The 68,053-nt window shown below is 37.3% G+C and overlaps 1 long non-coding RNA gene and 2 other non-coding genes across 6 annotated transcripts; 2 read left to right on the top strand and 1 right to left on the bottom strand.

Annotated features, from left to right (window-relative positions):
- Positions 1–26,090: 26,090 nt before the first annotated feature.
- On the top strand, positions 26,091–33,369 carry LOC145630686 (uncharacterized). Of its 4 annotated transcripts, none has more exons than XR_014112180.1 (5): positions 26,091–26,403; positions 26,506–26,601; positions 31,843–32,311; positions 32,416–32,634; positions 32,880–33,369. It is a non-coding gene; the product is annotated as an uncharacterized LOC145630686 (long non-coding RNA). The 4 variants fall into 4 exon arrangements; XR_014112182.1 differs by lacking the exon at positions 32,880–33,369 and having other exon boundaries at positions 31,843–32,154; positions 32,257–32,311; positions 32,416–32,778; XR_014112179.1 differs by lacking the exon at positions 32,880–33,369 and having other exon boundaries at positions 32,416–32,778.
- A 15,056-nt stretch (positions 33,370–48,425) lies between these two features.
- Positions 48,426–48,532, bottom strand: LOC145633500 (small nucleolar RNA R71). The gene has a single exon (XR_014112823.1). It is a non-coding gene; the product is annotated as a small nucleolar RNA R71 (small nucleolar RNA).
- A 7,510-nt stretch (positions 48,533–56,042) lies between these two features.
- LOC145633568 (small nucleolar RNA R71) lies at positions 56,043–56,148 on the top strand. The gene has a single exon (XR_014112880.1). It is a non-coding gene; the product is annotated as a small nucleolar RNA R71 (small nucleolar RNA).
- Positions 56,149–68,053: the final 11,905 nt, after the last annotated feature.

The following is a 68,053-nucleotide window of genomic DNA, read 5'->3' on the forward strand; positions in this document are numbered from 1 at the left end:
CAGATTCTTTTTCACTTGGCACCTCAATCATCTTAGCAGAGCTTTCTCTCCATTTGTTGAAGAAAGTGGTGAAACCTTCATTCTCCTTCTGCTTGAGGATTTCAAGTTCTCTATAGTGAATCTCAACTTGAATGTTTCACTTGTATCTATCAATGAAAGCGTTTACTATAGACTCCCAAGTAGAGGTTCTTTCTTTCTCAAGAGAAAAGAACCATTGTTGGCAAACGGTTTCGAGAGATAGTGAGAACAAAGAGGGAAGCACCTTCTTGTCAATACCCTTAATACTCATTATTGTTTCGAAGGTTCTTAAATGAAAGTAAGGGTTATCAGTCACTTTGAATTTCGGGATGTCGTTGGCATTGAACTTCTGCGGAAGAAGATCCTGGTCCACCGAGACCCCTTGTGAGCTAATTCCTTGAAACTTATAGTCACTAAATAGTTTGCTCAGACTCTCTTGCATGAGGTCCATCTGTTGTTGTTTCACAGGATCATCGATCTTGAGGGTTAAAACCTTTAAAGCATCTGTCACACTAATTAATTGGTTCCTAAGCTTATGAACTTCCTCTTGAGTTGCCATCATTGTCTTAGCTTTCCTTTTACGAGCGATTGGTTTGTCAAAAAGTTGGACTTGAATAAAAAGGTTGTCTTTGATCAAACACACTTCCTTTCTTGACCACGCACTGTAAATTAAACCATTTTTGTTTTAATGACTTGACTCAAATTGACTTTGACTTTACGGTTTTGAAAAAAGAAAAAAGTAAAAATAGGGTGCATATTTTTGGCAAAAAATAAGGTAGGTATAATTTTTTGGTTTAATTGGGGATTAATATCCGACTTACCCCCCTAAAAAAATGACGGAAAAAATATGCTCATACAAAACTCCCTTTGACATGGTCAAAGTGTGTATTAGTGTTTGCTTTATGTGGTGAGTGTAAGTGACGTGCTTTGACTCTTATGTAAGACCATGGGACTTAGTGCTTAGACTCAATTAATGACTTGATGAGGTATTATTACCAGTAAAATTGACTAGAAAACTGTTCAATTAGACATAAGGTGATGACTCGAGCAACAAACCAAACTGTCGCCAAAACGACAGGACCTCTTTGTAGTGTAGTGCCAGACGACAGGAATGTCGCCAGGCGCTACGCTCCACAGAGTGGCGCTGCAGTTTTGATCTTGGCGCCATTGTTGGAACGTCGATCTGGAACTGTTTTCGGTATTATTACTCTATAGGGTATGCCTAAAGTCGTACTAAGTCAACTCTGATTAATTTATTAGACTTTAATTACTCTAATTAATTAATTAATTAGGCAAAGTTCTTTTAGTCATAAATCAGTTTATTTAATCTTAACACAATTAAACAAACGGTTATGAAAAACACATAGAGGATGCACAACCAATAATGCACAATTAGTCAAGTAGGCACAACATGATGCAATGAGTTTGCAACCTAACCATGGCTCTAGTTCCCTAAAGTTCGGGATATGGGTTAGTCAATAGAGGATCCATGGTTAATTGTCTGGATGCACCACGCGGAAGCCTAACCGTGAAGGGTTGGCGCGAGTGCATGGGACACCGCGAGTTTAGAAAAACTCGCTTTCCATGGTTTGGTGAATTCAACATTCTCGGATGTACCCTTTGTTTCTCAGATCGTTCAATCAGGTACATGGAGCATGAGTTCCTAGGGGGTTATGTCCATATGTAGAACACATATGGGTTTCAGAAAAGTGAGAAAACTCAATCAGGAAGTAGGATTGAGTAAACAATGCTAAAAACTGGCCGAAATTAGAACGCATATTTCTGGCTTGGTATTAGAAGAACTTGGCGCCAGCAAACAGAGGGCAGCGCAACAATTTGGCTTTAGCGCCTTGCGACAGAAGCTGTCACCTGGCGCTAACGTCAAATTGTTGGCACTAGACTTTGTTCCCTGACGCTAGTTCCTACATGCCTCAGCAGCTTTCTGTGCTCGATAAAAATTTTCCAGTTTCGGGCAGCATTATTTTCACCCTAGTGGTGAAAGATATTCCTCAAATTTCCTACGTGTAAAAATCCTATGTTTTTAATTCATTACGGATGGTCTTTCCAATGAGATCTTTTTTATGCCTATGACAATAATGTTAATCAAAATTACGCACATGAAATACTTAGAACTTTTTGAGTATCATCCACTCATTCTAAATCGTTGCCAAAATAAATTTTAGGAATTAAAATAGAAATCCTCCCTAGTGGAGTCGCCAAAAACTGTAGGGAATATTTCAAACGTTATCCCAAACTTAAACCCCACTGTGATCATACACTAAAGTACGGTGGCGTCCAAAGGGAAGGAAGATAGAGCACAAGAGTCGCCAAAAAGTTTTAGGAACTTGTAAACCGTTCGAGAGTTGAAGGTTACACCCCTTAACGATCTAGGAGATCGTTAACTCTAATAAGTCTGGAACCATGACTTGTAGTTCAGGGATGAAGGTACAAATCCAACCTAAAAGATATTGAACCTGCCCTAATAATAGGCCTCTACTTTATTCTGATCGTATTCATGTGCACCTCCTGACTAACATGCAATCAATAGGATTACCCTAAACCTGTTTATCTATGTTGGTTGAATATTAATGCACAAATAAAACTATTATTGGCGATCACTTAAATTATAATCAAATTAACCCTAAACAAGATTATAAAGTATCTTATATAAGCGTGATTACAAGTACCAATTCCCTTTAAACATGCATAAAAGGTGTGATCAAGCAATAACGATAAATATATCAAGCAACATAATAATAATCATAAATAATAATTAAAATAATCATGTTAAAGCATAATATTAATAGCAAGATCCTAGGCATGATACTAACAAGATTAATAACAAACCCTAACATGTCACTAAACAATAAAGATCAAATATATAGCCCTAACATGATACTAACATGAATATTAGGAAAGAAAATAAAAGACATCATACTTGTAATCATACTTGATATTAGGAGTTATTAGTTGTTACCCTAAACATGATACTGGGAGGATCAAAACACCCTAACATGACACTAAGAATCATAATAACAACCTAAGCATGATTTCTACATCATAATAACAATAAAAACAATTACAGCACTTACTTGGATGCCTCGTATCTCTTTCTAATAACAAAATACACGCGTTAGTAACTTCAAGGAAAATAATAAACAACAATTAAATTAAATAATTAAAAGAGAGATTGGGACCAAACCCTCAGAAATTAAAACCTTTCACGTCTAGGGAGAAGGAAACTTCGAACTTGGCTAAGCGTTTCTTGGTCTTGTGAATGCGGAATTTTGTATGAGAGAAGGTTGGTTTAGAAAAGAGAGAGAGCGAGAATCAGCTTTAGCTTAGAGAGAGAAGAGAATTAGAGAGTTGTTGATATTTGATAAGAATTGGTGATTGTTGGTGATTGAAAACGGAGGTTTTAGGAGGCTATTTATAGAGAAAATCAGCCAAACGGATAGAAAAACAAATCAGAGTTTCGATGAGGAAAAAAGAAGTTAGCGCCAGGCGCTGAACATTAACGTCAGGCATGTCTGTCATCAGGCGCTAATTAATTTTTTCACGCGTTTTCTTAATTCAGATAAAATTTCGCCGTACAAAAAGGCAAAATCGTATTTTCCTTAAAAGTACTCTTTTATTCTGATTAAAACTCCAAAAAGTCAACAAAAGTCAATTTATCAATGCTAATTGAATTAGGAATGAAAAGAACCTTCTAGAAGAATCTTGAAGACTAAAACCAATCCTAATTGCATTAGGAATGATAAATCAATATTAGGCCCTCCTCTATATCATTGGGCCGCATATAAGGCTTAAACCGGGCCCAGTTTAGTAATTTTGCCATAACATCCTCATTATTCATCGGAATTGGGATTATAATATATCGTTGGAAAGCTCTTTTCAAACCCCATCCAACTACACCATTATTGGACCCATACTATGAACAAAACAAAACTGGATTGGCTATTTTCTTAAAATAGTCTTTCAAAAACAGAGAGAAAGAAAAAAGAAATTAAAACTATCCGCAACACTAAACCTTCCACACTTTCACTTCACTCGATTATGATTCAACGTGAAAGGTGCTCATCACTGGGTTTGGTTTTGGGGAGACACAAATGGGTGTCTACAAGTGGTGTGGGGTAGCATATAATATCGTAGTTTTTAGTTGCCCACACTGATGCTAAACTTGTTTTTTCCAATGTGCTATATTTTGTTTTATATTGGATGAATTTTTTTCTTATGTAATATATTGCACGCTCGACTTTTTCTACCTCTTGTGCTAACATGGCCATTGTAGCTGTGTCTATGACTGTGATGTATAGCCTAAGAGGTAGTTTGGGTACTGGTTGTGCTAAAACTGGTGGACTTTTGATATAATCTTTGATTTTCTCAAAGGCCTCTTGGCATTAATCGTCCCATTCATGTTTTTCCTCCTTTTTTCAATTTTTTTAATTGCCTCACAAGTCATTGTCAACTTGTTGATAAATCAACTAATAAACTGTAGTTTGCCAAGAAACCCCTTAATTTCTTTTTCTCTTTGAGGGGGAGGCATATCAACAATTCTCTTTATTTTAGAGTGATCGATCTCAATACCATGTGTGCTTTCTACGTATACAAGTAAATTGCCAGAAGTTACTCCGAAGGCGCATTTTTGTGGATTCAATCGCATTCTATATTCTTTTATACGAGTGAAGAAATTGCGTAGAGCTTTTATGCGTCCTGTTCTATGTTTGGACTTCACGATCATATCATCCACAAACACTTCTATTTCTTTATGCATCATATCATGCAAGAGAGGCGTAGCTGTTCTTTGGTACGTAGCTCCTGCATTTTTTAGACCAAATGGCATGACTATATAGCAATATGTACCTCAAGGGGTGATAAAGCATGTCTTTTCTTTGTCTTCTTTTGCCATTAGAATTTGGTTGTAACCTGCGTATCCATCCAAAGAGGATAACATCGCATGTTCAGCCGTGTTATCTACCAATATGTCAATATGAGGTAGAGGAACATCGTCTTTAGGGCTAGCCTTGTTCATGCCCCTAAAGTGAACACACATGCAAACTCGTCCATTCTATTTAGGGATTGGGATGATATTTTCTACCCATTCTGAGTAATTACATACACGAATGAAGCATGTGTCTAATTGCTTTTGTACTTCTTTTATATTCAAAGCGACATTAGGTTTCATTCGTCGAAGTTTTTGTTTTACATGTTTAGAAGTAGGGTTCAAGGGAATAGTATGTTCCGCAATTTCCCTACCTATTCTAGGCATGTCTTTGTATGACCAAGAGAGCACGTCTTTGAATTATTTGAGCATCTATATAAGGATCGATCGCTCTTTCGGATCTGAAGTTAAGCCAATTTTGACTTCCCTTTTGTTTTCATTAGTTCCTATATTGATTGTTTTAGTTTCTTTAATCACAGGATTCTTTTGTTCTCGTTCATTCATAAATTCAACCAATTTGTTAATATTTCCGTCTTCATTAGATTGATTATTATAGCATTCAAAAGATTCAAGAGAAGACATATACTCGGAAATAGAGCTTATATTATTGAAATCAAACAAATGTACATCAAGAGAAGAATCCTTTTTGGGATGTTTGTCCTTAAACTAGAAAATAAAGACTCGCCAATGGCCACAAGGCCTAAACTTTAAGCTTCCTTAAAATCTAAAGTAAACTCATCGTCAGATTCTTCAAACAACTTCCCTTCGCCAGTGATGATTGCCAGCTTATCACCTTTATGGTTAATCCATTTGAAAGATTTTTTCCATCCATGCTCAAAGGTTTCATTAGAAGAGGTTATTAACGAGGTTGGGTCAAAAGCTTCATCTTGGCTAGTGTTCTGATTAGTATTTGTAGCAACATGGTTTTGCTCTAGTCCAAATAGCAAGTTGGATGCTTTCCTATCATAGCACCCTGGAGTTGGGTGTTTTGATTAAACAATTTCAAAATCGTCATTCAAAAAGTAGCAATCATGGAATTTTTCAAATCCAAGCTTCTTGATACCTTCTAGAACTAATGGTTCTTGAAAGTCACAGCATGGGTAATCCTCTCCCTCCCTAATGAATTGTCCATTAAGGGTTTGATTGTGGGATAGGAGTAAAGTGATTATCCCTTTCTTATTGTTGTCTCTACGTGCATTGATCTTAGCATTGTAAGACTATAGTTCTTCTTTGGTTGGTTTATATCCCAATCCAAAAGAGAAGCATTTCTTTGGGATATAAAGTAAAAGAGATTTCTTTTTTTCTATTCCCAAGGGCATCCCAGGAAAGTAACTACTCTTAAATGATATATTGTTTACTATTGGAGTGGAGTATGGATCAAGCTTCCCTTGAAGGCTTTCCTCCATTTCTAGTGTGCAAATTGCCTCCACGGAAAATTCCCACATGTCCTCTTCATCATTATAATGATTTATTTCTAGAAGTGATTGATCATTTATCGCTATTTTGAGAGGAGAAGCATGTATAGTCATAGGAGGACCTTGATAGTTCAACCTAATCATTTGATGAGGTGAGGATGGTATCGCTCCAAGCTCATGTATCTAAGGATGTCCAAGAAGAAGGTTGAATGTGGGTTTAATGTCCATGACAAGAAATTCCACCATCTTTTGTAATGGGCCTGTGGTAATTGGTAGCTTAACAGCTCCACACATTGATCTCCTTGAATTGTCAATGCTTTGTGTTGTTGATTGAAAATCTTTGTCTGGATTAAGGCCTAAGTATTTTACAATTTGTAATGGGCACACTTGTATAGCTAACACATTGTCCACCAAAGTAATAGGGATGTTGTATCCTTTGCACCCCATAGTTAAGTATAATGCATTTTTGTGGGTGGTGTCTTTTGAAGGAAAATCATCATTAGTAAAAATGATTGATTTGTTGGATTTCTTGCTACTAAGCAAGCTAAAGAGATCCTGAAGAGTTTTGTCTTTACTCACAGATAAAGCCATTAGAGTATTCATAACAGAATTCCTATGTTTTTTAGAAGTACTTAGGAATTCCCAAATGCTAACATTTGCCTTAGATTGGTGAAGTTCTTTCACCAATGGATCTTCCACCTCAAGCGGAGGTGGTATTGAATTTTAAACTTGATTTTGAGCTTGATTTTGAGTGGTAAAAGATTAATTGGGTTGTGTTTGATAAACTCGCCCAGAACGAGTTAGATGATCTATCTCGTTTGGGTTAGTTGTAGGACTCGTGAACCAACTTTCTTCTAGAGGCTTTAAGTGCGCCTCCATTTCAAGATGCTCCATGATTTGTTCTTGATGCCATTGTTCATCCAAGGAGAGATTTCATAAGCCTTTTAATTTCCCCAACAAATGATCCCAATCAAGCTCTCCATTTGTCTCATTGTTTATACAACGTGGAGGTGGGACGGCGGCGTACTTAGAGACTTATAAGTCTTGGAAGTCGTCGTCTCATAACCTACACACTTCATTAGTTGCCCCTATGAGTTTTGTGGTTAGAGGCTTCCCTATGGGAGTGATATAATCTAAAGGATTCAACGTATCACTTCCCATATGATCCTCATCAATGTGAAATGTCCCTAATGGGGATACATTGTTGTTGGGTTTATGCGTGGGAACTCTCCCATCGTCTACTAAATCCTCAATCTTTTGCTATAGGACAAAGCAACGTTCAGTATCATGCCCAACACCTCTATGATAAGCACAATAAGCATTGCCATCCCATTGAGAGTTTCTTTTTTCTAGAGGGGTGGGTAGCGTTGACCCTGTTGGTGCAAGTAATCCTTTTTCATATAATTTTTCTAGCAACTCTTTGTAGTTCACAGAAAATTGAGTAAACCTTCTTTCTCTTGTCCATCTTCTTCGAGGGTCATTACTATGGTATTGATTTGTGCTATTATATTCCGTGGAAGTCGCAAATACATCAATAGAGAATGAAGTGTTACCATTCCTCTTTTTATAGTTGTTCTTAGGTTGATGATGATGCGGCTTGTTTGCTTTTTCTTTAGAAAGATTATCTTCAATTCTAGTAGCCATGCATACTATAGACCATTGGAAAAGTGTCTAAAACAAGGTAGCGTAGATTTTTGTTGTACTTTTCATGACAATTGTCAATGAAATTTTGTAGTAACTCGAGTTCAGGTGGCCTTTGGGCAAGGTGAGTCGCCTTTTCTCGCCATCTACCATAGAAAGCAAGGAAAACTTCATCGTCGTCTTGCTTAAGCATCTCAAGTTAACATAAAGTTGATTTGAACTCTACGTTACTTTGATATTAGGTGATGAAAGACGAAACTATTTCTTCCCATGTTGTCTTGAACTTCGCATGTAACCCATAGTACCACTCTCTCGTGGCTGGATCTAGAGATAAAGGAAAAGTCAAATCATTCACGAGGGTAAAACTAGGTCGTTATCTAATCTTCCCTCGGTCAAACTAAATTTATAAACACTTAACAAACCTATATACGAGTATAGAGGAAAGTCAAGGGTCGATCCCAAAGGAACGGTAATGTTCAAGCACTTTAAATTATGCGCCTAAGCTAGGTCGAAGATGAAGCTAAGAGAGAATAATAACAACTAACAAAACAAGTAACCAAGGAAATAAAACACTAGGAACGGGGATCAACAAGTAATCATGTCAATTGCAACAACTTGAGTAGAGCATGCCAATCAAAGGTTGTGAAGACTGATGATAAGAGAAATCAATTGGAATCAAAGAGCTATCTTCTAATTTTTCACCTAGGGTTCACTATGAATAACAAACTAAGAGAATCACAATTAAAACCAATCGATAATTGCAATTCCTAAATCAATTTTTCGTGTCATTAGCAATTAAAATGCAATCTAATATAATTCTCAAGGCCTAATCGAATTATACACATGCAAACCTTCACTAATCACTTTAATCTCAACAATCAATCAACAAACTTCCCAAATTAATCAAAATTAATTAATCATACAAGTTTCACCCAATTCCTAGCCAATAACTACTCAAATATAATCATCTATCAACAATCAACTAAAGGAATCAAGAATCAACCATATATCAAGAACAATTACACTAATCAAGCATTAACCATCAAAATTAAACCAAACAAATATGAAATTAAATAAAGCAATGAGGTGAGATAGAGTTAAGAATGATTATTGATAATAAAGAAGATCTTGTACACAACTGTCACACTTGTATCTTCAATCTCTCAATCACCATTGAAATCCTTCACTTTCTCTCTCTAAAATCTACTCCTAATTTAGAGAGAGAACCTCCTAATCAAACCTAATTCTAGAGAGAGACATTCTAATCTAAAAGTATTTCATGTATGAAGAATAAAGAAGGACGTACAATATATATACAACAAGAGGAAAGAAAAGAAATCATAAGTAAAGCCCAGAAACCCGCGCCCGCGGAGGAGAAGACCCCCAAGGCCCAGCCCGCGGCTGGAAACTGCGCTCGCGCCCTCGGGGTGCCCGCGGCCTGCCCTCGGGAAGTTCCTGCCAAAAATTGTTGCAAAAAGGTCGCAGCAGCCCCGCGCCGGCAGCCAGCCTGCGACTGAGCTGCTGGTGCGTGGCTGCTCGTGCAGCGCGCAAGGGAGCTCGGGTTGCTGCACTTTTTAGGCACTCGGCTCGCTTCTTTGACGCTCGGGATTGCCACCTCGGAAATCGAGCTTGCGGAGCTTGCTTCGATAGGATTGACTTGCGTGCTTGGCTTCCCTAACTTGGCTCCATTAAATTCCTTGAATGCACTTGAGCTCCCTCCTTGATTTATTAAATCCACGGGAACACGACAGACCTACAAAACAAGACAAAGAAATGGAGAAGCGAGAGAAATAGCCGAGAAATGAATAAAATAATAAGAAAATCATTAAAAGCACACATTTCTCTAAACTAACACACAAACACGCAAATCGAGCATTATTCCCTAAAAACACGACATAAACGACTAAAAACGAGCATAAAAATATTAAGAAAACATGGCCTAAAGGTGTCATAAATGGCACGGATCAAATTACCCCAAGATAAAATTTTGCTCGTCCTCGAGCAAAACAAAATCCAACCCAAGGGAAAAATAATGACATTATTCACGCAAAGAAAGAAACAAGAAAATTAGAGAGGATGGGAATGTACACTAACTCACTTTCGTAGGAATCACGGTCAATTTTAGCAACTAAAGACAAGCCATTTAAACCCCTAGATCGCCCTAGAGGACGAGTGATGCTTTCGTAAAGGTTTCCTATAAGATTAACCCATAACTCTCATAATAATACAAACAAGGCAAATCATGCGAAGGAAATCAAAAGAAAAGAAGAGCAAACATATGTTCCTGAAGGGGCTTTTCCAAATGCACAAGCACAAAGGAATGCAAATCTTTCTAAACAAGTAAGGGAGTGCACGTTTCAAGATACTCGAGGTTAATTGAAACATAAATATACTAAGCATAGGAACTAGAGAAACCCAATCCACTTTCATCCCAAACGGTCTTACCGCGTTCTCCCTACTAGCCTCATATTTTCCCCTAGTCATGAGCATCTCAAAAGTTCCACAAAGGAACTGGAAAAAGAGATAATTTTTGGCTACTCGACGTCTCGACAATGCATCCCCTTTCCTTAGGCTTTAACTCATGATGCCCTCCCTCGTTATGTGACTCAACCTCTAGGTCAAAAGGACTTTCCCAAAGGTTGTAATGCAAGGACAAAAGGTTGAGGGTAGGCTTAAAATTTAAAATTTGGCGGTATTCCAAATTAGTGAAGCAAAGGGTGATCAAACCTTCTCCTCATAACCAAGAAATCGCCAAACAAAAACAAACTAACTCCCCCAAGCTTATTCAAAGTTATAACCACAATCATATGTACAAAAAGCGTAAACGCTTCTCCCCCAAGCTTAAAGGAAGCATTGTCCTCAATGCTTGAAAAGAAGAAAAGAATCACATCAAAATATTTTTTATTTTTCTTTTTTTCATTTCTTTTTTTTTTAAATGTTCATTTCTTTCAAAGCAATTTTCCATGCCTCTTTAACTTAGGACGGCTTTTACAATTTTGCATGTAACATGTCCTTGCCTCTATTTTACTTTGGACGGCTTTTCCCTTATTCACTTGCCATTATTCACACAAATGTCACAACATAAACTTGCTTTCAAGAGAACCAAATAACAAAACTCCTCCACCACAAACTACAACAATAATGATCAATTGCTTCACAAAAACCAAGAATGGAAACGAAAATGAAACAAAAGGCTTAAGATTTAAAGATGTGGCTTGAAAAGAAGGGAAAAGACTCAAATGGTTAGCAAGAAGGCAAATGTAAACCCATTGAACTAAAAAGAAAGAAAATTAACCTAGAAAAGAAAAATTACCCCCCTCCCTCGAAAAGATGCCTTTGTCTTTCCTAGATGGCTCAGTCTCGATTGTGAGAATTATGAGTCAAGATTCTAGATAAGGTCCGCAATAGTCAAGGATCCATGCCGCTCAAGCAAATATATGTTGAAGGCTTGAAAAATAATGAACCTCGCATGGATGTAGCAAAAACTCACTATTGGTGTCAATTCGACTATAGGAAGCAACTACCAACATGCCACAAACAAGTAGAATCCAGTTTCATGGTCTCACTAGTTCTAACCAACTAACTTAGCATGCTCTATCCTAGAATCAACCAAGCATACTCTCAAACCGTGCACACCATTACCATTTAAGAAGAAAAACATTCAATTATACAAGTCCAAAAGTATAATGTCCAAAGCAAGAACAAAACAAAACACAATGCAATTTGCCTTGTTAGAAACAAAAATCTTTTTAGGATTTTCAAAATAAAGAACTTGGAAATGCATATACAAATGTGCTTGGCATATATGAATCAACATTCCACCAAACATGTTAGAATACCCTCCCCCAAGCTTGAATGAGACCTTACACACAAACATAAACCAAATAATCAATGGGAGGGGAAAACAAGGATATCAATCCAATCAAACCAACATATGTCCAACAAATCATCATCCACTTGAGAAAGAGCAGGGAAGGATATTAACAGATATTCAGTGGGTGTAAATACCCGCAAATGACCCATTTAAACCATTCAAAGCTAATTTCCTTAAGAATTGAACCTTGCCTTCCATATGCTAGCAAACATAGGAGTCAAACTTGCTTGATTCTTGATCCAAATCGAAGCACCAAAATATATCAAGTCATGTTCCTAGAAAAAGGCACACAAACATTTCCATGAGATAAAATCTATTCTAAAAAGAAAAGAAAATGAAAGCAATAAAACACGGGTTACTTCCCGAGAAAGGCTTGCTTAAGGTCCAAGCTTGACCGCTCTAGAAAATAATAATTCAACGCACGCAAAAGCTTGTCAAATGCACTACACATTTCTTAAGATAAACAGTAGGAAAATGAAGGGATAAGAACGTGCAACAAGATTACTGCACGCAAGTGAGAAGGGATATGCCAAAAGAAAGAAGAAAGAGGATTAAAAGGAATAAGAAGAAAATAAGAAGAAGGGGGAATAAAAGAATGGAAAGAAAAAGAAAAAGGAAAATCCTTCTCACTAAAATATTTTTGGGTGGCGACATCACCCTTTTCCTCAATAGAAGACAAATGAGGGGCATTAAGATCATTATAGACAAGGGAGTCCCTAAAAGGCTCATCAACAAAGGAAGGGAGGAATATTAGAGTGTAGGGAATATGGTTTAAATTGCTTGAAAAAGGGACATAAGAGGAGGGAATAGGGGCTATGGTCTCACAAATGAAATCTTTCTCACCACCATGCCTCAAATCACCAATAAGAGCATGAAAATCAATCATGGAATCCTCAAAATAAGAACAGTCATGATCATCATCTCCCTTAAACATCCAACTTCCAAGAGGAACTACATAATCCCCTTCACTACAATCATGAACAACAGCTCCCTCAACTTCCTTAAAGCCTAAAGTCTCAAAGCCATGCATGAATGGATCCAAATTAATTTCAAACTCATCTCTCTCCCATGAAGCATTCTTAATGAACTCACTCAAAAGGCTACAGGTTTTCATTTGACACTCAAAGAACACATTGGTCATAACCTCAATCGAGTCCAAATACTCATGGATAGAAGAACCCCAATCATGCATAAGAGACTCATCGAGATAGGAACTAGGGTTGAGGTTATCAAAATCAACACTCTCTTCATTCTCAACTCCTTCACCATCACTCAAATGCTCACCAATGGGATCCTCACACTCTCTTGGTTGCTCAAAATCATCATCATCATCCTCAACACGCTCATTAAATTGGCATTTTTCATAAACAAGCATCAAGGATGACAGTTAGCTTTCTAACTTTTCTTTTCTTCTCCTTCCCTCCTCAAGACACTCCTCATTATTTTTCATTATATCTAATTGACCTCTCATTGAATTAAGTATCATCTCCTTACTAGGCCCAAACTCATTATCAAGCTCAATGCACCTAATTTGAAACTCAAATATACCAACAAGATATTCAAAAGATGTAGAAGGTTGAGGCTCAACAAGAGAAGAAGAGGTACAACCAAGATTGGAAGAATCAACATTAAGATCATGAGCATATATATCACATTGGGGACTAGGGGCACAATCAATAACATGAGATTCATCATTAAGGGAATGAACCACATCACAAGAAGGCATGGTAAATAATGAAGAACATTGAAACACAACATTAGCATCAACTTGAGCATGCACTTCATCATTATGAACAAAAGAGGAAATAGAATCAAAAGCCCTTGTTCTAGGTTCACTCATGGGATCATTTGACAATTCATGGGAATTCATGCTAATATAAGAAGAATCAACACATTGCACATCAATATTAGAATCATAAATACCCCTATTATAAACATCCATAGCAAACCAAACATAAAAATCTCAAGCATCATCAATTGACAATGCTTTAAATCTATCATTATGCATGCATTCAACTTTATTTCTAGTTTGCTCATTCAAACCAAAATAACAAATTTCACAAGCCTCTTAAAGACTACAACAATTATAGTCCAAATATCCTATTCTCAAAAAGGCTCATTGTCATATTGAGGAAATGATGGACATGCCATACTTTTTTTTCACAAAACAAACAAAAATAAAATAAAAGAAAAGTATAAACAAAGACCTAGACTCAAGCAATCAAAAATACTCAAACATAGACACCGCTCCCCGGCAACGGCACCATTTTGACGAGGGGAAAACTAGGTCGTTATCTAATCTTCCCTCGGTCAAACTAAATTTATAAACACTTAGCAAACCTAAATACGAGTAAAGAGGCAAGTCTGGGGTCGAACCAAAAGGAACGGTAATGTTCAAGCACTTTCAATTATGCGCTTAAGCTAGGTCGAAGACGAAACTAAGAGAGAATACTAACAACTAACAAAAGAAGTAACCAAGGAAATAAAACACTAGGAACGGGATCAACAAGTAATCATGTTAATTGAAACAACTTGAGTAGAGCATGCCAATCAAAGGTTGTGAAGACTAATGATAAGAGCAATCAATTGGAATCAAAGAGCTATCTTCTAATTGTTAAGCTAGGGTTCACTATGAATAACAAACTAAGAGAATCACAATCAAAACCAATCGATAATTGCAATTCCTAAATCAATTGTTCGTGTCATTAGCAATTACAATACAATCTAGCATAATTCTCAAGGCCTAATCAAATTATACACATGCAAAACTTCACAAATCACTTTAATCTCAACAATAAATCAACACAATTCCAAAACTAATCAAAATTAGTCAATCATACAAGTTTCACCCAATTCCTAGCCAACAACTACTCAAATATCATCATCTATCAACAATCAACTAAAGGAAACAAGAATAAAAAATATATCAAGAACAATTACACTAATCAAGCATCAAACGTCAAAATTAAACCAAACAAACATGAAATTAAACAAAGCAATAAGGTGAGATAGAGTTAAGAATGCTCATTAATAATAGAGAAGATCTTGAACACAATTATCACACTTGTATCTTCAATCTCTCAATCACCATTGAAATCCTTCACTTTCTCTCTCTAAAATCTACTCCTAATCTAGAGAGAGAACCTCCTAATCTAACCTAATCCTAGAGAGAGACTATTCTAAACTAAAGTATTTAATGAATCAAGAATAAAGAATGTCATACAATATATATACAAAACGAGGAAATAAAAGAAATTGCAAGTATAAACCGGAAACCCGCGCTCGCGGAGGAGAAGACCCTAAAGGTCGCGCCTGCGTCTGGAACCCGCGCCTGCGGGGCTAGGTTCTCGCCCTCAGGGTTCCCGCGGCCTGCCCTCGGGAAGTTCCTGCCAAAATGGTTGCGAAAAGGCCGCAGCAGCCCCGCACCCGCGGCGGCAGACCCTGCGCCCGCGGCTAGTTGCGCGGCCGAGCTGCTGGTGCGTGGCCGCTCGTGCTGCGCGCAAGGGAGCTCGGGCTGCTGCACTTCTAGTTGATATATACAAAAAGCTTAAACGCTTCTCCCCCAAGCTTAAAGAACCCGCAGGCGCGGGTTATGCTCTGATTTCTCGCGGATTTAGTTTTGGGTTCCGTACCCATTTCTTGGCGCCTGCGGGATCTTCTTGGAGATAGTGTGGCCGATCAGTTTTTCTTCTTTGTCTATAAATAATCTTGTAAATTCTTTTGAAGAAAAACTTTAATAATATATTTCATTTGTAGAGAGAGAAATTAGAGATAATTTAGAGAGAATGTAGAGATTGTAATCTTTGGATTTGATTTGTAATTTAACATTGTTTCTTCATTCATGTTTTGAATTCTTCTTCATATCAATCAAAATTTGTGAGATTTCTTTCCTTTATAATTTACTTTAATTGCAGTTTTCTTTTATGCTTGAATGTTTGGTTTAGATTTTGATTTAGTTTTGAGAATTTGTTGATTGATTGTATTTCCTTTTTATTTAGCTTGAGATGAATATGTTTGTGATTGAATTTGTTTTGGATTTAAATTTCACCATTATTAGTGAGTAGATTAGTTGCTAGGGAGAAGAGGAAGCATGCCTGATTGATGATTTTTGCTAGTTGATGATCCTTGATTGATTGAATTGTTGCAATTAAATCGGTTGACATAGTTGTGCATGTGATTAATTAGACTAGTAGTGATCAACCTATAAGATTAATCAAGATTGCATTGTAAATTTCAATGACACAAACAATTGATTTAAGAATTGCTTTAATTAATTGAATTTGATTGTGATTCTCCTTGTTTACCATTCATAATGAACCCTAGTTTGGTTTATAGGAGATAGCTTTTGGATTCCTTTGATTGCAACTATTGTTTGTCCCTTGCAATGTAAGAATCAATTGGGTGATCTATCAATTAGCATGATTGTTAAGCTTGCATGTGGAACCTATATCCCTAGTGTTTAGTATATTGATTGATTTATTTGAATTGTCTTGTTTCTTGTTACCTTAGTTACAAAACTCAACCATTGATAATTCTTTGATTTAGCTTAACATTAGACTATAGCATAGGTTTGATTCATTCCTTTGGGTTCGACCCTTAGCTTGCCTCTACACTCGTATAAGGTTTGTTAAGCGTTTACAAATTTAGTTTGACCAAGGGAGAATTAGATGACGACCTAGTTCCAACCCTTGTCAAAATGGCGTCGTTTCCACGGAGAAGCGTTTACGCTTTTTGTATATATGCTTGTGTATATAGCTTTGAATAAGCTTGGGGGTGTTAGTTTGTTTTTGTTTGGTGACTACTTGATTGTGATTCTAAGAAAGGGCCCTTTCTTTGCTTCACTTTTAGGGATACCACTAAATTTTAAAATTTTAGCCTACCCATAACCTTTTTCCCTTACGTTACAACCTTTGGGAAAGTCCTTTTGACCTAGTGGTTGAGTCATATACCAAGGGAGGGCATTATGAGTTAAAGCCTAAGGAAAAGGGATGCAAGGTCAAGATGTTGAGGAAACTTCAAATTCTACTCTTTTTCTGGTTCCTTCGAGGAACCATAGAGACGCTCACTAAGGGAAGATTTGAAACCATAGGGAGAAAGCGGCGATTGGTTGGGATGAAAATACATTGCGCCTCATTAGTTCTCTACGCTTGGGATAGCTTATGTTTCAATCAACTGTAAATATATTGAAGCATGCATACCCATTTCATATAGAAAAGTGTTCATGCATTTGCAATTAACCATTTGTGAAACTCTTTGTCAAGAGCTATTTGTTTGAATTTTTGTTTTACTTTCTTTTCTTTTTAAATGATTTTGCCTCATTTAATTTCAAAGAGTTGTGGATTAAACTCTTAGGAAACCCTTACGAGACCTCACTCGTCCTCATAGGCGACTTTGGGGTTTAAAGGGCTTGTTGTAGCTAAAAACAACCGTGATTCCTACGATAGTGAGTCTTAGTGTATATTCTTCTTCTCTCACTTTTTATGCTTAAATAAACCCTCCTTATTCCTTTTTAGCCTTTGTTTTTCTCGAGACGAGCAAAATTCTAGCTTGGGGGGGGGGGGGGAAGTTGATGAGTGTCATTTATGGCACTCATAGGGTAGTGTTTTAGGATATTTTCACTATATTTTTCATGCTTTTCTTTTATCATTTTGGTCATTTCTCCTTTAGTTTCTCTATTTCTTCTTTCTTAGTGTTTTACTTTCCTTTATGTGCTTTTCTTCGTGTTTTCCTTTTATATTGCTTTTTTTCTCTTCTATTTTCTCTCTTTGGTTTCTTTTGTAGGTGCCTAAGGACTTAGCTTTGCAAAGGATTCAAGAGGAGCAAAAAGAGCCAAGCAAAGGAGTTTCAAGCCTCATGAAGAGGGCTTGGAGAGGGCTCGAAGAGGGAACTCTGCTTCTTCTCATTGCCGCGGGCGCGGGTTATATGCATCATTTTGGTGATTTTGGGAAGGAACTCTCTGCGCCCTGGCCGCGGTCTAGCCGCGGGCGCGGAGGATCTGGAGAGACCGCTCCATAATGGAGAAACCGTGGCCCCCCTACTTCACCTAGAACAGGGAATCTGCCGCGCCCTGAGCCGCGGGCTTAGCTTGCTGCACTTCTAGGCACTCGGCTCGATTCTTTAACGCTCGGGATTGCCACCTCGGAATTCGAGCTTGTAGAGCTTGCTTGGATAGGCTTGACTTGCGTGCTTGGCTTCCCTAACTGATATGAAATATCCAAGGAAAGACAAGTAAAAGGGAGGAGAAATCAAGTAACAACAAGTTCAAACCAACAAACCAAGATAACCTATCTCAAATTCACAAAGATAGATGAAATAGGGGTCTTAATCAAAGCCAACACCAAGTAAAGCTAAGATTAAGGTGTAACCACAAAGATTACAAGGGATGCAATCACAAATAAAGCAAGATAATCACAAAGATTATGGTAGAGAGTGAAAGTCTCTTGATTACAAAGTTCAACAAAAATTAATATGCAAAAACGTCTTAAAACAACTTAAATAGTTCGCACAAACTGGCAGAAAAACGGGAAAAGGTTCGGCCGAACTCTGGGTAAGTTCGGTCGAACTTGTGGGTAGGTTCGGTCGAACTTTTTGAGTTTGGCCACTCCTGCAAAGATGCAAAAATCAGCTCTGAAACTGCCTGGGAGTTCGGGCGAACCACAGTGTAGGTTCGGCCGAACCGCCCTGCTCCTGGACAGCTCAACTTCAAACGTTCATAACTTCTTCGTTTCTTGCTCAAATTTGGCATGTGACCAGTCGTTGGAAAGCTCTTGAACTCTACTTTTACCTCCAACTTGAATCACCTAAAAATTCCTTGTAAAGAAGGAGATATGGCTGAATGAAGTAGCTTCATCATATATTAATAAGCTTCTTTTCTTCAAGTGTGATGATGGTTAGCCCCGAAAGGTGACCTCCAAGGAGCTTGGCCCTACTTCGTGTCATGACACGTGGAATGTCTTCCACTTCTTCCACTAAGTTCTATGCACCCGCGTCAAACCCCTCCTCTTCAAAAGGAATTGCCCTCAATTCCGCATCATCATCACCAATATCATCTTCAAAGAGAAAAGGAGCAAGATCACCAACATTAAAGGTAGCATGAACACCAAAGTCTCCCGGTAGTTTGAGCTTATAAGAATTACGTACAACTCTTTCCACAACTTCAAAGGGGCCTTCGAATCTTGGCATGAGCTTGTTCTTTCTCTTAGCCGGGAATCTTTCCTTCCGAAGATGGAGCCACACAAGATCACCTACATTGAATTCCCTTGGCTTTTTGAATTTGTTTGCCCTTGCCTTGTAACTCTCATTTGTCTTCTCAATTCTCTTCTTGACATCTTCATGAAGCCTTTTCATCGTTTCAACTCTATCTTTTGCCTCAAAGCTCAACTCCTCTTGAGGGATACTAGGCAACAAGTCAAGTGGTAGGCGGGGATTAAAACCATACACTACTTCAAATGGTGTTTTCCCGGTAGCTATGCAATGAGAGCGGTTGTAAGCAAATTCAACTTGAGGTAGCTTAAGATCCCAATCTTTCATGTGTTTGCTAATGATAGCTCGGAGAACGGTGGACATGGTACGATTAGTCACCTCGGTTTGGCCATCGGTTTGAGGGTGACTAGAGGTACTAAACAAGAGCTTGGTTCCCACTAACTTCCACAAAGTCTTCCAAAAGTAGCTCAAGAACTTAGGATCACGGTCCGACACAATACTTTTTGGAATGCCATGAAGCTTCACCACTTCTCTAAAGAACAAGGTAGCCACATGAGAAGCGTCATCGGTCTTATGGAAAGGAATGAAGTGAGCCATCTTGCTAAAACGATCAACCACAACAAACACGGAATCATTTTGCCTTTGAGTGCGAAGGAGAGCAACCACAAAATCCATGCTAAGATCATCCCAAGGGTGACTAGGGACCGGAAGAGGAGAGTAGAGTCCTTCACGGAATTGACTCTTAGCCTTGTGACAAGCCCCACAACGAGCTATCACATCTTGCACATCACCAAACATCTTGGGCCAATAAAAATGCTCTCGAAGAATGTCATATGTTTTCGCAACCCCTAAGTGTCCGGCTAGCCCTCCTTGATGAGCTTCTTTAACAAGCAACCGTCGATGAGAGCATTTCGGAACACAAAGCTTGTTTCCCTTGAAAAGGAAACCCTCTTGCACCATGAAAGAGCCATCGACCCCTTCGTCACACTTCTTCATCAACCCACCAAAATCCTCATCGTTGTGATACAACTCTTTAAGCAACTCAAACCCTAAAAATGTCGCATCAAGAATAGTGATCATACAATGTCTCCTAGAAAGAGCATCGGCAACAACATTGCTCTTCCCTTCCTTGTACTTAGAAGAGAAATTGAATTATTGGAGGAATTCAACCCATTTGGCATGCCTTGCATTGAGTTTATGAGAACCATTGATGTACTTGAGAGATTCATGATCGAAGTGTAGTACAAATGGTCTAGGCCTCAAGTAATGTGACCAATGATCAAGAGCCCTTACAATAGCATAGAACTCCTTGTCATAGGTACTATATCTCATTCTTGCTCCACCAAGATTCTCACTAAAATAGGAAACCGGCCTCCCTCCTTGCACAAGAACTGCTCCAACTCCAACCCCACTAGCATCACATTCAACTTCAAAGGGTTGATCAAAATTCGGAAGAGCTAAGATTGGAGCCTCACACAACTTCTTCTTGAGGTTCTCAAAAGCCCTTTGAGCCGATGGTGTCCACTCAAAAGTACCCTTCTTCATGCATTCGGTCACCGGGGCCAAAATAGTGCTAAAATTCTTCACAAACCTTCGATAGAAGGAAGCTAGACCATGGAAACTCCTAACTTGAGTGAGAGTAGTAGGAGTAGGCCAAGATTGAATGGCCTCCACTTTACTAGGGTCCATTGAGATCCCTACATTTGAAATAACGTAACCAAGAAAAACAATACTATCCACCATAAAAGTACATTTTTCCAACTTGGAAAAAAGCCGCCTACTTCTCAATGTTTCAAATACTTGCCTCAAATGTTTAGCATGATCAAGTTCACATTTGCTATAAACAAGTATGTCATCAAAATAAACAACAACAAATTTACCAATGAATGGGCGAAGTACCTCATTCATGAGCCTCATGAAAGTGCTAGGAGCATTAGAGAGCCCAAATGGCATAACTAGCCATTCATACAAGCCTTGCTTTGTCTTGAAAGCGGTCTTCCACTCATCTCCTTCACGCATACGAATTTGATGGTACCCCATCCTCAAGTCAATCTTCGAAAACACCTTGGAACCATGTAACTCATCAAGCATATCATCAAGTCGGGGAATAGGGAGCGATACTTGATGGTTATGTTATTGATGGCCCTACTATCCACACACATCCTCCATGTACCATCCTTTTTCGGAACCAAAAGAGCCGGAACCGAACAAGGGCTAAGGGATTCCCTTACAAATCCTCTTTCAATCAACTCACCAACTTGTCTTTGAAGCTCTCTTGCTTCATCGGGGGTACACCTATAAGCCGGTCTATTAGGGAGTTGTGATTCGGGAATAAGATCTATTTGATGTTCAATTCCCCTAATAGGTGGCAAACCGGGTGGGAGATCATCGGGGAAAACGTCATGGTACTCAACCAATACTTCCTTGACAAGGGGGTGGATTGGGTTCTCTCGCTCACTCTCTTGTGTTTCCCTAAGAAGACAAATAAAGACAATGTGTCCTTTATTTATCTCCTTTCCCATCTCATTTTCCCCAATGAGAAGGTTCTCTTTGATTGTGTTTCCCGTACCCAAGGGTTCTTTGTGTTTGATGGTGGGGGACAAGGGGTTGAGTACAATATTTTTTTTTATCCATCATGAATGAATAAGTGTTCTTTCTTCCATCATGCATCACATCTCTATCAAATTGCCAAGGTCTACCAAGCAATACATGACAAGCATCCATAGGCAATACATCACAAAGCACCTCATCCTTATATAACTTGCCAATTGAGAAAGAAAGAAGAGTTTGTTTCGTTACCTTCACCTCATTGTGATTGTTAAGCCATTGAAGCTTGTAGGGAGTAGGATGATCGGTAGTTTCAAGATTGAGCTTGCTCACCAATGTTGTTGAAGCCACATTAGTGTAAGAGCCACTATCGATGATAAGATTGCAAACCCGATCCTTGATGGTGCATCGAGTTTGGAAGATGTTTTCCCTTTGCTCTTCCGCTAAAGGGGTGGAAATGGAGTGAAGTGCTCTCCTCACTACAAGGATTTGACCCTCATCGGCGTCAACTACAATTTCATCCTCCTCATCATATATAGGGTCACCAAAATCCCTCTTCTCATCTTCGTACTCATCATCATCCATTTCACGAATCATCATAGCTCTATTATTTGGACACTCATTAGCAAAATATCCATAGCCTCTACACTTGTAGCAAGTCTTTCGATTTCCCATCTTGTTGTGATCATCTTTGTTAGGAAAATGCATGGGAGCCTTTCCTTTGTCATCTTTGACAATGGGCTTGCTTGTCTCACCCTTTGGAGCAAAAGAATTCTTGAAGGTAGGCTTAGGATACCCACTAGCACTACTCACCTTGTCATACTTCTCAAACTTCAAAGCCACTTGCACCACTTGATCAAAACTTCCATGGGCATGCACATCAACCTTTTGCCCAAGCTTTCTTTCAAGACCACCAATATACCTAGCAATCTTATGCTCCGGTGCTTCCTTAACTCCACTCATGATAGAAAGTTTTTCAAACTCCCTAGTATACTTCTCTACCGACATAGTTCCTTGCTTAAGAGAGTTCAATTTAAGATAAGCATCTTGCAAATAATCTCTAGGCACAAAAGCCTTGTTCATATGTTTCTTCAATTTCTCCCAAGAAGTGATTTTTGATTTTCCATCTTTCTTCCTACGATTCTTAAAGTTCTCATACCACAAAGAAGCATGTTTTTTGAGTTTAAGGATGGCCAATTTGAAACGTTTTTCATCATTATAACCCTTATATTCAAACACATTCTCCATACTTCTAACCCAATCAAGAAATTCATTGGGATGAAGATTACCTTCAAAGTCCGGAAATTCCAACTTGATGTCTCGGTCACGGTTGTCCTCATGGTGTCGTTGGCAGTGTTCCCTTCTCCGGTGAGGAGAGTGAGAGTCATCTTCTTCACTAGGGCTCCTCCTCCTTCTAGGACTTCTTCTATTCTCCAAGACCTCAAGAAGTCTATCAAACTTCCTTTCTAGAGCATCCAATCTAGAGTTTTCATTGTAACCTTCATCATCTTCATAATAGTATCTATCACCCATGTTTGAAGATAGAAAGCTTGTATTTTTGAGGGAAATTTCAAATTTTTGTGGGAAAAGATGAGATCTTTTGAGAGGGGGAAAGAGAAAATAAAAAAAGGTAGGATCTTTCTAGGCTAATAACCTAGGCTCTGATACCAAATGATATGAAATATCCAAGGAAAGACAAGTAAAAGGGAGGAGAAATCAAGTAACAACAAGTTCAAACCAACAAACCAAGATAACCTATCTCAAATTCACAAAGATAGATGAAATAGGGGTCTTAATCAAAGCCAACACCAAGTAAAGCTAAGATTAAGGTGTAACCACAAAGATTACAAGGGATGCAATCACAAAGAAAGCAAGATAATCACAAAGATTATGGTAGAGAGTGAAAGTCTCTTGATTACAAAGTTCAACAAAAATTAATATGCAAAAACGTCTTAAAACAACTTAAATAGTTCGCACAAACTGGCAAAAAAACGGGAAAAGGTTCGGCCGAACTCTGGGTAAGTTCGGTCGAACTTGTGGGTAGGTTCGGTCGAATTTTTTGAGTTCGGCCACTCCTGCAAAGATGCAAAATCAACTCTGAAACTGCCTGGGAGTTCGGGCGAACCACAGTGTAGGTTCGGCCGAACTGCCCTGCTCCTGGACAGCTCAACTTCAAACGTTCATAACTTTTTCGTTTCTCGCTCAAATTTGGCATGTGACCAGTCGTTGGAAAGCTCTTGAACTCTACTTTCACCTCCAACTTGAATCACCTAAAAATTCCTTGTAACGAAGGAGATATGGCTGAATGAAGTAGCTGCATCATATATTGATAAGCTTCTTTTCTTCAAGTGTGATGATGGTTAGCCCGGAAAGGTGACCTCCAAGGAGCTTGGCCCTACTTCGTGTCATGACACGTGGAATGTCTTCCACTTCTTCCACTAAGTTCCATGCACCCGCGTCACTAACTTGGCTCCGTTAAATTCCTTGAATGCACTTGAGCTCCCTCCTTGATTTATTAAATCCGTGGGAACTTGACATACCTACAAAACAAGACAAAGAAACGGAGAAGCGAGAGAAATAATCGAGAAACGAATAAAATAATAAGAAAACCATTAAAAGCACGCATTATTCAAAACTAACACACAAACACGCAAATCGAGCATTATTCCCTAGAAACACGACATAAACAACTAAAAACGAGCATAGAAATATAAAGAAAACATAGCCTAAAGGTGCCATAAATTGCACGGATCAATCATAAATCTTAGGATCAACTCCCTTTAATGCAATGGTGCGAGTAAAACTCATTAAATGATTGTTTGGATTATTAGTCACCTTGAATAATGGCAAGTCCATAGCTACGAACGTTTTTGGTAAAGCAAGTCCTGTAGGAGGAATGAACTTTTCTACGTCGAAGTACTTGTTCCCCGTTGTGGAACGAAGAACAAGCTTCTCAAACGACTTTTCTTTGATGGATAATTCCTCCATCTTTTGTTGCAAGGCCAAAGTTTCGGCGTTTTTCTTTTCATCTTTTTCAAGTTTCTTAATCCTTCTCTCCTTGACCTCTTGAGCCTTTTTTCTCTCAAACGAGCAATCTCTTCTTGGAGTTTCTCTATTGTTGACATCGTTGTTGGACTAAAATTAGTTGTTGAGGGAAGGTGGTTTGAAATGGGTGAATTGTTTAATGGTAAACGTAGAATGCGAGCACCCGAGAGTCTTCGTTCGCAAGCTTGGAAACCAGCTCTAAAAGGAGTATGAAAGGATAAGTAAATTGATACGATTGTTTAGGATACAAAAGAAGAAGAAAGCATGAAAGAAAAGACGCAAGATGCATTCGAATGGATAACATTACCTTTAAACAATTCTTTAATAAAGATATTGTTGAACGAGTCAATTGTTCTTTGAAGAATCAAAAGGACTCGTAACAGCAGGCGCACGCAAGTAGCTAGGTTGCACGCGGAAGGCGCGCGCATCCTTGGCTATTGCGCTGGTAGTGGTCGCGCAACTCAATGAGTTGCGCGAGCCACTTGCTCATGCGATTTTTTTTGTTCGAGCAACTCTTTGTAGTTCACAGCAACTCTTATCTTTTTTTTGATTTTTTTTATGTTACCCTTCGAATACGACTCAAAATTACGAAGAAACAACTTCGTAATTGGGAACCTAAACCAAACTAGAAAGAATACAAAAAGGTATCCTAAACACGTCACACATAATCATGTAATCATATATGCATACAATAAGCCAAGGTTCACACAATGCATTTCTAAGGTCGTAAGCTTGGGTGTCAAGAGGTACCATATCTTAAGCAACAATGCGCAAATCGATTACTCAATGCGTTGCCTCATGAAATAGCCCTCCTAACATTTTGTTGGCGATATGGGTGGGATGATTGCCGATGGGGTTGAGACTAGGTCATTGGACTAATCTTCCCTAGGCCAAACTAAATTTACATCACTCAACACACCATTATAACTAGGAATGGGAGGTGGTTACTATTGCTAGAGTTAAGCTATTTCGAAAAGGGTGAAATAGAGGTGTGTGTACTCTAAAACAACTAAACAAACTAGTTGAATTCAAATATATCAAACAATAAGGTTTAGGATCCACATATACTTACAATGAATACAACTAATCAGGATTGGATATGACTAAGTCGAGTATTGCGAGGGAAAATCAATAATGCAATCAAAAGAGTATGATAAGCTGAAAAAGCTTTTTGGGCAACGAGTGCGTTTAGTAAGGGCAACGAAACTTCCTTTCGTTGCACATTGTAGATATTTTGTGCGATGAGATTTAATGCGTCGCCCAAAATAAAATTATGGGCAACAAGTTATTTCTTTGTTGCCCTATACAAATATAAAGGCAACGAAACAGGGGATGTGTTGCCCTTTATTATTTTTTTGGGCCACAAAATATAACTTGGTTGCCTATTACCATAGTTGGGCGACAAATAACTTAATTCGTTGTATATTTTTATTAAAAAAAGGTTGAGTGGTATTTTATTTGGTTTCCCAAATCCCACTAAAAATTTGGCGGAATAAATGCCGCTTTCATTGAAATTCCCCAAAAAAACTCATAAGACTATTGATGCAAAAATTTCAGTACTGCTTCCCCTAAAGAAAATTAAATAAATAAATAATTAGTATTGCTAAAAGAATTAACCCTTTACCCACGATCAAACAATTTTCCCTTCTCAGTCGTTATAAAAAAACCCCAATTTCTCTTCTCTTTGCTTTGATCAAACCGAAAGCGCCATTGAAGAGGTAGTTCTTCCATTATTTTTGCATTGCTTTGTAAAACTCGGTATTTCTTTATCTAATTCATCTGTTAATTACCCTAACTTATTTAATATGTATGTGAGGTAGCGGTGACGGGCGGTTCGGATTCAAGGCAATTGACGGTGGTGAGGCAGCGGTGACAGCGAATTTAAGGTTGACGCATTGACAGCGATGAGGTAGCAGGTCGGTTACTCATCCTCTCTCTTTACTATAGTTATCTTTTTTATTACTACTAATTATTTGTTATCTCTTGAATTATGGTTTTAAATTTTTAATTTCTGTGAATTATCCTTGTACTATTGATTTTGTAGATTAATAATGATGTATTGTATACAAAATTTATATTGATTTTAAAACCATAATTCGGTGAATTTTTTTGGATTTAATTGTTTATGTTGATTTTTAGCCACCTTTTTAAAGGTTATCAAAGGTATAAAATTTGTTATTCTCAAATTGGCAAATTCATATTCACGCTTTTCACAATTGTAACATAATAAGGAATATAGAAATTATGTTGTGTTGTTCAGGAAATATTGTCAAGATTGTAGAATGGAAAATTATATCTTACATTCTTAAAATCATATGTTTCTAGAAATTAAAACCATAATGGGTTTGATGCGGTGTCGAATGAAATTAAAGTTGTTAGGATCATATTGTAAAAGGATAACCTTGGATTGCTTGACAGTGAGTTTGTAAGTTCAGTTTATGTGCTCTTATTTGGTAGAAAAAAGTGGAGGAGACTTGATTTTAATGCTCTGTTTGAAATGCACTCTCGTTCGTGTAATGTGGGTGGTTTTTAGTATCGATTGACATCGGTTATAAGGGAAAGACGGTTGAATTGTGTCCTTTGATTTGGTCCTAATTATTTATGTTTATTTTTAGCCCCCTTATTAATGGTTATCAAAGGTATAATTTGGATATATGGTGCCCCACAAATGTCCTTTTAGGTTGTTCATTAATTCTGTTTCAAAAAGCTTTCATTAATTTTAATTTGATTGTTTGGATAAACATGGGTAATAATCCAGTTAGGGGATCGGAATATGGTGATCCATAACACTTATGTGACATAATCATATAATTGATTAGCTATGTACTTAACCATTTAATTTTCTTACATTCAATTTGTTAAAGGTTTTCTTTTATTTTCATTTCAAGAATGAATAGAGATCGAACTTTGATGAACCACAATGGTATAAAGGATAGGAAAAAACCAGAGTATAAAGAAGTGGTTAATGAGTTTTTAGAATTTGCTTTCAAAGAAAAAAATGACAGGACATTTTTAAAATGTCCATGTTTGAACTGCCAATTAATGATGGCCCAAGATCGGAAAACTATGCAATGTCACTTACTAGTATATAGTCTAGACAGTAGTTATAGTCCATGGGTGAGTCACGGAGAAAATGATAAACAAGATGGTAATAATGAAAATGATGAGGACACGATGGAGGTCTCAGACGACGAAGAGGATGAAATGCCTTTTTGTTGACATGGCTCCATTGGTTTTTGATGCAACAAATGCATGGAATAATAATACTACAACTTCTGAAGTTCCCATTGATAGTGGTAACACCATGGAGTTTGGTTCTAGTAGTTGCAATGATGAAACCCCTAATAAGGAGTTCATGACGTTACTTGAAGATATAGAGGCCAAGTTGTATCCAGGGTGCAAGACATTCAAGAGATTTGAGTTTCTTGTCACATTACTACACATCAAGTTAGTAATAAGTGGAGTTATAAGTCTTTCTCAATGTGATTGAGTGCATTGCATAGGGAATTTAATCATGATAAAAAGTTTCCTGCAAATTCTTATGAATCAAAAAAATATATAAAAGTACTAAGATTAGATTATATAAAGATTTATGCTTGTGTAAACCATTGCATTTTGTTCCAGAAGGAGTTTCCAAATGAAGAAAAATGCCCTAAATGCTTGGCTCCTAGATGGAAGGACAAAGTTGTGCAAGGTGTTGATGTATCTTCGGGGGATGAAGGTGACGAAGGTGTTGCTGGAAAAAAAACTCAAATTCCTCAATTAGTTTTACGTCATTTTCTTTTTATTCCAAGGTTGCAAAGAATGTTTGTGTCCTTAAAATTAGAAAAGCATATGCAATGAAATAAGGATGAACGCCCAAATGATGAGGTTTTGAGGCACCCAGCTGATTCAAAAGCATGGAAGTCTTTGGATAACCTATATATCAAGAATTTGTTGCTGATGCTCGTAATATACGCTTGGGTTAGCAAGTGATGGATTTAATCCAGGGGCTAACATGAGCAGCAGATATAACATTTGGCCAGTAATGTTAGTTCCATATAATTTACCTCCTTTGATGTGCATGAAAAGTGACAACATGATCTTATCTTTTCTAATTCCTGGTCCTAAATCTCCGAGGAATGATATAGATGTTTTTTTTTGCAACCTTTAATTGATGAACTAAAAGAATTGTGAGAGATAGGAGTAAAAACTTTTGATGCTCATGCCAAGCACACTTTTAATATGCGAGTGTGGACTATTAGTGACTTTCCAGCTTATGCTAATCTTTTTGTTTGGAGCACAAAAGGGAAACTTGCATGTCCTAATTGTCATAAAGATATACAATCATTTTGGTTAAAACATGGGCGCAAATACTGTTATATGGATAATTGAGTGTTTTAGAGCCAGATAAAAAATGGAGACGTAATAGGAGTGCATTTGGTGGGAAAGTCGAACGGGGTCCTTCTCCTACTCCACTTACAGGACATGATGTTTTAGAACAATTAAGTGGCTATTCAAATGTTGAGTTTGGAAAATGTGTTACTAAATAACAAAAAAAAAAAGGCGAACAATACATCGTGCATCAGTGAAAGAAGGAAAGTTGTTTCTTTCAATTGCCATATTGGAGGAATCTTTTAGTGCGACATAACTTAGATGTTATGCATACTGAAAAAATGTAAGTGAAAGCATATTAGGCACACTACTTGATTTATCAGGAAAGAACAAAGACACCTTAAATGCTCGATTGGACTTAGATGGAATGAAGATGCATAGTCAGCTACGTGCAACATCTTTAGGAGATAAAATGTGAAAAATCCCTCCGGCATCTTATAACCTAACTTTGAATGAACGGAGAAAAATAGTTACCTTTCTGTCTAAACTGGCTTTTCCAGATGCTAATGCTTCAAATATATAGCGGTGTACTTCTTTGCAAGATTGAAAAATCATGGGAATGAAAACTCATGATTACCATGTTTTCATGCAAGATTTGCTCACGCCTGCCTTTAAGGGTGTCATAGATGAGATGGTTTTGGAACCTTTAAGGGAGCTCAATTTATTTTTTAAGCAATTATGCTCGAAAACTTTGAAGATTTCCGACTTAAAGCAAATGGAATCAAACATTGCAGTCACCTTGTGCAAGTTAGAATGTATATTTGTTCATGCATTTTTTGATGTGATGATACATCTTCCAATGAACTTAGCCACAAAAGCTAGGATGGTTGGCCCTGTGCATTATCGGTGGATGTATCGCTTTGAAAGGTAAGTAACTAGTAATGGTAGTTTTTAATTATCTACATATATAAATACATACATTATAACTATACTTTTTTTTAAGGGCAATGAGGACATTTAAATCCTATGTTCGAAACAAAGCTCACCCCGAAGCTTCAATTGCTAATGGGTACATTAAAATGGAATGTCTGACATTTTACTCTAGAAATATATCTAAGATTGAGACAGAATTTAACCCTCTAGATCGAAATGACGACATAGACCATCAACAACCCCATAGCATGTCGGTTTTCTCTATAATGGGCAAGTCTTTAGGGAAGACAAATCTAAAGCAGCTGAATTTTGATGAATGAAGCGAAGCTCAATTATATGTTATAAAAATTGTGATGAAGCACAACCTTTTCTAGAGTAAGTTAATTCAAGTGATGTAAAAAAATATATATACACTATACTAATTAATACTTTAATTTCTATGGTTAGTGAGTATGAAAATGATCGAAGTCTTCCAAAGATTGACTTTTGCAAGTGGTTTAAAAATAGGGTAAGTAAGCGCATACTTCTTTTTTCCTATTGTATTTTTTCCCCTTTTCTTTATTGTTTTCTTATTACATGTGAATAACAAATTGTTAAGCTTTGGATAGATGGGGATGAACGGATATATTACAAAAGAGTTATTGTGTTTAGCACGAGGACCCGTGAAACGTTTTGTGACTTTTGATGGATATGTCATTAATGGGTTTAGATTTCACTCTAAAAAAAGGCAAAGAAATTGTAAATCTCAAAATATTGGTGTAGTTGTAAAAAGCGATGATGAAAGTGGAGAAATTCTTTTTTATGGGATTTTATAGGAGGTTATTGTGTTAGAGTATGGTGCCTTAAAAAATTGAACAAGTCCCAAAGTTTTTCTGTTTAAACGCAAGTGATTTGATGTGTTTAGTGAGAGGAGAGGGATTAAAAAAGACAATTTAGAAGTAATGCTTATCAATGTTACTCAAAAGTTAAAAACTAATGAGTCATTTGCTTTAGCTTCTTAAATTAAGAAAGTTTTCTATGTAACCGCTCATAATGAACCAAATTGGAGATATGTAATCAAGGAAAATCCAAGAAACTTCTTTGATTTCCCTAATGATAAAGATACTAATGAAAATGAATCATTGTGGGATCATGTGGCACCACTTATAACTAACTATGAAGATAGAGATGATGAAGACATTAATTTAGTTAGAAATGATGTTTAATTTGAAGTTGTAAACGCTAACATCAACCAAAGAAATAATTTTATTAATGAGGATGAAGAGGAGGAGGAGGCGAGCTCTCTGATATGGAATCTACTTTGCATGCGCTTGATGGTGATCTTGAAGACGATGAATATGAAAGTGATAACTCTATTGAATAACTTAGTTGGTGCATTAAAACTGGTATTAATTTATAAGATATATATAGTTGTAAGTAGAATTTTGCTTCTATACAATTATTATTTTAATGATTAATTAGTATCATTATGGCTGCTTTACAGTGACTGAAGAGTTGATTGCAGGTCATAAATATGAAGATTCAACAATTTCATTTATATAGTTAAAACTATTTAAACATTTTTTTTCTTGTTTTTTTTTTTAAGCAAAGCCCTAAGAGGGAATAAACTATATAAGTTGAAACTATCTAAACAACTGCTTATTGCTTTTTTTATTATTATTTATTTTGTTTTTCATTATTCACTATAAATTGATTAATAATATGCATGATTAGAGTGTTAATGCTGATATATTTGTCTTTTGTTTATTTAAATATATGTATACATATTTATATTGTTTTTAAATATATTATCAAAACTGGTAAGTATACTAATTTTTAATTACCTATATTTTCTTATTCAAATGATTTCTTCTAGAATTAATCTATTAATTTATTTACGTTGAATACATTTGACATGAATTTTTTTGTAGCAAAATGTCAATCATACCATCATCATCGGAGCAAAATCAACAAGAAAATCTGATTCAACAACCACCACAAAGGTTAACTTATCGTAAGCAGTGAAGGATTGACCAAGCTCAGCTTCGGAAAAAATTTCCTGATCATAAGAGGCGTGGTCCTACCAGGAGCTTAAAATATGCTTATAAAAGGGCAAAAAATCCCGACAAAAAAAATTACAATAACCTTCGTGGATGAGCTTCGACGTGTGGTTGGTGAAAAGGCAAATGAGTTCATATGCGATTGTAGAATTGGGTCGAAGAGTTTTGTCCTTTAGATGCATTGTATGTCTAAGCTTGCTAAAATTAATTTCACTTATCTAACAAACATGTCTTAATTAGCACATCTATGTGATTTATGATTTTTTTAAAAAAAAAATTTGGTAGAAATTGGGCTAAAATGGATTCTTCTGCAAAGCAAAGTTTGTATGACAAGATTTTGGTGAGTTTGAGTTTTATAAAACATAATTGTTGAAGTTTTATATTATTAGATCAGTTTACTAACTATATGTTTGGTGTGCTATATTTGAAATGATGATTTACTAGGGAAAATACAATTTACCTGAAATGGTTGGTGGTGCGGACGTGATTGATGCATTAAGCTTTCAATGCTCTATCCTATATAGGCATTGGAGGTTTAGACTAAAGAAAAAATACTATAGAGATAAAACTAAGGATGAGGCTAGAGACAATAGACCTCCAACTATTGATCCGACATAATGGGATTAGTTTTTTTACGAGTATTGGAGTTCCCCAAAATAAGAGGTAATGTGCCCCCTTTTTATTCAATATCGTTGCAATTATGTTACATTGACTAACTTGTTCAAATTATAGGCCATTAGCAAAGTAAACACAGCAAATAAAGTAAAGTTGACTGAAACATCGTCCAATGGAGCAAAGTCTACAGCATGAATATTCTTTGATCTAGTGTGGTTTTTTGTCTTTTCAATTACAAAACTACATCAATTAGAAATTATTCATTTGGATATTCATTTATTTTTCATATGCAGCTTAATGAGCTACCAAATGTCTCCACTCAAGATGAAGAGCCATCCGAACATGCAGAAGTACAACAACAAGATCCCATCTACGTGAGATTATATGAGAAGACCAAAAAGAATGTTTATTCAATAATTTTTTAACAGAGAGCAATAAATATTTTTTTAAGGAGGGACTCTCCACGATTTCTTTTGGACTGCATTCAACACAGTCAGAGCATCAGATTTTGTTATGCATCAAAGTGTTGCATAAAAAAAAAATGCTTCCATAATTGATGTTGCATATTGGTGGGATTGGCTAGCTAGGCCTTTAATATTTGATGCAAATTAGTATGATGGTTATATAAAATTGGGTTCTAGTACTTAGAATCATGAGACAGTAGTACAAAACTAGACATTAAGATGACTGCAAAAGAATTGTTTTAATAGCTGGTGTTCCACACTGATTTTCCCCCGCTTGGCAACAAGTCTGATATTTTTGTACAAATGATGACGTTATTTCACTATGCATTTATGTAGTGCTTGATTGCTTGTTTCTAATCTAGTTATTATTGAGAACAAGTTGATTGGAGTACTATCCAAATTTTCTACTCTAATTTTGCATATGTGCTTACATTAGGACTGAAAATAGCATAAAACAAATTGTTTTGTATATTGTTTGTGTTCCATTAGAAAAGTCCTGATAATGCTTTTATTTGAAACTATATATAAGCACTATGTCCTTTGAAAAATGATGAAATAATGTTTTTAGGCTTAATTAATTGAATAGGCATAAGAAAAAGGATAGGACTACTAGTTGGGAGCCAAATGATGAAAAGAACTATGAAGAACTCAATTATTCATGCGGTGATTTTATGCCCCAAAGCCTATCACTTGTGGCTGAGTAGTGGATGCAAGGAGGCGCTTAATTTTGCTACTGCTGGTTCATTTGGGGAAGTTCTGCTAGCATGGGCGAAAAATTTGCAAGAGGATGTTTATCAGAAGAGCTTGTTCCTTACATGGTTTATTTGGTATCGTCGCAACAAATTCGTCTTTGAGAAGGTTTGGGATGCTGACGAGGCGGTTATCCTCCGACACAGTAGGCTTGTGCTTGATTTTGAAGAGTACACCGCGAAGATTTACGGAGGCACAACTCCCCCCCCCCCCTGAGTCTGGCAGAGCAACGTGGTTGCCTCCACCCCCGGGTGTTGTAAAGCTGAATGTAGATGCTGCTATTTCCGATGAAGGATGGGTGGGGCTTGGAGCAATTGCTCGAGATAGCAGGGGCCAAGTTCTATTTGCTGCTGTTAGCAGGACGAGAGCACGGTGGGAGCCCTTGATTGCAGAAAGTAAGGCTGCCCTCTTTGGATTAAAGAAGGCGTTGGAGCTAGGCTATACAGATGTCATTTTGGAGGCTGATTCTTTGCAACTAGTATCCAAAATTAAGAAGAATTCTTTCTCTTTTGCAGCAGTTGATGGCATTTTAGAAGACATCGTTGCGGTTTGTTCAAACTTTGCTTCCATTATTTGGTCTCATGTAAAGCGTGAGGGTAATTTTGTTGCCCATCACCTAGCTAGGTTAGTGCCGAGTGGTCGTGTGCAAGTGTGGGAAAATCGTGTCCCAAATGAGATTTCCCCGTATGTACTTTTGGATAATATTTCGTTGAATTAATGCACTAACCGCTTTCTTCAAAAAAAAAAAAAAAAAAAAAAAAAAAAACTCAAAAGGCTTCATGAAACAGAAATTGAAGAACATGGTAAGGACACACTCAGTGTAAAAGATGCTTATATGAAAGTGATAAAACCTAAATCTGGATATGTGAGAGGACTTGGTCCTGGAGCTCAACCACCTGCAAAAGTTAGAGCCCAAGGAGATGATATGGAAAGGGTTCAACTCGCTACTCAATTTCACACACTTAGTGCATCAAATGAAGAGCTTTAAAGCATCGAATGAAAAACTAAAAGCATCAAATGAGGAGCTCAAAGTAGAATTTTCTCGAATGAATAAGGAAGCCATTGAACGTGAAAAGAAACTAAGAGAAGACATGCTAAAAATGTTTGAGGAAATGAGGTAATATTCTTCTTCTTTCTTTTCGGGCTTGAATCAAGTCCTACTAATACTATGCACTGATTTTATCTCTAGTATTCTGTTCACATGTAATTGAGCCAGCCCAGGTTAATCTCAGTGATAAACCTGGCGCATTAATCTCAAGACAAATTTGTCTTTCATATCATAAGTCAGGGGTGCTTTGGTAAATAGCTGGTAACTCAGAATTTTGCATGTTGACCCAATATCAAACGACGTTATGTCCCTAAAGTTAACCATAGTTAACTTGTGTCAGTTTTTCCAAGTAATATCCGTGAATTCAGGACACCTCTTCAATGCTCGATTTCTTCAGGAAACTCTCTTCATTGCACGCTTTGCTATGTTTTTTGAACTATTTTTCCACAAATTAATTAATTGACTTGCCGAATTAGGAAACTCCTTGGTCTAAGTTTGTCGTCGATTCGTAAAGTGTGATTGGGGATGGTAGCTGTGTCTTTCTGGGTATGTTCATTGTTACAGTATATAATATTATTATATGACTATGTTGGTAATTGTATGAAACTATGAATTGTTTTAAATGGTGATGATAGGGAGTGTGTTGGTGGGAAACTTGTGTAGGACAATGGAGGTGGCGGTATGATTATACATTATTCCTGCTAGTTTTCTCCATTAGTTTATTTTTAAATTTGGGGAAATTTTATTTTGATAACCAACATTGATTGGAACTTTGATCCTCTCTGCTAATGGGAATGTAGGCTACTCTAGCCATGGAGCCATGGAGGGTTGAAAGGATAGAAAAGTGGGTGACTTTCTCTAACTTTCAGACTTTTTTATTTTTAACTGTTTAGTTATTTTTTTTATTTTGAGGAATTGTTTAGTTAATTCACCTTGAGATGGCTATGGTTTTGGGGTTAACGTTGGGGAAACGGATGTTTTACCGTTATTTTGCTTTTACATGGCAGCTGACAAATGTGGGCCCCTGATCTCGTTTTTTATTGGATGTTTGCGAAAACCGATGTAATATTATTATAGAAATGTCATATGGTAAACTAACCAAGTTTATCACCGAGATCAACTTGAATTTTCTCCGTGTAATTCGATATTTTAGTAACATTTTTTTGTAAGTATTGATGCCTATTTTAGTCTTATTACCTTACAAGAACAAGGGAGCATGATGTTTTTCCTTAACAAATCGAGAACATCCTGTGCATTTTGGATATAATAGCGATATTCATGAATATTAGATAGAGTTTAACTACGTTTATAATTTTTCCATGTATTTTCCCAAAGGCTTTTTCCTTATGTTTGAGAAACAATTAATTTATAATATGATTGCTATATGAAAATTCTTAAAGTTGTCATATTAGTTATCTTTGTAATGTAATTATACAAGACCAGGGTACAAGTATTTTTATTGTGAAGTAAATTTTTTGTCACGTAAAACAGGTTGGAGAAATTTAGGTGTAAGAACGATAGGACAATAAAATAAATATCATTTTTTCCATTTAAATCATCTTATAGTAACCATAGAGTAGTACACATTACAATTAGAATTTGAAATTAGCGTAACATTGATAATACGGGCAACATAGATGTAATTTGATTGCCCAAAATTGCATTGGGTGACAACAATATTGTTGCCCCTATCTATTATATTTGGCTCAACATTGTATATTTGGGCAACATAAACGATAGTTCGTTGCCATAAATTGTTTTGGGTGACAATAATATTGTTACCCATATTATTGTAACAAACTGCAAATCAGCTTTTTTTGGCGACGATTATCACTCTTTCGTAGCCCAAAGGTAATTAAGCAACATTATAAATCGTCGTCCAAACAATACTTATGGCGACGAAGCACACAGTCGTTGCACATAAAGGTACTTATTATAGGCAACAAAATCAAAGATCGTAGTCAAAATAGTATTATGTGCAACGCATGTAATCGTCGCCATAACCTATGTATGGGCAACGCAATATATAGTCGTCGTCCAAAACCGTAACAATGTCGACCCTTGGGCGACGAGCCCACGACGACTTCCTAGTCGTTGCACAAGGCTTTGGGCGACGACAATTGAGGCTTGGACGAAGAATTCTGTTGTTGCCCAAAGGCTTTTTCCTTATTCTGTATATTCTCCTAGAGGTCAAATTAGCGTCAACTACGAGATACTCTAGCTAGGAACTTCACAAACCAACTCAATCGACAAATGCAAGCCACAAATCAATTGTCCGTATCAATGTGAACTTACAATGAAATCTAGTGCAACAATCAAAGTTAGCTACTCTTCAATCTATCACACACATGCACATAATCAATCAACCAATTTAATCACAACATCAACTCCATCAATTTCCCCCAATTAGCATCAATCCATTACTCATATATGCTTCACCATTCCCCTAGCAAGAAAATTACTCACAATCCATGGAAATCAAGATCAAAACTAAGCTAAACAACAAGTTCATCATCATCATATTAATCAAACAAAATTAATCACAAATCAATCAAACTTGAACAATCAACAAAACAATTGAAATCAAAAGATATAGATTGCATTAAAGTAAAAGAAATTCTTACAAACTTTGGTGAAATCAATAGAAATTGTGCTTAGAATCATCAATCATCAACCATGAAATTCTCTCTCTACAACCTAGAGTTTCTCTCTCTAAAACTATCTCTAATTACCTTCTCATTGAATTCTTCTTCAATTACCTCTCTAAAAATAGAAGGAAAGACTATAAATAGTAAAACTAACAAAGAGAAATTAGTTAGATCGTCCAAAATAGACCCGTACAGGCGCGACCATCTTCAAGAGGAAGCACGACCACGCAAAAATGGGTAAGGAACAAGGAGAGAAGGCGGTGCGCCTGCGCCACTAGGCCGCACGGCTGCGCCATAGTCGCGCGCGCTCAAGTCTGGGAACAGGGCATCCCCCCTTCACTCTCACTTTGATGCTCCTCGTGTGCTCCACTTGATGCTCTAAATAAACACGGGACATGGCAGACCCAAAATCACCATGATGGTGGGTTCAACACGAGAATTCGTGCCCCCAAGGCTTGAATGCACGACCTAAAGTAAAATGGAACTTGCACTTCTCCATGCTTGAGCTTCAAATAGAGAACACTAGGCATCCTAATCAATGCCAAACTTGGGAAAGGGGTCTCGGGAATTAGTGGATAACGACCTTAACCTGAAAAATGAAAGAAAACAAGCAAATAAAAGGGAAAAACACAAGAAAAACCAAGAAATGCCGGAAAATAGAAAATCAACTAAGAAAATGCAAACTAAGGAAATAAAGAGTAAAACTAAGGTAAAACTAATGAAATAATCTATAAATTAGCATGAATTTCACCTTAAAAGGATCAATGAGTCCCATAAATGACACTCATCAAATTCCCCCAAGCTAAAATTTTGCTCGTCCTCAAGTGAAACCAAGCAAACAAAAATAAGGATGAAAGACTTATTCAAAAAGGAAAAGGAAAGACATAAGACGGGAACATACACTAAGACTCACTAACGTAGGAATCACGGTTGTTTTTAGCTACAACAAGCCCTTTCAACCCCAAAGTCACCTATGAGGATGAGTGAGGTCTCGTAAAGGTTTCCTAAGAGCTTAACCTATAACTCTCCAACAACATACATGAGGCAAACCACAAAAAGTAAAAGAAAAAGAAAGAAAAGCAAAATCAAAACCTTTACAAATTGGACTTTATAAAATGACTACACTTCAAATGAATAAACAAATTTCTTAAGCGAATAGGGGTATGCACGTTCCAAGATAGCCAAGGTTGATTGAAAAATAGAATATGCTAAGCGTAGAGAACTAGTTCTCACAATCCACCTTCATCCCATTTGATCTTACCGCGTTCTCCCTATAGCCTCAATTTCCCTCTAGTGAGCATCTCAATAGCTCCTTGAAGGAGCCGGAAAATAACATATTTTAGGCTACTCGACGTCTTGACTTTGCATTCCCTCTCTTTAGGCTTTAACTCATAATGCCGTCCCTCGATATGTTACTCAACCTCTAGGTCAAAAGGTCCTTCACAATGGTTGTAACGTAAGGGCAAAAAGGGTGAGGGTAGACTTAAAATTTAGAATTTTGCGGTATTCCTAAATAGTGAAGCAAAAGGGTGATCAAACCTTCTCCTCATAACCAATTAATCGCCAAACAAAAACAAACTAACACCCCCAAACTTATTAAAAGCTATAACTACAATCATATATACAAAAAGCGCAAGCGCTTTCTCTCCCAAGCTTAAAGGAAGCATTGTCCCCAATGCTGAAAAGGGGAAAAGAATCACATCAAAATATTTTTGAAATTTTCTCAAAAAAAATTTCTTTTTAAAACATTTTTGCCAAAGCGTTTGAATTACTTTGCTTTTTTAAAAAAAAAAAAAATCATTTTTTACTTTATTCGTTGTCCTTGCCTCTTTAACTATGAACGGCTTTTACAACTTTGCATTTGAATGTCCATGCCTTTTTAAACTTTGGACGGCTTTTTTAGTTATTCACTTGTCATTATTCACAAGATATGCACAATACAAGCTTGCTTACAAATAGAACCAACTTCAAAACTCAAATACCACAAACTCCAAGAATATGATCATTTGCTTCACAAAAACCAAAAATGAAACAAAAAGAAATAAAAGGCTTAAAGATCTAAAGATGTGGCTTGAAAAGAAGGGAAAAGGCTCAAATGGTTAATAAGTAGGCAAATGTGGACCCAAAAACTAAAATAAAGAAGATTAACCTAGAAAAAGAAAAATTACAACCCCGAAAAGATGTCTTTGTCCTCCCTAGATGGTTCGGTCCCGTGTTTGAGAATTATGAGTCAAGATTCAAGATTAGGTTTGCAATAGTCAAGGATCTATGCCGCTCATGCAAGCAAGTGTAGAAGGCTAGAAAAATATGTAAAACTCACATGGATGTAGCAAAAACTCACTAAAGGTGTCAAATCGACCATAGAAAGCAACTACCAAGCATGCGACAAACAAGTAGAATCGGGTTTCATGATCCCCCTAGTTCTTAGACATGCTACCTTAGCATACACTATCCTATAATCAACCAAGCATATTCTAAAATCGTGCATACCACTACCAATTAGGAAGTTGTTCATTCAAAAGCAAAAGTCTGTTGGTATATAGTCCAATTCACAAGAAAGTCAACAAAAAGAAAAAAGAAAGCCTCAAAAACTTTATTCAAACAAAAATCACAAAGAAATAAAATTAAGGGAAAAATAAAGAAAATAAAAGAAAAATAGGAAAATAAAGATAGAGGAAAAGTAGGAAAATAAATAAAGGATTAAAGATGCAATTAGAACAAGTAATTCCCAATCTTCAAACAAGTGGTCATTCGACAACAACGTCAATGACCCCAAACACTCTAAGGTGTTACAAGCATTACATTCTTGAACCGTTCAACTTTTCCTACACTAATCCTAATATATCCATCCATGAAAAGAAAATAAAATAAAATAAAACAAATAAGAATGATCTCACTGGGCTTCCAAGCAATGCTAAAAAAAATGAGGCGAAAAGTCTAGCGCCCTCATTAAGCTCCAAGAATCAATATCATCATCAACAAATCCAATTAAGAAGAAGAATAGAAAATAGAGCTATAAACAAAGAAAACGGTTAGTAACTTCAAAACAAATTAAAAGTAAACTAAACTAAACAAAAGGAAACTACAAAGCGAAAAGTAAATGAAACTACCAAAAAGAAAGTAAGAAAAGTAGAGAAATCTAAATAAACTAAATACTAAACTAGCAACTAATCATCTAAATACAAGATTTGGATTAAAGTGATTTGGATATTAGGGCTTTGGATTTGCGGGAGAAAACAACATGCATCATCATCAAAGCTATCATAACAACATCATCATTAAGAAAGAAAGAATAGAGGTGAAAAGCTCAAAGAAACAACCAAATAACATTAAGAGGAGACTAAGGCAAGCAAATATCAATCATCAAGGCAAGAAGTAGACAAGGCAATTTCCCTCAACAAGATTGGCAACCGAGACAAACCCCTTAGAAAATCAAGTTCCCCAAAGCTAAACATGAATACATCTCAACATCCCTTCAATACAAAGCAAATTACAAATAAAATAAGGGATGGAGGAACAATGCACAATGTAGGGGAACTAGCTACCACTCGGCCCGGCATTATCATTGTCATCCTCATCATAGGAGAATTCGAATGGGGGAACATAAGGATCCAATCCCCCGATGTAACTGGGTGGCCAACTATAGTGCCCCTTGAAGTTTTCTTGTTGCCAAGGGGCAAGGGGGGCATATTGATTGGGCAAGGTGAGTGGTAGTTGATGATTTAGGTGCACATAGGGGTAGTTAGGATCACCCCTATAATCGCTCCCACCGGGAACACGGTAATCATAGTTACCGTGCTCATCGGGGAATGAGCGAGTCTCGGTATTGGACCCCGGGGGTCCTTGCCAATATGGTTATGTAGGTACCCTATCACCCCCATAATGTGGAATAGGACCAAGTTGGGTGGGAAAGTAAGCATATTTAATCGCGGGAAAGACTTCCCCACGGTTAACACTAGCGTCATACATTTGTTGTTGTTGGAGAAACATACCTTGTTGCATCTCTGAAATGCCTCTCCTTTGATTATAAATCGCCAAAAAATCTTGATCATACATACCTTCCAAATGAATTTTCATCCCCTTCATTTGCCTACTAAGAGCATCCATATCAAGGTTAGCAAACTCGTAACCTTGTTGATCTTGATGTTGTTGTTGTTGTTGATGCGGATTTTGTTGTTGTTGTTGTTGTTGTTGTTGCTCTTCTTCTTCTTCTTCACCTTCACCCATTTCATCATCATCATCATCATAGGGAAGGCAGTGACTTAAGGGAACATGCCATATATTAGGCACATCCTCACGGTAGATAGAAGTCAAGGAAGGGTTTGGGAGATAACACCAATGCTCGTTCTCCCTAAGCCACTTGAACACCTCATCATCTTCCTTCTTTGCCAAAAATTGCACTTGATTCAATTGTGCAATATCAAGGTAGAGAGTGTTCGGGCTACCCACCGAAGTATAAGAGGGCAAGTAGTGGCCAAGGTTAAGGTTGGAGGCAAGCCGCGAGACCATGCTTCCACAAGGAATCTCACCGGACTTGCTATCTTGCAAACTCTTACAATACTTCAAAAATATGAACCCCAAGTTGAAGTGACCATGGTATTCCTCCCGAGTAGCAAACCAAAGAATCTGGAGCTCTAATTGACTCATTTTTCCCAATTCTTGTTTCAGGATTACCGAGTACCCCAAAATCTGATAAAGAACTCAAATACATGGTTGGAATACCTTACTAATCGAAGCATACCAAGTGCCAAATTAACCACCCCCATAAATATCATCCCACAATGAGTTTTGGTCATAAACATCATTGAAGAAGAATTCGGAGTCCAAAATATCTGCCCTCGGATCAAGATCAAGAGCCGCATTGAACTCTTCAAGAGAAATATCAAGATGAATGTTGAAGAGTTGAAAAGAGACTCGGTAGTGATGACCTTCTACCACCCAATGCAAAACCGTGGCCAAATATTCCAATGTAGACTCAAAATAGGTACGATAGGATTGGTTTATGAATGAGCTCATTAGAAGATTAGCAAACAATTCCCTTAAATCCTCATCAATGTCCAATTTTACCATATCTTGTTGAAAATAGTGTCTACAGGGTTTGAGGGAACGGTCTAGTTTAGCTTGAGATACCGAGCTTTTTGAATTGGATTAGTGATTTTTATTTTGGGTTTAAGAGTGGGTTGTCAAGGTTGTTTAGTAGAGGGGTTAGGAGTGGGTTCCTTAATTGTTAGGTTGGTTTTACACTTCTTAAGAAGTTTCTTCTCATGTTTAGACATGATGATTCTTCAAATATACCAACTCAAAATTCATTCAAACAACACCACAAGCACCACAATAGCACCAACAAACACTTCCAATTGCCAAATTCGCACCCCTTAACCAAAATAACCAATTACACACTAAGCACTTCACTACCAAAATTAAAAAATTTCAACTTCTCAAATTCACAACAATTTCACACGATTTTGCTACAAAAATAATCAACAAAACAATGTGAGACAATAATAATCAACAAACAAAATATTCAAACAAAAAACAATATCAATTAACAAAATCATCAAAACATATACTACTACTATTCACAACCAAAAACAATCTAATTCTTGCAACAATATGATATAATAATGCAATTAGGAGTAAAGGAAGATTATTATACCAGACAAGAAGCAAGATTGAACCACAATTAGCCACCAATTCCCTCAAGAACGAAAAGCCCCAAATTGCTTCAACAATGGATGAGAGAGATTGGAGATTCAAATTGATGAAAGTAGTGTGATTTTTGTTAAAAAATGATGGATTTTGAAAAAATATTTTGATGATTTTTGAAATAATTTGGAAGATTAGATGATAAAATTTGATGAGAGTATGGTTAGGGTTTGTGCAATTTTTGCGGTTTTGAGTAGGGGTGCGTTCGAATGATGATAGGGAAGAAGGAGAAATGAGGAAAAGAAAGTAAAAAGAAGAAGAAAAAGGGTCACGGCACAGGGGTGCGCGGCCGCACAACCTGGAAATGCGCCCGCGCCAGTGTCGCATGCAGTCGCACTCCTCCCTAGCGCACCCGCGCCACTCGGCATTCCACTTCTACTGCTTCTTTGGTGCGTTCACCTGTGGGCTCTTCGTTCAATATCATCCTGGGGCTGTTGAATCCACCAAATATGGCAGTTTCAAAACATGTTTACCGTGGGTTCAACATCCCTAAATAATAATAGCACCATAATGAACCCAACAAGTTCAAACTTTCTTCAAATTTTAGCACAATTTTCCCTATCTTACCTCACTTAAATTTCTTACCCTTTTACGTCAATATTCGATAAAATCGAACATAATCACATCTAAAACCGCAAAACACCTTTCCATTTCTCATGCTCATTTAAATTAATCCAATTCCATGAATTCACCCTATAAATCTAAAAGAAAAACAAGTGAAAGAAAGGAAAATAAAAGAAAGAAAATTAAGAAAATAGAAATCAAAAGAAAAAGGGTTAGAAAATCCAAGTTGCCTCCCGGGAAGCGCTTGCTTAAGGTCCTAAGATCGACCCTTCCTAATCATGGAGGTTCAAAAGACACCACCTTATCCAAAGTGGTGGAGAGGGAAAAATCATTACAAAGCTTGTGCAAAATCACATCATGACCACGTCATCTTGAATCATAGAAACCGATTCAAACTCTTTAGACTTCATCTTCCTCTTGTATTTCATGGAAACTCTCTTTCTATCCCTTGATTTCTTCTTCCTTGGATCCTTGAGATCCTCAAGTTCACCTCTTGAAAAACTATTTTTATCTTCTTTTAGAGAAATATCAAACCAAAAGGGCATCTCAAACTTATCTTGAAGCTTTGAATGATCCTTGTCTTCTTTACTAACAACCTTGCTTTCAACACTTTTAGGAACATTATCACAAGCTACAAGCATATCGTTAGGAGAAGACACAAACATTCATTCGAAGGCAATGAGTTTATGCACATAATTCCTTGCACATAAGATACAGACTCATGCATCGACTTGAGCTTAAAACTTGCCTTACTATCACCAACACACAAGGTAATCATGACACCTTTCACATCTATTAAAGCACTTGATGTTTCTAAGAATGACCTCCCTAGGATGATAGAAATGTTTTCATCTTCTGCAATCTCAAGCACAATGAAATCAACGGGAATAGTGAATTTTCCTATTTTGAGGAGGACAACCTCAATTCTACCCTTTGGGAACTTAATAAAATGGTCAGCTAACTGACAGGTCATGTTGGTTAAAAGTAGCTCACCTAACTTGAGTTTCTTGAAAACGGAGTAAGGCAAGATGCTAACACTAGCACCAAGATCACAAAGGGCATTTTGAAACAATTTCTCATTAATATTACAAGGAATGGAGAAATTTCCGGGATCTTTCATCTTTGGGGGCAAGTCATTATGGATAAAGGCACTACAACACTCCCCCAAACTCACCGGTTCAACCACATTGTAATATCTCTTACCGCTTAAGATTTCCTTAGGAAATTTAGAATAGTTAGGCATTTCTCTCAAAACATCGGTGAAAGGAATAGAAAGATGGATTTTCCTTAGCATCTCGATAAACCTCCCAAATTGTTCATCCAACTTATACCTATTAAACTTTTGGGGATATGGAAGTTTCGGTTTGAAATCCTCATCTTGCTTCCTCTCTTTCTCAACACTCTTCTCATTAGAGCTATCACTCATCTTTTTCTCTTAAATTTCCTCCTTTCTCACACCTCTTGAAACCTCATTCTCATTTTCCTCCCTTGAGTCACTCCTCTTCTCATCTTCCTCACTCATCCTAGAAACTCTCTCTTCTAGTAATTTCCCACTCCTCGTGGTGATGAAATAAACGGGTTTCTAAGGATCAACTCCTTTAGAGGGTAATGAAGAAGGGCTAGCTCAATCTTTCAAGGTATTGGCTAGTTGAGTGATTTGGGTTTCAAGCATCTTGATGTGTGTCATTATCTCATTAAACTTTTTGTCACTCATCGACATGTAAGTGTTCAATATCTTGGTTTGGTTCTCGATGATCTCCTCTAAGGTAGTCTTGGAAGATGGGGGTTGGGCATAGGAATTATCACCATTGCCTTGAGGTCTCGAAGCAAATCCAGGTGGGGGTCCCCTTTGGTTGTTGTTTTGAAAATTGCCCTTATTTTTATTGTTCCAATTACCTCGGCCTTGATTGTTGCCAAAATTTTGGTGTTGGCCACCAAAACCATGAGATTAGCCTTGATTTCCATACCCTTGGATTTGGTTTTGATTACTATAACCTTGATTGTTATAGTTACCTCGAAAACCTTGATTTCCTTGGTTCCTATAACCACCGTTGTTGTAGTTATCAAAACTACATTGTTGGTGAGTATTCATATTCCCAAAATTCCTTGGACCATAAAATCTTTGTCCATTATTATTGTTGGAAACAAATTTCACTTGCTCACAATCATTGTTTTCAACATCATCACAACTTTCAAAAGCATTTGGACAATTAGAAGAGTCATGGTCATAAGACCCACAAACATCACAAAAGACACAACCACTTGGAATATTACTTGAAGTAGAAGGAGGAGTAGAATTAGAAGGTGTACCTCTCCCCTTAATGTTGGAGGGAAGACTTGGTGCAATCGAAGAGGCACTCTCTAGATTGGCCTTGAACAATGTCATCTCCTTCCCCGAGTTTGATATTTGGGAAGACAAGTTATTGATTGCATTGAGATGATCAACCAAATAGACCATTGAGCCACTCTTTCTTGTATGCTCTCTCTCTCCCTCTTGCCAATCCATGTAGTGACGAACTACATCCTCAATTATGACTACAACTAATATGTCTATTTTATATAGTATTTTACCCTCGTCCCTTGGTCATAATTAGTAGTGTTTTTGGCTGTTTAGAGCCACTTTTATTACTAATTGGTGTATTCTAGTGTTTTTGTAGATTTGGTTAACTTTTGTAGGGATTTGCACTTTTGGAGCATTTTCCCGAGATATTATGGAGTAACTACGAGCATTGGAGATGCACGACCATCCTTCATAGCCCAGGGCCGGTTAGAGCCATCGAAACGGTGATTAAGGGCTCGGTATATGTGATACCGGGGCATTTGGACCGAGTATTCAAGACCCGAAGAGAAAATCCAGATTGCCCCGAACAATTAGAGCCCAATCGAAGTCCAAAGAGTGGCCCAAGAGTGCCGCCTGGGCAATAGAGCTCCCGCCCGAAGGCGCGCCCGGCCGGGCGGGGGAAGCGAAGCCGGCGCCCGTTCGGGCGCAAGAGACATACCTGGGAAGAAAAAGGCGCGCCCGATCGGGCGATGCCTCGCCCGATCGGGCGCGTGTTATTATTAGGCAGTTTAATTGTCGTTTAAGTTTGTTTTAGTTTAGGATTCTTGCTTAATATAAATACTTTTCCGTTAAGCGAGTTTAGTATCTTCTTTTACTCTTTCTTAATTATTCTCTTAGATTTTCTCTCTCTACTTAGCTTTTGGATTAGTTTCTCTCTCTAATACTTTGTTCTTAACTCTACTCTTAATTCCAGATTACTTTGGTAACGATTTCTTCTACTTTAATCTCAGTTATTTATTTTAATTCTTTCATCATGTTTTATTTTATTTCTTTGATTAGTTTAGATTTAATTATGTGTGAGTAGTTTTATTTTTAGGGTTTATGGGGATCCATAAATAATATGAAGGGGTAATTTATTGTTGTTGGATATCAATGCTAGATTAATTTCCTATTGATTGATTTAATGCTCTGTGACCAGATTAGGCCTGATCTTTTATGCATGAGTTTGACAATATTGATTCGAGATGAGAATTGATTTTTAGGTCTAGTTTCAATAGGCAAGTTAATTTATAAATTGTTAAGTCGAGATTCGAGAGATGAGATTTGATACCGGTAAATCAATTGTGTGATTGTAATACGTAGCGAAAGCCCTTTATGATCTTATTAATTTATGCATTGATGATTGATTATTATGTTTTACCCTGGAATGTTATTTATTGGTGAACCTATGCCCTATGTCTTTATTCATTGATTTCCTCTATTTTTATTCTTCCCTACTTTTAATCTTTATAGTTTAGTTTCCTTTGATTATAATATATTGGTTACTTTATCATTTAGATTGCTTGAATTAATTAGGAATAGAAAGACTAGTTTCCCTTTGGATTCGTCCTTACTTCCCTATCTATTATTAGTTAGTGGTTTTAGGAATTACTTTTGATTAGGTGATACGACTTTAGTCTTTCAAAATTTTGGCGCCATTGCCGGGGAAACGATTTTATTTTTATTTCTGATTATTTTTGTAGTCTAGGTTATTTCTTTTTTGTCTCAGAGAACGTTAGTTATTTGAGGCAAGTCTCATATTTGCTTTTTGTTCCTTGTTTATGCCTAGGTGTTCCAGATCAGGTTACATCCCATTCAATCCTGAGATCGAACGATCCTTCCATAGAGAGAAGAATTTTTACAAGCAAATTCTGGCGGGTTCTGGTGATAACAATAATCACCGAGACCCTCCAACTGATTCTAGCGATTCAGAGGTATCTTCAGATCTAGAATCAGAGATGGAGGTACCTAAGAAGCTCAGTAACTTTTCAGAACCAAAGCATACAGTTTTTCCACACCTTACTCCCACTCAAACTCTTGATGGGGTACAGTTTGAGATTAAACCCCAACTTATAACGATGATAGAAAGGAAGCAATTTAGTGGAGCTAAGGGTGAAGACCCAAATCTTCATATTGCAGACTACTGTCAGTATTGTAATACCATCAAGCAAGATGGAGTCTCACAAAACCAAATCAGGGAGATTCTCTTTCCTCTCTCTTTAACTGGAAAAGCCAAATTATGGTTTAATGGATTAAATAGAACTGCACTTGGTATAACTAACTGGGAAACTCTTGTTTTGAATTTTTATAACAAATATTATCCTGCAGAGAAAACAGCTGTACTACGGAGTGCTATTCAGAACTTTGCCCAAGAGGCCGATGAAACTTTATATGAGGCTTGGGAGAGGATCAAGGATCTACAAAGAGAATGCCCCCACCATAATTTGGCACAATGGCAGTTAATCCAAGCCTTTTACAATGGGATTGGAAATTCATCTAGAATAATATTGGATTCTACAGCTAGTGGGAGGTTTATGAACCTTAATGTTGATGATGCAGGTCAAGTTATTGAAGATATGGCAATACATAATTCCCAATATGGGAATCCCAGAGGCTTTGCTAATAAAGGGAAACATAGTGTCGACTCTGTATCCTTTTTACAAGCTCAATTCACCTCTATCTGCCAGAAATTAAATAATCATAGTACTGCAAATGTAGCTAATGTTTCTGCAATTAATAATAATTCTAATGAGGCTTTCTGTTAAAATTGTGGAACTTTAGGTCATAGGGAGAAAGATTGTAGGAGTTCCGTGGAGCAAGTCAATGCCTTTCAAGCTTATAGGAAGAATAACCCATACTCCAACACCTACAATCCTGGGTACCGGAATCATCCGTACCTTTCCTACCGGAGCACCAATGTTCAAAATCCACCACCACAAGAATCACAGGCGCCACAACAAACTCGGCAGAAATATTACCACCCCAATACTGGCCAAAAGAACCAAAGACAACAACCCTCCTTATCTTCCGTCCCTGCTCTGGTAAAATTAGAGAGATGCTGGCTAATATGCAGAAGCACATGGAGAGTAGAGATGCCCAAATTGATTTGATACTAGCACATAATAAAATTGTAGATAATCAAATTGCGCAAATTTCTGCTACTCTACAAGCCCGTCAACAAGGAGCCCTGCCAGCACAGCCGACCAGGCCTACGGATCAAGCCTATGCAATTACTCTAAGGAATGGTTCAAACTATGAAGGGCCCCTATGCCTAGAGATGATGAACCTGTTTTAATAAATAATGCTAATCTTGATTCCATTAAACCTGACAATGTATCTAATAGCCCTGCAGGGCTAAAGAATAGTACTAATATATCTGATTTTACATTGCAGGGTACGACTCCAGGGAAGGTACCAGCTCCAGATAAGAGCAGTAATGCTCCAAAGCCAGTTATCAAACTTCCATTCCCAAATTGTCACTTGAAAACAAATTTGGATAAGTAGTTTGGTAAGTTTCCGGAGATGGTTAAAGATTTTCAGGTAACAGTCCCCTTCACTGAATTAATTACATAAATTCCTGCATATGCAAATTTTATGCAGGAAATACTAACAAGAAAAAGGTCTATTAGTGAGGTAGAGGCAATAGCTTTCACTGCAGAATGAAGTGCCGAACTTCAAAATAAATCTCCACCTAAACTGAAACATCCGGGTAGTTTTTCTATCACTTGTCATATTGGCAATCTAATGATTAATGATGCATTATGTGATTTGGGCGCTAGCATTAGTGTTATACCATTATCTGTGTGTTCCAAGCTAAATATGGGTAAATTAAAATCTACTAACATTACTCTACAAATGGCCGACCGTTCTTTTAAATACTCCTTAGGTGTTTTAGAGGATGTTCCTGTTAGAGTAGGTAATTTTTATATACCTGTTGATTTTGTTTTTCTTGATATGGCTGAAAATATGCAAACCCCAATTATTTTGGGTAGACCATTCCTTAACACTGCAGGAGCAATTATAGATGTGAGATGTGGCAAATTAACACTATCAGTAGGGGACGATAAAATTATTTTTAATCTTAATAATACCCCTAAAAGCCCCATGACAGAGGAGAAGTGATTTAGTGTTGATGTGGTTCAATATTATTCTAAAAAGCCCCAAGCTCTTGTAAAAGATCTCTTGGAGGCGGTATCTTGTGTTGCGTCTTCTACAGATGAGATAGACAAATAGCAGAAGGAATTTGATGCAATAGAAAGAGCCCTCTACACTGTCGCTCTTGGCTTTGAGGATTAGAAGGTGGAACTAAATAAGCAAGATATGGAAATTGAACCTACAGTAAATGTTCCGCTAGATTGAGTTGCAAGTGCTAAAAGTAGTGACAATTTGAAGCAACCATCGATCGAAAAGGGAACTTTAGTGCGTAGAATTGAAGAACCCCCAATCCAAGTCAAGGAGGATCCACCAGATAAGGTGAATTGGCGTCCCACAGGGTATATCATGAAGCCGCATTGTGGTCTAAACACCGCTCGACCAGGTGAGAAACCACCCAACCAAGCGTTAGGCCAAGGGTCCTAGTTCTTATACTTGGCAAGAAGGTCGTGCGGGACCTAGATAAACTAGCGCTTTGCGGGAGGCAACCCGTATTTTAATGCTTTATAGACTAGTTTTTCTTTCCTTTTTCTTATGAGAGGAGAGAGGAGGGAATCTAATGAGTTTTATGAGTTTTTGTACAGGTTTGAAGGAAAAGAGTTAGCAAAAATTGAAGAAAAGAAGAAAGACAAAAATCTCCCCTAAGCTAGCCTTGGGCCCGATCAGGCGAAGCTCGCCCGACCGGGCGCGAGAGCAAGGTTTCGAATATTGCAATTTTCGCCCGACTGGGCGCGAAATTTGACGTATATGGACATTTTTACCGCCCGATCGGGCGTGAGAATAGAAAATATAAATTATTGGGCAGTAGATCGCCCGACAGGGCGCGAGAGCAGCGAAAAATATAAACACAGATCGCCTGATCGGGCGATAGTCCGCCCGACCGGGCTCGACACCAGCCGCCCCCTTTTCTTCTTCTTCCTTCTTCTTTCTTTCTTCATTTCTCTTTTCCTCCATAACTTTCTCTCTCTAAAACCTTAAAACCTCTACCTTCTCTCTAAGTTTTCTTCTCCATCTCTTACCCAAATCCAATAATTTTTACATATTCTTAATCCTCTCTTCATCCTCTACAATCCTACATAAAAAATTTCAAGTTTTAATCAGATATTTTTCATATCCATTTTTCTACTATGGCTTCAAAGAGGGCTCGATCAATTATTGGGAGGAGTTCTAGTTTGAGGGAGGAGTACGATCCAGATTTGCAACTCTCCTATTGGCCAAAAATCCGAATTGCTAGCCAAGAGCAAAAGGAACGGCTAGAACACCTTGTCGGGCGAGAGGTAATTCCTTTACGGTGGTTACACCGCCCTACTCTTGAATCTTATGGTTTGTATGATTTTGTTAAACGATTTTTGAATGATATAGGAATGAGAAAATTCGTTGACATGCACTATCCTACATACCGTGAATTAACATGTGAATTTTTGTCTTCTTTGAAAGTTGTAAATAGTAGAAATGGACCGAACTTATTTTTTAGGTTGAACAATGAGAATATTAGTTTTACTTATGTTGAATTTTCCAAATATTTGAATTGAACTCTGAATTACCTTTTTAATGGCATGCTGATTATAAAATGGGTGATATATATCATGCTTTAATTGGTTTACCGACCCCCGACCCCCATTATGCTAGTACGAAACTTATCCATCACCCTATCCCGCAAATCTGGCAAAGATTTGCAGGATTGTGTTTTCTTGGTAGGATTTGCAGGATTGTGTTATTAGACACTATGTGTATGGGTTTGGTAAACTGAACATAGGTAGATACTTCATCCACCACCTGAGTAGACATGCCACGGCCAGTACCCTGTCTCGTACCCCTATTCGTATAGGAGGCCTTATCACTAGGATAGCAGTTAAAAAGGCTGGTTTTATTGAGAGTGGACCCCACCAGATGACTAACTGTGGACCGGATACCTATATGACTGCTAGGTATTTTGAGGAGTTGGGTTGGGTACGACTGGATAGTGAGCAAACCCCCCACTGGTGCATTAGGACTGGAACCGAGCAGCCATTGCCCATCTTTTCCTTACCTAATCCTGACCTGACCGCCTTTCCCCCAGGGCAAGTGTCCTACACGTACGAACTTTTAGTTTCCCATGCTAGGGGGCAAGCACCACCAGTCAACCACTAGTTCCACCACCCCAGCCTGAGCCCGAGGTAGAGCTTTCACCACCTCGCATGTCTCACTCTGTCCCCCATGTTGCCTCTGACCCAATTTGGGACTTCCAGAGTATAGGTCAGGCTTTAGGTCGTATTGAGCATTCCCACACTGACTTTAGGAGGATGGTAGGCTCCATTGACCATAGGTTAGGGTACCTTGAGAGGAACCAGGGTAGAGCTCTCTATCCTATGTATGATGATTATGCTCGTCGGGGTAACATTCCCGATGATGCCATTTACCCTGACTGGTTTCATCCTTCACCCCAGGGATACGATAGGGATCCCACTGCCCCTGGTATTTATACTGATTATTCTGTCTTCCATGGGTACGGCCAGGACATTCCTTTCGGGGGACTGGTGGGGGGAGTTTTCACGCCGATTATTTTGGTGGTAGCTCTTCTGGTGCAGGTGGCAGCAAAGGCGGAGGGTTCGGCTCCTGGATGAGGATGATGAGGACTAGCCATGTTGGGCTAGTTCTCGAGCAAATGAAGACATTGTCTGATTCTGGCTTGGGGGAGATTTTAGATTTGGTATCTTTCTTTTTCTCTTTTCTTTTGTTTTTGATGTGTTTTCTTAGTTTAGATTTATTACTTTCTAGGTTAGTTTTACTGCTTTCTTACATGAAAAATACAAAAAAAAATTGAAAAATAAAAAAAAATCCAAAAATACGTTCCAATGAATTGTAAATCATGCTTCCCTGTGCCCCATACTTGGAAAATATTATTTTGATTCTTGGTATATGATGATAAGCATTGTGGATTTGTTCATCATGATTTGAATTTTGATTGCTTAGATGTCCTAACATGTGTCAATTTTATCCAACTGCTTGTGAATATAGTGCTTGATTAGTTAATTTGGTTAGGAATGTGTGATAGTTCCTGGTATTTCAATAAATTTGAGTATTGATTTGTAACTACAAGTAATGTTTATATGACTAATTATTATGCACATTGTGGAGGACGAAGGCATTTGTTCTTTTAGGTAGCCTTCAGATGATTTTAGATACATTTGTTCCCTTCTTGCTACCCATGTTGTTGCCTTGACTTTTTGTTATTTATTAGCCACATTACAAGCCTATTTTTCCCCATTGGTTACTAGTACCAAGCTTGGCTTGGGGGATCTATTAGTGATTGAGGTGAGGGAGTTTGTAGTGTGCTTATTATTTGCACAATTTGGGTGGGTTTTGAGGAATTATTTTGTTCTTGATTGTAGTTTATTTTTTATGAGCTTGAATGTTTAATCTTCTAGAAAAAATTAAGTATGATGTTATAAAAAAAAAAGTGAGTGAACTTCAAAAGCAAAAAAAAAAACAAAAAAAATATGTTCAATGTTCAAATGTTCTAGTTGGAGGTTAATCAAAGGAAAGAAAGAAATTGAGTTTCACTGAAAAATTCAACTTTGGAAAATAAAGTTTGTTATTTCACTCTAATTTTTCATTATTATATCTTTATGAGTGAAATTTGTAAGTGTTGGGATTGTTGTTTGTGTTTGGAGTTATTTTTGGTGGACTCTTGTTGGAGTTGGTTATGTTGGAGATGTTGATCATTATTTATTTTGATCATGGGTGTTATTAAGATTTGCTCCCTTTAAGCATAGCTTTTCTCTCACTTATTCCCAAATATTTCCTACCCTTTACCCTAGCCTTACATTACAAGCTTTAAAGACCTTCCGACCTTTGTGAATAGAGTTGTATGAATCTGAAAGTGTTGTTTCTCAATGCAAGTTATGATTTGACATATTTCGAGTCGACTAGTAGGTTGAGTGTACTTCTTTTTATACACACGAGAGTGTGAGTAGGAAAGGCATTGTTCACATTAAAGGGGTTGGTTGGAGAGCGATCGAGTACATCTTTTACTCGCCACATAAATGAGAGTTGAGTGTGTGAGCACTAGTCTTGAATTCTATATGCTCTTGTGGTTTGCTCTATTTGACAATTGTTAGGGAGGAAGAGTAATTGGATGGATTTGATTGGTTGACTTTGAAGCATGTTTATTAGATTTACCTTGAATTGTTTGTGCTTGATTTTTACTTTTTGGGGTGAAGCATATTATTTACTCATTGATGAGATCTTTGCTTAGGGATAAGCAAAGGTTTGGCTTGGGGAAGTTTGATGTGACTATTTTATATAGTATTTTACCCCCGTCCCTTGGTCATAATTAGTAGTGTTTTTGGCTCTTTAGAGTCACTTTTATTACTAATTGTTGTTTTCTAGTGTTTTCTTAGATTTAGTTGACTTTTGTAGTAATTTGCACTTTTGGAGCATTTTCTCGAGATATTATGGAGTAACTACGAGCATCGAAAATGCACGACCATCCTTCATAGCCCAGGGCTGGTTAGAGCCATCGAATTGGTGATTAAGGGCTCGTTATATGTGATACCGGGGCATTTGGACCGAGTATTCAAGACCCAAAGAGGAAATCCAAATTGGCTGGAAGAATTGGAGCCCAATCGAAGTCAAAGAGTGGCCCAAGAGTGCCACCCGGCCATTAGAGCTCCCGTCCGAAGGCGCGCCCGGCCGAGCGGGGGAAGCGAAGCCGGCACCCGAACTCGCGCCCGACCGGGCGCGAGAGATATACCTGGGAAGAAAAAGGCGCGCCCGATCGGGCGCGTGTTATTATTAGGCGGTTTAATCGTCGTTTAAGTTTGTTTTAGTTTAGGATTCTTGCTTAATATAAATACTTTTCCGTTAAGCGAGTTTAGTATCTTCTTTTACTCTTTCTTAATTCTTCTCTTAGATTTTCACTCTCTACTTAGCTTTTAGATTAGTTTCTCTCTCTAATACTTTGTTCTTAACTCTACTCTTAGTTCCAGATTACTTTGATAACGATTTCTTCTACTTTAATCTCAGTTATTTATTTTAATTCTTTCATCATGTCTTATTTTATTGCTTTGATTAGTTTAGATTTAATTATGTGTGAGTAGTTTTATTTCTAGGGTTTATGTGGATCCTTAAATAATATGAAGGGGTAATTTGTTGTTGTTGATTATCAATGCTAGATTAATTTCCTATTGATTGATTTAATGCTCTGTGACTAGATTAGGCCTGGTCTTTTATGCATGAATTTGACAATATTGATTCGAGATTCGAGAGATGAGAATTCATGTTTAGGTCTAGTTTCAATAGGCAAGTTAATTTATAAATGGTTAAGTTGAGATTCGAGAGATGAGATTTAATACCGGTAAATTAATTGTGTGATTGTAATACGTAGAGAAAGCCCTTTATGATCTGATTAATTTATGCATTGATGATTGATTATTATGTTTTACCCTGGAATGTTATTTATTGGTGAACATATGCCCTAGGTCTTTTATTCATTGATTTCCTCTATTCTTATTCTTCCCTACTTTTAATCTCCGTAGTTTAGTTTCCTTTGATTATAATATATTGGTTACTTTATAATTTAGATTGCTTGAATTAATTAGGAATAGAAAGACCAGTTTCCCTGTGGATTCGACCGTACTACCCTATCTATTATTAGTTAGTGGTTTTAGGAATTACTTTTGATTAGGTGATACGACTTTAGCATGTCAACAACCTCTTCCTCGGTCTTGTTCATGATCGGGCCTCCGGCTCCGGCATCAAGACATGACTTCCCTTGGGGGCTCAATTCTCCTTAGAAAATTTGTATGATTTTGTAAGTGGGGATTCCACGGTGAGGACATTCTCGGTTATACTCCTTGTATCTTTCCCAAGCCTCATACAAAATCTTACTAGGCTTTTGCTTGAAACTTTGGATTAGAGTTCTTGCCTCGGCGGTCTTCTTTTGAGGGTGGAAACGGGAAAGCAACTCCTTAGTGACATCATCCCAAGTTCTCAAGTAATTAGGTTTCACTTCCTTGTATAACCACTCCAAAGCTCTTTCGATTAGAAAGAACGGAAATAGCTTGAGCCTTATGAATTCTTGAGAAACCCCATTGACCTTGATTGTATTACAATACTTCTCGAACTCTTTGAGATGATTTAGTGGGCTTTCATTCTTGGCACCACTAAATTGCTTTCGTTCAATCATTGTTATCATTGCCGGCCTTATCTCAAAGTCATTGGCGGGAGTTGTTGGTGGAGCTATGCTACTCTCGAATCTATAAGCACCGGGAGTTCCTAACTCCTTTAAAGCAACTCTTGGATTAGCTCCCATGTTTCCTCGATCCTTCTCTTCTCTATCTTGATGAATTTCCTCTCTTGAAAAGCTTGGACTTGAAGAACAATTAGAAACCCTTATCCTTGTTTATTGTTATCTAAATTTCTAGATAAAATGGCACTAGAGTCCTTCCTCTTATCCTACGCATATAAAAACTCAAAGAAAATATCAATAGCACGGCTACAAATGTAGCCTAAAAGAGAAATATTTTTGTATTTTTCAAAATAAAGTGAAATAGACTCAACAACAATAGCAAACAACAAAGCCACTCTCCGGCAACGGCGCCATTTTTACGAGGGGGTTGAGACTAGGTAATTGGACTAATCTTCCCTAGGTCAAACAAAATTTATATTACTCAACACACCCTTATAACTAGTATAGGAGTAAGTCAAGGGTCGAACCACTAGGAATGGGAGGTGGTTACTATTGCTAGAGTTAAGCTATTTCGAAAAGGGTGAAATAGAGGTGTGTGTACTCTAAGACAGCTAACAAACTAGATAGATTCAAATATATCAAACACTAGGGTTTAGGATCCACATATACTTGCAATGAATATAACTAATCGGGATTGAAATTGACTAAGTCGAGTATTGCGAGGGAAAATCAATAATGCAATCAAAAGAGTATGATAAGTTATTCTCCTAGAGGTCAAACTAGCTTCAACTATGAGAGACTCTAGCTAGGAACTTCACAAACCAACTTAATTGAAAAAATTTAAGCCATAAATCAATTGTTCGTATCAATGTGAACTTACAATGCAATCTAGTGCAACAATCAAAGTTAGATACTCTTCAATCTATCACACACATGCACATAATCAACCAACCAATTTAATCACAACATCAACTCCATCAATTTCCCCCAATTAGTATCAATCCATTACTCATATATGCTTCACCATCCCCCTAGCAAGAAAAATACTCACAATCCATGTAAATCAAGATCAAAACTAAGCTAAACAAGTTCATCATCATCATATTAATCAAACTAAATCAATCACAAATCAATCAAACTTGAACAATCAACAAAACATTTGAAATCAAAAGCTAAATATTTCATTAAAGTAAAAGAAATCCTTACAGACTTTGGTGAAATCAATAGAAATTGTGCTTAGAATCATCAATCATCAACAATGAACTTCTCTCTCTACAACCTAGAGTTTCTCTCTCTAAAACTATCTCTAATTATTTTCTCATGGAATTCTCCTTCAATTCTCTCTCTAAAAATAGAAGGAAAGTATGTATATAGTAAAACTAACAAAGAGAAATTAGTTATATCGTCCAAAATAGACCCATACAGGCGCGGCCATCTTCAAGAGGGAGCGCGACCGCGCAAAAATGGGCATGGAACAGGGAGAGCAAGCGGCGCGCCCACGCCTGGGAACAGGGCAGCCCCCCTTCACTCTCACTTTGATGCTCCTCGTGCGCTTCACTCGATGCTCTTGATAAACACGAGACATGGCAGACCCAAAATCAGCACGATGGTGGGTTCAACACGAGAATTTCTGCCCCCACGGCTTGAATGCACGGCCTAAAGTCAAATGAAACTTTCTCTTCTCCATGCCTGAGCCTTTAATAGAGAACACTAGGCATCCTAACCAATTCCAAACTCGGGAAGGGGACTCGGGAATCATTGGATAATGACCTTAACCTGAAAATTGAAAGCAAACAAACAACTAAAAGGGAAAAAGATAAGAAAAAACAAGAAATGCATGAAAATAGAAAATCAACTAAGAAAATGCAAACTAAGGAAATAAAGAGTAAAACTAATGAAAAGAGCAATAAATTAACATGAAAATCACCCTAAAAGGATCAAATGAGTGCCATAAATGACACTCATCAATGATTGTTATTGATTTCTCTATATAAGCCTAGTGTTGGCAACCCCTAGTTAATGAGTCAATCCACAAGGGTTATAGTGTGCTATGATTATGAATGATGCAATGTTGCTTGTTTGGTTTTTACTTTTGTGAAAAAGGAAGATATTATGCGTTCAAGTCTCGCTCTCTAACTATAGATTATCAAAGTTAACTCTTGTTACAACCCATATGTAAGCTAGTGTTTGAAACCTTGGACCATAACTAAAATTTAATCTTGTAACCTCTAAGTGTCCAGTTGAGTCGCCACTATAAGGAGGGTGTTCCCATTGTAGGCGTCGCTCGAAGTGCGCCTACGTTAAAGCATGTGGTGACTATGCTTGGCACTCATAGGAAGTGGGAATTGACATAATACGATTAGGTACAAGGAAAGTAGGGAGCCGCCAATAAGTTTTTAAGGAACTTGTAAACCGTTCACGGATCATTTAAGGCAACCACGAATAAAGGGACAACGATAGGCAACAACAATTGACCCGTGAAGGTTACACCCCATTCATAATCCATGAGATTACTAACTCCATATGATTCGGAACCACGAAAGGAGGATCGGGGATGATGGTACGAAGTGATTCATGGAGTCACATTCGCCCGTATTGGCCTATACTCGATTCTTATAGTGAAAAGTAATTCCTGCGATCTCATAGGCATGCAAACAAAGATTCAATTTGCTCCAATATATTATTAAGCTAAATTGGTTGAATATTAATGCAACACATAAATCTAAAATATTAGTGATCACTTGAATTAATAACAAGATTAAAAAGGAACCTAAAACGGTTGTCCAAATTATCTTATTAGGCGTGATTTTCAATTACATATTCCATTTAAACATGCAATATGGTGATCAAATATAAAATAGAATAAACATTAATATTGGAAGCAATTTAACAATAATATCGTTAGTCAAATCAAATATAAAATAGCAATATAAAAATAAAATAAGTAATTAAATTAATTAATTACTCACATTCCGCGCGTTCCTTTAAATTGCTACATCATGAATAAATTGTTAGTAACTTCAATAAAAATATAAATCAAATTGAAATTAAATTAAATTAAAATTAGATTTGATTTGGTCCAAACCCTCAGTCAATTATACCTTTCACGCTTTGGTTTAAGTATAGAACTTTGGGTAAAGTATGGACTCCTTGGAGTGCTTAGGGGAAGTATTATGGAAGAATAGGGAGGCTAGTGTTTAGGCTAAAGAGGGAGAAGAGAATTATTTGATGATCAAGCTTGTTGATTATTGGAAAAGGGGTGATATGACCTCTATTTATAGAGAAAAAAAGAAGGGTCGAAGAATTAAGATAAGATCCGAATTAAATCGGAATAAAACTCTATAGACAGCAGTTTTTGCGATTTTTGTTTTTATCATATCTTTTGATCCAAAAAATTGGAATAAGATAAATAAGATATAGTTGAAAAGCTATTGAAGTCTACTTTCTAACCCAATTGAAATAAGATTAAAATATTTTATAGAATAAAAGATAGGAAAATTTGTCAAAAATAACACGACCTTTGGCTGGTCTTCCCTAAATAACACCACCTTTTGATTATTCCACAATAACACCACCTTTCCTATACTTCTTCCCAAAATGAAACAAAATTATGGGTGACCTGATTTTGCAGGTAAACTTGATGACGTGGCCTGTATTTTGGGGTAAAGTCAAGGATTGACTTAAATTCCCCCTCCCCTTAGCCTACGTGGAATTAAATTCCTCAACTACTCTCTGTTTCCCTCTTTAATTCATTTCCCTCTCAATTTCACTCTCTCTCCAATTCTTCTGTCTGAAAAACGAAGGCATCATAATTCAATTGAAGGTCAAAAATTAATTGCAGAAACTTTGGAGGTTGATTGAGTACGATTGTTGCAGATTGAAGATAGTAAAGTTTCGATATTTTGTGTAAATGCCTAAGAAAAGGTACGATTTTTTTTGTTTAGATACTTTGAAATTGATTGTGGTGTTTTGGATTATGAATTGGATGCATTTTAATTTCAATTTGAAGTGATTAATTATGCAATTTAGTTTGTTTACTTGGTTATTATTGTGCTGGGCAATTTGAGGAATCAGTGGTATATATATATTTTTTTAAATGCTTGTTGTGATGAATGTTTGTTGATTAGTTAGATTATTGATGTACGTAGGATTGCGGATTAGGTGTAGTATTGATGTGATGTATGCACTGTTGTTTGTAGCCTAATTGTGGTGTCTAATTATAGGTTGCAAAGAGTAAGAATTTTGACAGTTTGACTGTTAGATTCTGGCATGAGGGTGAATTTGAATTGGGTAAGAATGGTGAATTGGAGTATAAGGGTGGGGAGTGTACTAATTTTCTTATAGATCCAGATGAACTCTGTTATTGGGAGTTGCTTGAGTTTGGGAAGCAAAGTGGGATGGATTGGGCGAATCAACTGTTTTACCAAATTCCTGGGTTGAGTGTGGACAAAGGTTTGAGAGTAATCCATGGGGATGAAGAATGTAGAGTGATGAGTGAGTTAGGGGTTCAAAATAGGGGTATTGTTGTGTATGTTGTGCAGTATGATTATGACACACTTCATGCACATATTGAGCCTAGTGAAACTAAGGAAGTTGGTGTGAGTTAACCTGTTCCAAAGGAAAGTGATGTTGGCAAATCTACCCAATCCAAAATAGCAGAAAAAACAGTTGAAATCCCCCCAACTAAATCCAGCAAAAGAAAAAAAATGACTCCCAAGAAGGGACCACAGACAAAGTTGTTCACACCCCCAAACACTTGTCCTGGTCAAAAGAAAGATGCTGCCACATCATCACCAAAAGCAGCCACCACATCATCTTTTAAAAAAGATTCCTACCTTCCCCAAAACCCACCTACATCTTCATCACAACACACTAACCCAACCACCACAATTAATACAACAGATATAAATCCCAAGCACAAAGAACCTGAAGCCCCCTTACCCTCTTCTGAGATTCCTACCTTTAGCCAAATTGAGTTTCCAAACCTTTCTCAATTCCCATCTTTAGACTTTGCCTCTACTATTAGTTTGCCTACTATAGACACAAATTTTGTGGAATACTATGATTGGGAGGATAGTAGGCCAGACAACCCTTTGAACTGGAGAGATTTAGTTGGTTCTGATGGTGAGTCTAGTGATGGAGAAGATCCACCATATGACCCTGAGGATGATGGAGAAGGTGAGGGAGGGAATCAATATAAGGGTGTAGATGGTGATGGTGATGGGGGTCCTAAAGATCTAAAAGCTGAGGCAGCTGAAGATATAGAAGAAACTCAATTCATTGATGCAGAAACTGATGAGAGTGATGATGAGCTAAGGGAAGCAAGGGATAGAGTTAAGGATTGTAACTCTAGGATACTTAAATTAGCTGAGCAGTTGGAAAAGGAAGTCTGTGAGGGGAAGGTAGTTAATGATGGTGGTGTTGGCAAAGCAGTAGAATCTGAGGGAGGTTTGAGAAGTGATTGTGATGATGATGATGACATTGACACCCCAACTGGCAGTGATGATGAGGTAGATGGTGTTAAGGGGGAGGTAGTGAGGCCTGATGGTGAGTTCACCAAGTTTAAATGAAAGGCAGGTCAAAGATTTGCAAACAGTACAGACTTTAAGGATGTTGTAACTAAATATGCAGTGATGCAAGGGAGGGATTTGAAATACACTGTGAGTTGGAAAGGCAAGCAGAGGTTAGGAGTTAAATGTGTTGGAGATTGCCCCTTTTATGTGTACTGTTCAATGCATTCAAGGGATTCAACATGGATGGTGAAGACTGCAGTTGATTCACATACATGCCATAGGAACATGAGTAAGAATAGGCAACTTAAAACTACTTGGGTGGCAAAGCAGTTGCTAGAGGTTTTTCAGAGCTAGGCCACATTGGCCAGCTAAAGAGATTGTTGAAACTGTAAGAAGAGCTTACAGAATGATTGTGTCTAGAGACTTTGCATACAAAGTCAAGTATAGGGCTCACAGGTTGTTGCATGGCTCTATGAAAGAGCATTACATGAAGGTTGAGAGATACTTGAAGGCATTGCAAGGTGAAAGTCCACAGACTGTGTTGGAGTTGGTAGTTGCTCCACAACCCAATACTTCTACCCCAATGTTTCAAAGGTTATTCACATGTTTTGATGGTTAGAGAGGGGTGGAAGGCAGGATGTAGGGGAGTGATATGTGTTGATGCAGCTTTTCTAAAGACTTTCCTAGGGGGTCAGATCTTGAGTGTTGTATCAAGGGACCCTAATGAACAAATGTATCCTATTTGTTAGGCTGTGGTGGAAGGGGAAAACAGTCTATCATGGGAGTGGTTCTTCAACCATCTCAAGTCATGCTTGGACCTTGGGGATGGTGAAGGGGTTGCTGTGATTTCAGATGAGCATCAGGTGACACTTTATGCTTATTTCATTTGTTTGGTTTTCTTAATTCATTGATTATAAATGTATCTAATGCTGGTGTTTGATGCTGTTTTTTGTAGGCTATACTTAGTGTTGTTGCTGTGGTGCTCCCTAAGGCAGAGCATAGGCACTGTGCCAGGCATATTTATGCCCTCTGGCACAGGACATATAAAGGAGAGGAGATGAACCTGCAGTTCTGGAAGATAGCCAAATGCTACAATGAAGCTGATTTCAATGAAGCAATAGAAGAACTGACTGAAATGAATCCAGAGGCTGCTCTTGCATTCAAGAGGTATAACCCTAAGTTCTTTTGTAGAGCATTCATGAACCCATGTATCAAAACTGATGCTATCACAAACAATATGGCTAAAACATTCAATGCTTACATCATTAATGCTAGGACTAAGCACTTAATTTTCATGTTAGAGGATATTAGGGTTGCCTTGATGCAAAGGTTAGTAAAAAAAAGAGAAGAAATGGAGAAATGGACTTCTGTAATTTGTCCTAGGGTACAAGCTAGGTTAGAGAAAGAGAAAGAAAAAGAAAAGGCAGCAAACTGTGATGTAATGCCTTCATCTGAGAGTAAGTTTAATGTGAGATTTTACTATGACCAAGTCAATGTAGACTTAGTTGGTAGGAGTTGTAGTTGTAGAAAGTGGAATATGGTAGGCATTCCATGCTGCCATGCTATTGCTTCCATTTTTTAAAAAAATAGACAACCTGAGGCTTATGTTGATGACTGCTACAAAGTGGAAACTTATAAGAAGGTGTATAGTGGGTCCATTCCTCCTTGTGAAGGGGAGAAGTATTGGCCAAGGATTCCATGTAATTTGGACCCCCCACCTATCAAGATAGGTCCTGGCAGACCCAGAAAGAACAAGATCAAGCACCCCCTTGAGAATCTTAAGAAGCCAGGTTCTCTAAGTAGGTCAGGCATTGAGATGACATGCTCCAAATGCAACAAGAAGAGGCACAACAAGAGGGGCTGTCAAGAGAAGGATTATGAAGCAATAGCACCACCTGCAAAAAAGCCCAAGGGAAGACCAAAAGGACCTGCAGCAACACCTGTACCAACACAACAATCCCAGTTAGCTTCATCTTCAACTCCAGCAACAGGCCCAACTGCAACAGGAACCTCTGCCCATCACAACACTTCTGCACAACCCAGTCAGTTAGGAAGGGGTGGAAGGCTCATTCTCTCTGGTGAGGGGTCTAGAGGTGTGTCTCAGACCATTACTAGATCCCAATCTGCAGCTCAGAGAAGAGGGAGGGGCAGAGGAAGGGGAGTTGCAGAGAGAGGCTCTGAATCTTGTGAGGCACCAGTTCCAGGACAAGGGAGAGGAAGGGCTAGGGGTAAAGGGAGAGCAAAGTCAACAATTGGAATTGGTGTCTTGTTTGGTGATGATGGAAACCCAATGGTAAGCTGATGCAGCTTTGTGAATGTTGTGTATTTTTTTTTTTTTTTTTTTTTTGCCAATTTCATGCCTTTCTGTCAATTTCTTACCAATTATTTTATGTCTCAGGTTCCAGCAACAAGGGCAAGGCAGAGATCTATATCTGACCTATGATGCATCAGTCTTTGTGCAGCCTGAATCCTTGATGGAGCTGAAGTCTTTTCTGTGGTTTATGCCTGAAGAATCATGAAACTTTTGTGTTAAACAAACATAGGTCAGATATAGATTTATGCCTGAAGAATCATTTGTTTCTGTTAAACAAACATGCTATGTATTTTGATGTGGTTGTGCACTTTGAGCAAGTGCTATTAAACAATGCTGGGCCTCTTTTGATGTATTAGCAAACTACTGTGATCAGTTTATGTCATCTTTTATGTCAAAGGCCTAATTTTAATGTCATTTTTTATGTCATTTTCATGCCTAATTTTTATGTCATTTTTTATACCTATTTTTTATGTCATTTTTTATGCCTATTTTTTATGTCATTTTTTGCAAAATTTGCTATCATCAAGATTATACAAGTTCTGTCAAAATAGGTGTGCAAATTGTAAACAAAAACTAACCAAATTCCATACATTATTCAACATAGCTTATCCATAACACATCCATTACAGCCCCTAGTTATGAGTCAAACTATTTTTAAAAAAAAAAAAAAAAAAAACAACAAACAACATCAAAGAAACAAACATTGCCAAATACAAAGTTTTTCCAATCCTACTCAATTTCTCTAACTCAATCCTCATTTCAATGACTTCTTTCTTCATTTCTTTCAATTCTTCCTCCAACTTAGCTTTCTTCAACTGCAATTTCTTTATTTTTTTTCATCTCTGAAATTTTGTTCAACCTCTAATTCACATATGATAGTATCCTTTTCCAACAACTTGAACTGGTACTCTTCTACATCAGTGTGCTCATTTACCCATTTGAAAAAATCGCACTGAGTGTCCTACACAAATTACAAATCAATAAACAAAATAAATACACAAACAATCCATTTACCACAGTTCAACACAAAGTTAGATTTAACTTACTGGCCACATAGGAAAACCATAGAACTTCATCCCAAAATTAGGGCCTTTTCTCACTATCTTAATTAGAGCTTCTTTCCCACAATTGCAGCGAACTTGCGCATTCCCAACCTATGAGGCACGAAAATAATATCTGTCTATCTTTGAATGTCTTTCAATTCGGATAGAATTAGGACTTTCAAAAAAAGGAGTTTTATTCAATTTCAAACTCTTTAATCTTATCTTTTCAAAAAGGATAATTAGGATCTTTTAGAAACTTATAGAAGCTTCTAATTAATCCTAATTGGTTTAGGAATTGGATTAAATCATTTGGGCCCTCCACATGATCATTGGGTCGTTGGTAAGGTGGGCTTAGGTTCGGTTTGGGCTCAGTTTAATATTTTGGTCATAACTTATTCGTTATAACTCGGATTTGGGCTTATAATATATCGTTGGAAAGATATTTTCAAGCCCCATCAAATTATTAAATCATTGGACCCATATTAAGGACCAAAATAAACTGGATTAAATATTTTTATAAAAAGGACACGAAATGAATGATTTTAAAGGACACGAAATGAATTATTTTGGGTTTAAAGGCACGAAAAGAGGGAAATAAGTTATGGTTTGGGGAAACGGGCTAGAATTTGGGTTAGTTTATGAAATGGAAATATGGATTTAAGAACTCCAAGATTAAATACTCAACCCGACCAATAATGGCAATGAAAGGTTGTTCATCATCGGGTTTGGTTTTGGGGTAGACATTTTTAGGTGTCTACACCCATCGTAGGGGATATTTCTCCTTAAATTCCCATGGCCCTTTAAAATCCTAGGACTTTACAATTCTTAGGGTGTATTAGGATTTGAATTCCTGACAGCTTTGGGGACCTTGAATTAGAATTGATCCTATCATCACGCTTTTTTGTAAGAAACAAGTAGGAGTCGCCAATGAGTTTTAGGAAAAATTATTAACCTCGTTCATGCCTTTCTCCCAAGTAAAGTTCAAAGGATATATAGCACAAATTGTAAGTTTACCCATGCCAAAATTTGTCTACATGAACCAGAAATTAGTTCAGGAGCGAGGGTACCAAGATAATGTTCCCTTCAAAGGGGAATCGCTATCCTAGTCCTAGTACGGCCTCTACTAGCTCTTCCTTTTCACAATTTCATTATCAAACAATATATGCAACGTGATACCTAAAAAACAAAGTTAGTTGATTTTATTTACACGCATCAATCATGTAGGAACTACATTGCAGATCGTTATTCTTATTTAATCAATCGTGAAAAGAACAAAAATAAACAATATTCGCCTTGGCTTAAGTGATCAATCAACAATTAATTATCCAATTCTATTCTTTATTTAACACAAGATACTATGTGGAATTGATTAATTAAAAATTTTGTTTACAGTGATCAAACAACACTAATTAATTAAATAAAGTTATTTTAAACAAGAAAATAATGGTGATTAATCTAAGTGCTTGGGAATTTACAACTTCTCTTTGCTAGATCTTTGTTTAGAACACTTATGGAATCCTTCATGTTCGGGAACCTCCACTGTAGTAACAAGTATTGAGAGGGTGAGTGTTTGATAGTTCATAAGTTCACAAAGTTTCTGCCGGAGTTTTAGGTTAATTTCTGTTTATTTGAGCCTTGTATTAAGCCTCTATTTTTAGGGAATAGGTATGTTTAGGGTTTTCAGCATTCTGCCGCAGTAGGTGTCGCGCGCATCTTAATGGGTTGCGCACCACAGCCCAGCGCAAGTGATTAAGATGCGCTGCTATGGGTAGCGCAACTAATGATCTTACACGCGGTATTATGGTAAGATTCGATTTTATATTTTTATGAAATTCTAATCTTCCGCAAGCGCATCACTAGTAATCGAGCTAGGTGTTGCACGCAACTGAATTAGTTGCGCGCGCAAGATCTAGACCACCACGACTCATTGAGATGCGTGTGGATTTCTCTGTGACAGCATTGTTTTTTAACCTAGGCGCCTTGAAATCTGTCATAATTAGGTTTTAACCTCAAGCTTAAGCCTAATTATGATCGGGTTTAGTTAATTAGACATTTTTTTATTTGTTTTTGGGTTAGGCTATTCATTTTTGTGTTCTTTTTATTTAATTAATTATCCATAAGTGTTCTTCACGTTGATCCAACACAAAGATGGTTTTATTTATCGTCATAGCACTTTCTATCGGGACAGGAGGTCAAAAGTAGATGTTTACAGCGGCCGAATGGCCTTCCAATGTATCTTCCGGCCTGCGTCCCGAGTAATCATGTATCTTTACCGACCAAGGAGTCAGGTAATTCAACAATTTCTCCCGGTTTTACAGGTTAACTTTTGTTGTCGTCCATAGGGACGGCTGTTTTTAATTTAATGAAGCATCCGGTCAATCTTACCGGTTTTGATTATATTGACATCTTGATTTAAAATTTTTAGAGCTTTCAATTTTATATGCCTAGATTTTAAGCTAAGTATTTAACCTGCCAGTATACTATGCGATTATTTTCTTTACCAGATGCCTTTGCCCCTAGCCGGATGTTCGCTTGGTTTCAAAAATTGGTTGATTGAATTAGAAATTATTGATACTTTAACTAGTATGATTGGTTTCTAATTTAATCAATCAATATGAAGATTTCCCCAAACCAAGCAACAGACGACCATCTTGAGCAGACGGATAAGCACTGAGAGTATCCAGCCAAAGGCCTCGATTAGTCGTTTTGATGTTCTTTAGCCGCTAAGTATTTGGACTTAGCTTATTTTAATAAGCATAATATGTCAGTCTGT

This window comes from Chenopodium album, chromosome 5, assembly GCF_948465745.1.
Source record: "Chenopodium album chromosome 5, dcCheAlbu1.1, whole genome shotgun sequence".
Taxonomy (NCBI): domain Eukaryota; kingdom Viridiplantae; phylum Streptophyta; class Magnoliopsida; order Caryophyllales; family Amaranthaceae; genus Chenopodium; species Chenopodium album.